The sequence below is a fragment of the Pinus tabuliformis genome, chromosome J (assembly GCF_031772625.1).
Source record: "Pinus tabuliformis cultivar Carrire ecotype Pingquan chromosome J, CPIR1, whole genome shotgun sequence".
NCBI classification, from domain to species: domain Eukaryota; kingdom Viridiplantae; phylum Streptophyta; class Pinopsida; order Pinales; family Pinaceae; genus Pinus; species Pinus tabuliformis.
Window position 1 is genome coordinate 646,392,710 of NC_142295.1, and position 72,089 is coordinate 646,464,798.

The following is a 72,089-nucleotide window of genomic DNA, read 5'->3' on the forward strand; positions in this document are numbered from 1 at the left end:
GTGGTAGGAGTTGTACCCACTATGACACTGGGTCGATTGAGGACTGGTCTGGGACCAGTGGTACATACTCTAAGACCGACTTTGAATCAGTACAGTGTGTACCTACTATGAAACTAACTTCGGGTCGGTTGAGGATTGGTCTGGGACCAATGGTACACACTCTGAGACTGACTTTGGGTCAATGGAGAATGGTGTGACACATTCTCGATCAATTCTTCTTCTTCATGGTTCAGTAGAGCTAAGTTGAGCAGAGCAGAGCCAGCAAAGCCAACAGAGCTGAGTAGAGTAGAGAAAAGCCAGCAGAGCCAACAGAGCCGAGCAGAGCCAATAGAGATAAGCAGAGCTGAGTAGAGTAGAGTAGAGCCAGCAGAGCTGAGCAGAGTAGAGTAGAGCCAGCAGAGCAGAGTAGAGCCACAAGATCCAGCAGAGCTGAGCAGAGCAGAGCAGAGCTAACAGAGCCAACAGAGCTAAGAAGAGCAGAGCAGAGCCAACAGAGCTGAGCAGAGTAGAGCAGAGCCAACAAAGCTAAGTAGACCTAAGCAGAGTTGAGAAGATCAGTGCAGGGCATTGATGGTCGAGATAGTATAGTTGGACATATGGATCAGTGGGTGGAGTTCTCCCTAGTTGAGAGGGAGTGTTAAAATTGGAAACTAGGGACAAACTCCATGTGGGTCATATTATTTATAGCAACTGATAATTTTATTGGATCCCTCTCATTGAGAGGTGTAGGATTGATCTAAAGTTCATCCGATTCCGATAAGTATTTATGAAGTTATGAATTTATTTATGTTATGGACAAATTGTTAAGTTGGCTAACAACTTATGTAGGCTTAGAAGCCCAACAGTCATGTCTATTCAACCTCTACATTTTAGTATAAATGGAAGAGGACTTCAAGTCATTTCGACACACACTTGGATCTATTCCTCTCTCTACTTGTATTTGGGTTTTAGTAGGAGGAGAGATCCTAAGGAAAAGTCGGAAAAGCTGGAACTGCTGGAAAATCCAGAAAAGCCGGAAAAGCCAGAAAAGCTGGAACTACCGGAAAAGCCGGAATAGTCGGAAAAGCTGGAAAAGTTGGAACTATTGGAAAAGCCAGAAAAGCCAAAAAAGCCGGAACTGTCGGAAAAGCTAGAAAATCCGGAACTGCCAGAAAAGCTGGAACTGCTGGAAAAGCTGGAACTGTCAGAAACGCCTGAAAAGCCGGAAATACTGGAAAAGCTAGAAAAGCTGGAAAAGCCAGAAAATCCAGAACTGTCAGAAAAGCTAGAACTTCCGAAAAAGCCGGAACTACTGGGAACTGCCGAAATAGCCGAAGACTCTGTCTCCAAAGGAAGGCAACATGATGTATGAGATCATGGGTAGCATAATACGCAGCATGATGATATGAGCATGGGCAACATAATGATGCATGATGATATGAGTTGGGCAACATGATGTATGAGATCATGGGTAGCATAATAAGTAGCATGATGATATGAGCATGGGAAACATAATGATGCATGATGATATGAGCATGGGCATCATAATGATGAATGAGATCATGAGCATGGGTAGCTTGATGATGAATAAGACCCTGGAAGATGCAGCATGATGAGCATCATGAAGATGAGAGCAACGTAGTCATCAAGGCTCAACACATGTGAGAGTACAACAAGGTGTCACACGGTAATGTGCAACAAATAGACGAGATGCAGAACTGTGATAGGTGAACGAGTCACGTTAGAGAATCAATTGAAGCAATATGTCTTGAACTGATCTCATGCCGATATCAAAAGTCAAAGTGATTAACTTCTATTGTAAATGTACTATCTCTCTCACTTTCTCTGCTGCACTTTGAAGAACATAAAAGAAGAATTGATCAAGGGTTTCCCCACATTGTGGGGTTTGTCCCTGGCTAGCGCCACATCTTGTGTACTCTTGTCTTGGCTTGTCTTCTGCAATTTATATTTATGTTCTATCTGCAGTTTACTTTATGCTGATGTGATTGCTAATGTGGAAAATAAATTGAAATAAATTGCTCTAGCATAGAACATAATGAAAAATCAATGAAAGAATCCAAGGATGCGAGTAGAAAGTCCCACGAAATGATGAACAAGGGTAGAGATAAGGAAGCAACTGATATTGAGACCCTCACTTGCCTTATCAAGAACTTGACCATTGAAGTTTCTGAACTCAAGCAATGGAAGACAGACACATTAACAAATAGTCACCCACCCAGATAGAGACAGGCAAGCAGTTCATCAACTGACTCATCAACCAACAGTCGGTTCAGCTCTAGATCTATGCAGAAGCCTATGTTCCAAATCGATCAATGCACTAATCCTAAGTATTGTTCCTTCCATGAAGAATTTCATCCCGAGAAATCTTGTTCATATTGGAAGCGAGTCGTTACCTCTGTCTGTACTCATACACTCAATGTAGATGATGACATATAGGAGAAACCAAAATACATTGATGATAACGAAGAGGTTTCACCTGATGAAGCACCAATTTCTAGGCATGTGGTGAATGCATATCAGAATTCGCAAATAGTCTTGAAGATGAACATTAAGAAGCAACCAGAAAATAAAAATGATCCATACAATCTTAGGAGTAAAGGGGGTCCCTTGACACTTGAGGAGATGCAATAGAAAGTGAGATGGTTGATAAAGAAGGCTGATCCACCATTTTCCTCAAAGAAACAAACACAAATCAAGTCTAGAAGGACAACGACGGATAAGAACACATCCGTGAGCAGTAAGTTGCAGAATGGTCTGCCAGACAACACGAGCATCTGTTCCACCCCAGACACCTCGGTGAGTCTAACACCTATAGATTACAACATAGTTGATGACATGAAGAAAACTCGAGCGAACATCAGTTTGTTCGAGTTAGCCAAAGTCAAGAGCTAGCGAGATATCCTGCTATGCGCATTGGGACAAATAGAAATAGACAGCGTGACCTATACCAGAAAGGTAGCATGCACACCTCCCAGATCACTATCCACTCTGCTCAATACACTCCGGATGGAAGAAGAAAACTTAGGTTTCCCCTCATTGTTGCTTTTATTTGAAGTTTTCAACTACAATGTCCATAACTATTTGGTTGATTCTGGCACGACAACCAATGTCATGGCGCTCTCCATTGCTAAGAAGATCAAAGCACAATGGAGAGAAACATCCACGAGAATCATCCAACTTGATATAACATCGGTACCAACCATTAGTGAACTATGAGACGTGATCATATGACTATCCCATGAAAGTCGAGTCCACCAGTTCATCAACATAATTGTTGTGGAAATACCGAAAGCATATGGTCTACTGCTCAGCAGAGACTGGTCCAACAAGCTAGATGGGTACTTTGCTATAGATTGGTCTCACCTATGCCTTCTGTACAAGGGAAAATTCAACCAAATCCGGGTGTTATCCGAGAGGTATATGAAACACAATGTCACTCCTCTTGACAGTGAGAACGAACAATTGGCCTTCACAAAACTCATGTTTGGCAACTGCTTCCTGCAAAAGACATTGGAGTGTTATCTTACCCGGCCAACCCCAACCCCATCAGACAAGCAGTTGGGACTCCTTCCTCGCCCAATTGATGATAATGAAACTTGTATAGTTTCTTTTTCTATTAGTAGCAGTAGTAGCAACAACGACAATAACAGTAGTACCAACATGCCACATGATCCATGTATAGACAAGTTGCGGACCATGAGTCTTGATAAATCAAGAACACATGATGACTCAAGGACCGAGTGCATCTCAATCATCCAAAAAAATGAACAATGCATGATTTCAAGTTGTTTGAAGTTTAGAGTCACAAACAAGGATGCTGAAGTACTCATGCTGAAAAAAAAGAGGACCAACACTATGACGAACATAGCAACTTGGGAATCCACCATGATCTGAAGATGGCTAATCTCGGTACAAGTTTCACACTACAACAATGACCAATTGTTTATCACTTGATTAAACAATACAAAGATGGGCTTACATGAGTAGATGATGACCTCAGTACCCACTACATGCGAAAAATCCAACATGAGGTTCCAGGTAAAGGAGAAGACAATCCATTAAAACAAAGAACATGTAACATATATATGTTGTTTGAAGTCCTTTCACCAAATAGATTGACTAATATTTTAAGTGGTTGGATTAGTTGCAAAGTTCATCATCACACTTGGTGTTTTGATGTAAATCCTGCACATAAGAAATCTGGGAAGATCCTCTTACGCATTGATTTCAGAAACGTAAACCCTTCCCGGAATTAAAAAAACTACCCCGTGCCATCACCCGAGCCCATGTTGCACACAGCTCTTGAAATAGTGGTGTTGTCTCCACATGAAGGTCTTCCGGAATGCCACCAAGTTCCAGTAGCGGAGCCCGGTGGACCGACACTTTTCCATGAGAAACTTGGCTCACACACCTATCATTTGCAATCACTTGATGGGAGGATTGATAATCTTCCTATCAAAGGCAAAGTCTCAAACATTAGTTCAGTAGGTCAGGCCACACCTGTGCCTTGTAGATAGTCTGCGTGCTGCTTATTGTTTCATTTGGTTTGTTTTTCTCATTATCGTTGCTTTTTCTTTGTTGTGCTTACTATTTTTTTCATGTGAATTTTATTTGTTTGATATATTACTATTTTTATTTCTAGAAATAAGTGCTACCAACTACTATGTTCTGGCTTTTGAATAGAGTATGTGGCTGAAATTTGAAGAGACTTGTGACACTGCAGCACTTGGCTAGTCTTGTGTCCATTTTATCTGTGCTTGGTTACAACCTTCGGCCGATGAAGTCATGACGGAAAATATGAACCATTTGTAAGGGAATATTTGGTCAAACCATGAACCTGTGTCCACACTGGGAAGCCCCATGCCTGTACTCAACCTTTTGCTCTGTGTGTTGAAGCTAATCCGATTAGTAGAAATGAAGAAGGGGAAAAATCTAAATGAGCAAACCTATGTCAGAGGTCTTACATGCTTCTCTAAAGGAACAACCTCTTTTGCTCTCCATAAGTTGGGATCCCTCTTCCACCCCAAAAATAAATAAGTGCCTATGCACAGTTCTCTTAAAAAATACAAAGGCGAAAGAAGAGGAAGGATTCTTGCGAAGAGAGGTGAAGCATGCAACTCCATCGGGGTACTAACCAGGCTCGTTGGTAGTGGAGCAATATGTGTGTTCCAATGTGACACCACTGGAGTACTGTCTAGGCCTGCAGTAGTGGAGCAACACCAGAGATGAAAACTTATACTTTGAAAATCTTCAACTTGCGAGCTAAACTACCTTTCCTAGATTCGAAAGACTCTGATCTAAGCTGAAGCTTTGATTATGTTTGACTGAGTTGGAAAAGGGTGAACAATGTATGTCTATGGGGTAAGTGGGAAAATTGAAGTAACATGCACAATGATTCAATACTCCCCGAAGGACCAAGGCTCTGTGCTAGCAATGAACCGAAACAGAGAAGCTAGAGTTCTACCAGCGTGTCGCCAAGTGTTGTAGCGGCTACAACCACCCTCCAAAATTTTGGCCTGCACCAATTTCGGAGCCTCCCTTGAAGAGTTTCACTTGATGACTGCACATGCTCGGGTTCACTCCATGAGCTCGTGTGGGTCTTTACATTCACCTTGCTTGTCTATTGCACTCAAGTCTCTGCATGTTGATGTCTAAGTCATGCTTGCGACCATGTTCTGGTTATGCTCAAAGTCTTCGCTTCGTATGTGATTGTTGTGTTTTCCATGAAAGCATCTGTCACACTCACACATGAAGTCACATTCACTCTCGCACAAGTGTCGTCTCGATCATGAATGATCAATCATGAGTGTCGTGCTTGTTGCTCGCACCGTCAATCAACCATGTTGAACATGTGTGTCTAGATGGTTTGGTCGTTTCGTCGTCAAGTGATGCGAGTGTGTGTTCATATGATCACCTATGCATCTTTCGACTGTTCACGCACTTCATTTTTGTTGAAGTTATGACAACCATACTATCACCCTGCTTTTGACTTGATCGACTGTCAACCAAAACAATGCAGAAACACCAAGCTAGTTATTTCAAGTTGCACTGCCCGCAAGTAGCTCAAGTAACACTTATGTTAGCCACTCAGACAGTCGACTGGATGTTCATCTAAGAAATTACGCAGTGCTCATGAGTAGGTCTCCCACTACCCATCAGTCATCTTAGCTAAGAAATTGCGCAGAGATGATCAACACGCCTACCTCCCAACCTTGGTGCATTTTTTCTAGCTAGCAGCAGACTGCCTGTTCCCTCCAGGAATTGCGTAGTTTTCGCTGCCAGTGACTAAGAATCCAACTGGAAGTTCCCTCTGGGAATTGCATAGTTCTAGTTGCTAGTGATCCTAGTAGCCAACTAGTAATTCCCTCTGGGAATTGCGCAGATCTGGCTTCCAGTCTCCCGGGCAGTTCCCCAGAAAAATTGCACAATCCCTGCCTGCTGACCCCTCATGAAGCCTGATCCGTTCCTCTGGGAATTTTCACAAATTTGACTGTCTAGCCCCTGATGACCGTTCGTTTCGGAAAATTCGCAGAGCATGCGTGCCTTTCCTTCTAGCAGCCCGGATTGTCCCTTTCAAAATTTGCGCAATGCTGTCTCCTAGCTGAGCTAGACCTTGCAGACAGTTACTGTAGACTCAGATTGTCCGTCTCCATCCTTCAGTGACTCTTGTGTAGTTTTCATCAGTAGTTTCCCAGAGCCATCATCGCACATCACAGCCCTGCTGCCTCTCTCGGTCACCCGCATCCGAATGATCATGTGTCATGGTAGACTAGGAGGTTTTGGATTTGATGTCGTCTCGTCATGAGTGACTATAGGTATAGGTACACCAACAAACATGTTAATATGACGAATGAGATGAACAAAGGGAGCACATGTAGATGGACAAGTTCACCAATGGACAAAGGAATGAAGCATGCAAAGTGGACGAACGAATGAAGCATGCAAAGCAGATGAATGCGACGAACATGCACCTTCGCGAACAAGTGAACCTATCAAGCCTTCCAACATGAAAGCAAGAAACAACATGCTAGAGCTTCATCAAGCAAAATAAGGACCATCGAAGACTCTGCACATTTCACCATGTAGAGGTGAAGCTATGATACACCATGAAGACATCCATCACTTAGCAGCATTGTAGCTCGACATGCACTCCAACAACAACTCGAATATACTAGCATTGTCATGTCAAGTCAAGTCATGAGTCATGTTGCCCACATCTCCACTATGGGCTTGTTTTCAATCAATGTGATGTAACGTGGAAGTCAAAGGGACTCACTTGTTAAACATAGAGTCATGTAAATCGGAAAGTCATGGAAGTCGAACGGTCATGAGGGTAGTCGAACGACTACAAGGGTCAGTTTCACCCTTGGCTATAAATATACCCCTCATTTGTACATGAAAGGACTTTTCACCTCAACTCCTCCCACATAGCCAAGAGAGTCTGTAATATTTCTTTGAGGAGTAAGTAGTGGCTAAAACGCCTCGCTAACGGGGTTGGTGATGTATGGTGTAACGATGTGTCTTGGAACTTTTGCTTAATTCAGAAGCATGTTAATAGGCTAGCACGTTTTCATGCATGTATTGTATTTCTTGCAAGACTAATCTTTAACACTTGTAATACATGCTTCTTTAACCATGCATTCTACATCTGAATTGATTCATTTGTCGTAATGCATCATCTATTAATGGAAACATGTTGTATATGTTGTTAATCCTGTCCCATTGTTACACAACATTTTGTCATTGTCCCTGTACTCCCCATTCCTTGATCCTGGAGGACCTCTACAATCAACCCCGCATGCTTTTCCTTCATGGAGAAACTCCCATTATGTCCCTCTTCATGAGCAGATCATTTCCCTTCCACACCATTTCCCTTGAAACTTTTGTTTTGCCCAGTTTACAAGACCGGTGCTAATGGCCTTTGTCTCCCCCACGTTGATGTGTAGAGATTAGCACTATTCCCTGCACTGACCGTTGCGACTGAGCTATGTTCCAATCGCGCCTGTCCTGTTATGGAATTTTTTAAAAATTAGAGCCGAAGCTTCCAGGTCTAGAAGCTTCATAATGGAAGTTTGGTAAATGGTTTTGCCGATGGGGTCGGGATGACATTTTGGGCTCCTTTCCCCTATAATGATGGAACTACCTCAAGGGATAATTCCATCTCCCATCCATATTTCCTATATAAACCTCCCTTCTTCCCAAGCATAAGCTAGTGAGAGTGTTGGCTGAGTGTGAGTATACTATTTTTATTAGACAAGAAAGCCATTAATAGTTGTAGCCATCTAGTTGTGTGAAGGAGAAGTGTGTTTGGTTTGGAGTGAAGCCTAAAGGGAAGAGCCTTTAAACTATTATTGTTTGAAGCCATCATGGAGTGCTAGCAGAAATGTGTGGGAACCTTGTCTTGTCAGAGGAAGATTGCGACGTCAAGATGAATGGTTGTAATCTCTCTTTGGTATTAATATATGCAACTATGGATTGATTTCCTACATGTTTTGTAATATTACATATTCGTGTCTTAATGCTGCTTGACTCATTAAGTAGGTTGAATTGCAATTTGTCTATTATTATGTTTGTGTGCTGTTGTTGTTTACTTGTTTTAGGATCTTGAAGAAGGAAGTAAGAGATTACTGGAGCAAGCAAGCGATGACATCATCAAGCAGGATAAATGAACAAAAGGTAGGCCCTCTTGATTGATTCTAACCTAAGGAAATCTTCCATAGAATGTATATGTTGTGGCTAGACCCATTGGGCTAGAGGAATTTGTTTGTGTCCGCACTTATAATTTTACTTCACCACAAATTGGCGACTTTGCTAGGGAGATCCCATCTTTTGTTTGTTTTGGATTTCATGATTTCGTGAGAACTTTGCTAGTTTCATGTTTTCCATTTGGTTCTATTTCTTTTCTCCTGCTTACTGGCCTAAGTCTAAAATTCATAGTAGCAGATTTGGTCCCTGTTTTGATTTTTTTTTTCCTTAGTTTCCTCGGCCAACGTGTTTAATCCATTGACAGTCGCGCCGATCAGGGCGAATTGTGGAGCAACAGTCGCGACGATCTGCCTCTAGCGCTTGTTTTCAGTTAGGCAATCATGTTGATGCCTGTAATTGGATATTAGGGCTTGACCCCAATCTTGGCCAGTGTGTTCTGCTCTTGTGTTTTTGACCCCGTGAGCCTTTTTGACTATTTTCTCCCTGATTAGGAAGCTACTTTTCATTTGGTTTTTGCTTGCTTGTTGGCTTGTCATCTTGCTATTTGATTGATTGAGTCATTGAGTGGTTAGCGACACTAGGGAATCTAGTTAGTCGCCCATTCAGCAGCTTGTGGACTCATCAAGTCTGAGTGTGGGTGTGTTTGCTCCTTGCATTTGTTTTTTGGTCCTTTTACGACTTTGACCTCTTTTTGCACAAGTTTGAAAAAGGTTTCGTTTACTAGCTTGAACGTCTTTTTCGAGCATAGATTACATTGTTGGTCTTGTGTTTGGTAAAATTGGTGTTTCATTGATCTGAATGAACGTCTCTGTTCATGTTTTCATCTACTTGAAGAGATCATAGTCTCGAAAACTTTTCATTTAAATATTATATGCGAAAAGTTTGTTTTGTTGTTTCATGAGAAAGTATGAAATTCTAGCTTGTTGCATCATTATGATTTGCATCTCTTAAAAACTAGGATTGCATCAACATTTGAAAAAGGAAGAGAATTTTTTCATTTTGAAAGCACTGATAGATAAGTGCTTGTCAGGAAATTAGTATTTGGAATGCATTTTTCATTAGTTTATTTTTTGAAAAAGTGAAGTAGTGAAAGATCATTTTGTTTTCAGTTGCTTGATTGTTTGCATTTGATTGAGTAGTTTCTACCCTCTCTAGTGTAGGAATTTCATCGAATTGAAAAGGCCTTGTCCCATTTAGTTGCATTTTAGGTTTTTCAAGTAGCATCGCTAAGACCTAAAAACTAAAACTTAACTTGAGATCAACTCTAAAATGAATTCAATTAACCTAAGGCGCATTTGACATTAACGATCATATCTAGAAGGTCTAGGCTAGAGACATGTTCCGACGTCTTTAAACCTAGTAGTTGTCGTTAGCTTCAGCATGAGACAATGCTTATACAAATTTGTGATCCTCGTACCGTCGAGTATATAACGGGAGACCCCACTAGGCTGCAATCCTTTTATCCTTATGAAGCAAAGTCGGCCGCCTTGTGAACGTGATACACCAAACACAACATTTGGGGAGATTTCCTGCTCGTACTTCTTGGTTCGCCAGGAGGTATTCTGTAGTTCACGGTTGCCTAGTAATCCTGTTTACCTAGATCGTCCAGAGTAGTCATTTGATATTTTTGACTCATTAAACTTAAAATATCATTCGAGCGCTTGTACTTTCAAACTTGTTTCCAATCGAAAGTGATAGAGTCATCTTTGTTTCTTTCTTGACTCTTAAAAAATGAAATAACATCAGTCTTTTATGCATCTTAATAATTGATTGTCCATGATCCAAAACATCCTATTAGTCTTTTTGAACAAATTTTGAGTTCCCTTAAAAGGACATTTTAAAGCCTTGAAGTTATTTGTTCTATCGACTAAGATAAGGTGATCATGGCTGAACCATCTGGTTCACCCAATTCCTCTTCCTCTCCTCCGTCTGAAAGATTGTCTGAGGAGATGTTTCCTGAGTTATCAGAGTCACTTGAGGACCAAAATGTTGATCTCGCAATTGTTTTTAGTGTTCAACCTTTGTCATCTCGTCCTCTGCCTACCTTCGATTTAGGGTCATCTGCTGATCTTGGCCCAGAATCTCTGGATAACCTCGTTGGAACTCCAAGAACTTGCCGACCATTGAGGGTTAGCTTGGACTGGTTATCTATCCCCTGAACCCTCTGTTTGACACTATTGAGATATCACTGCAACATCCTTATAGTCCTTACGACCAACCAGGTGTTCCCTTGGAACTATCCCCCACTACACATTCGACCATTCATCGTCGTTTGTTTTCAAACATGGAACCTGAAGGTGATGCTCCAGTCACTTCTCCGGATGAGTTTGAAGTTTCTACTCCACACACTATTGAGGGGGAAGAATTTCAATTGCAGTTTCCTCCCGAGGGTTTCCCTTATTCAGAAGGTATTCTTGCCAGCTTTCCACCCGGCTATGTGTCTTTGGGACACTTAGTTTCAGGCACACCTAGTGCCTCATCACTCTACCATAATCCTATTTGGGCATCAGGCATCAGGTCTACGTCAGGTCCATTTGTCACAGACATGACTTCCCAACTAGCTGTTACTTCAGTCCCGATGCAACCCACTGTCCCGAATACTCTTGTCTCATCAATCCCAGTTACACATTAGTCACAACCAATGGTTTCAAAGATTGTCTTTGCCAGTTCTTCTGTCTCATTAGTTAGTGGCTAGATTGTGCCACCACCTAGGGGGTAGAACCTAAATGTCTCTATGGTGTCAGGTACCACTAATGTGAGTAGCTTACAAACTCACATGCTTGGTATAAACTAGCCCTCTTCTGGTATTATTTATAACTCGGTTAACTCTACTGGATCAAGAAATGTCCAGTACCAACAGGTTCAAAATCCTGGTGGTCCAGCTGGATCGAGCAATGTTCAGTATCAGCAGCCCTATGGGGCTCAGGTCCAATACCAAAATCCTTATGTTCCATATGGTTCTCAAGAATTGGTTAATCAACCTTACACCCTCCAACCTGGATAGTACATCCAGCCTGGCTATGACCAGATTCAGTTCGGTAATTTTCCGAGCACTGTTCAAGTATCCTTGCAATAGCAAGGACAACCTTTACAACAACCAGGGAAACCTTTGTTACCACAAGGGCAAACTTTGTTGCAGCAAGGGCTTTCCATGCAACAACAAGGGCAGATTATCTCGTAGTAAGGTCACCTGCAACAACCGCAAGGTCAATCCTTCCAATAGTTGCAGCAGGCCGCACAACAATAGATCCAATATTCTCTTCATACCTCTCAACCCATACCCTCACAGGGCCAACAACTATAAACCTAGGGACAAATTTTGCAACCGCAAGGTCAACCCTTGCAATAGAAAAACCAACCAGAGCATCAACAACCCTTGTATACATATCAAAAAGGTCAACCCTTGCAGGGATAGGGTCAAGGTCAAGTCTTGTAGCAGCAAGCGCAGAATCCTCTTGTCCTAGGTCAATAGGTTCAGAATCCTACTGGCCAAGGGCACCAGGTACAAAAACCCTATGTCCAAGGGAAATAAGTGTATCAACCTTATGCTCAAGGATTGCAGGTTTAGAACCCTCTTGTTCAGGGACAACAAGCTCAATAAACCTATGTTCCAGGACAATAGGTCCCATATCCATATGTCCAAGGTCAACAGGCTCAAAAACCTTTTAACCCATACGTTTCCTATCAACAACCTGTGCCTGGACAGTTTCAAGGTATTCAAGGTCAGAATCCTCCCTTTGGTCAAGGTAATCCACAATGGGGGTAGCCTTAGATGCCATATGGCCAAAATCCCCCACTATGGGGCCAAAATCCTTACTAGCAGGGATGGGCTCCTCCCTATGGGCCTACTTATTGACCTCCCATGCCTTTTAACACTCAATTACCTTTCTTGGCTACACTTGAGTTGCCATATATATCATGCCTTACGAATGATCTGGTCCTTCATTAGCCATACTAGCCTCCGGTGCCGTCCAAGATACCAAGTGATTTCCTAAAGTTCGATGGAAAAGCTAAAGAAGATTGCCAGGCCCATGTGATGACATATCACATTTGGTGCTCATCGAACTCGTACATGGATGATTCCATTCATCTTTGTCTTTTTCAATGGACCCTCACGGGTGCCGCAGCGAAATGCTACATCGAGCTACCTCGAGGTACTTTCCATGACTTCAATTCATTAGCCATGGATTTCCTCATGCATTTTCAGTTGTTGGTTTGATACGAAACTGGAACCTATTTTCTCACATCGCTTAAGCAAGACACTGCGATGCACATCTCTGATCATATCCATGAATGGATATGTAGACGTCGCCTAATTGAGTTCAAGATAATTGATCAATTGCTCACTAAATGGTTTACCAAATCATTCGTAGCCCCAATTGCTCGTGATATAGCTATGGGTGGATGCATCACTGAAGAGCAAGCCATTTCCCATGCCCAGTACTTGGATATAGTCTACTCTCAATCTGGCACCTTATACGAGTTGTTACCCAATGTTCTGTGGCCATCATCCGATCCCGCAACATCAAAGTCACCAGTTGTTCCTCCCGTTGATGGAGTTATTGGTTCAATATCCCAGACCCTTTCTAAAACTTCTTCCAAACAAAATTCGGCCTTGAATGCTGCTCCTAACAGTTCATCTCAAAAGCTGCCAGGCCCTGGTAAAACCTCATAGGTCCACGTTGTCTAGTTTACCGTAGCAGACAAATCCTTGAAAGGAAAAAAGAAAGGCAAAGGCAAAGCTAAAGCTGATGCCCTGAAACAGGGTCCTCCCAAATCGTCTGCTGGCAAATCTTCACAACGAAAACCTAAGTATCCTTGCCTCATTTGTGAGGAGGATCACTATACTAAGGATTTTCCATGACAATCCGAAGTTAGTCGCCTGCTCAAAGTGACCCTTGCTGTCCTTAAAGAGGCATTTCCATCTCAGTAGACTCAAATGGTAGACCAAGCCCAATCTGCTTCCTATGGATCTCAAGTGTTCATGGTGAGAATGGTGATTAATGTGGCTACCTGATTGAAATATTATCAAACTCCAACTACGACAATTGGGAAAGAAAAAGAAACTACACCTTCTTCTTCTACCCCGAGTTTTGGCTCTCTGCAAATCGAGCACCCTCACCCTGATTCCACCACCCTCTCAAGGTGTGATGTGGAAATCCTCGTATAATCCCAACACCCGAGCCGCTCAACACTACAATATTGTTGAAGATTTGGCTCAGGCGCCGTCAGCCATGTCAGCTCTTGAGGTACTCCAAAGCTGTAGATCGCAGCAAAAATATTTGCGGTCAGCTATTGGGGGAATCGATCCCATCAATTCTAATTTGATCTGTTTCTATCTGGAGAACCATGTTCCACGACTCGCTCATCAGATTGCCTTTCTTATTTAGGTAATCATTAATGAGAAGACAATCCACTGTACTATCATTGATGAAGGTGCTTCCACCTGCATCATGTCAACTGCATATTGGAAGGCTATTGGTTCCCCTGCACTGAACCAGTCTTCGAACACTTTGGAAGCTTTCGATGGGTGCGATTTGTGACCCTTCGGTGTCTTACTTAACCTTGCCATCACCCTGGAAGGAAAGGTAGTGTAATTAGAAGTAGAGATTGTTGACGTAATCTCAATTATAATCTTCTACTCGGCTGAAGTTGGACTCATGCCATGCATACTGTGGCCTCCTCTTTGTTTCGCGTGATCCGTTTTCCCCATTAAGGGAAGATTGTCACCGTCGATCAGTTGTCTTTCTTTGCCTCTTCCTCCTCGGATGGAAATGTTCCATACGTTAAGCACTTTGGTGATGCCTATGAGAGTGTGGTGGTAGGTCTCTTCAAAGATTCTACCTTAATGGGAATTTTTCTGCTCCCACCTCCTTGTGTTGCCTCTGTCAACATGGTCTTGGTCAAATTTGATCCCTGGGTCATACCTGCACCAGATGTTGTTGATGCTTGGGGCGAGGTCATGCTGCTTAGTCCCGCTGAAGTTAATTATGTGGAAATTGTTTTGGCAACGAACTCTGCATCCTCTGATTCTCATTTGTCAAATACCTCTCTCGATATGTACTCTCAATCCCCCTGGCTTGGAACTTTCAAATAATCTAATCCCTTAGCCGAGACATTCCTCACTGATGAAGGTATCATGGAAATCATGTCTCTCAATGAATCACCATGGATCGATACTCATCATCGATCCTCGTTCCTGCCTCACCCAGTGGTCATGTCTACTGTTTTTGAAAAGTCCTCTTCTCCATTTCCTCCACCGACTGTTACTCATGAAGTATGGTCAAGAGGAAATTTGGGTAATATTACCCAAATGATACTGATTGACATTTCTATCAAACCCGGTGTCGTTGAACATGTTCATATTGGGGTATCTTGTTCTCCAGATCAGATCAAGACATATACTCATCTATTTCAGGAATTCCATGATGTGATTGCATGGTCTTGCGAAGAAATTCCTAGCATCGATCCTAGAATTGTGGTGCATGATGTTATCACTCAGGTTGTTCCCAAAAGTTGTAAGAAAGGGAATACAGTCGAGGTAACCACATACCAATCTTTTAGATACAGATTCTAGCCAATCTGCATCCAGAGAGGGCTCTCTCTTTATGATTTAGCATTGTTTTGAAATGTGTTATGCTAGTTATGAAGTTCAAGGGTTTTGTTTTGGGTTTGGATGGTGGAATTCAACAGAACAGTGAGGCAAACTGAATAGTTCAGTCCATTGGGCATGATGGAGTCAAATAAGGATGGCTTTCTGGATTTGGTTTCTTAACAGAGGATGGTATCATAGAGCAAGGTAGTCAAACCTAGAGCAAATTTAGGCTGAAATCAGATGGAATGGACTCAAATGGGTGAAGCGCAGTTAAGAATTCTTCAACATATTGAAAAAGGGAAAATGGATGATTACTGTTAAGGAGTAGTTAAGAATTCCTTAGCAAATAGGCAATATGCGAGAATCAGGAAACAAGAGCAATTAAGAATTCACTGTTAAAAAAATTCTGAAGAAAACACAAAGAATAATAAAGACTGAAAACAGAGTGCATTTTAAGCAAATTCTGAATTAATCCTTTTCTTTACCATTCAAATTATGAAACATAGATGATATAGCAAACAAGAAAACTGTAAAACATGAGATATAGGGGACTTATTGATCCGGACAATGATTCAAGAATTTTGTGACAAGTCTTCTGCATCAATCCCTCATCCAGTAGGCCAGACAATAGATGGTTCCAACAGTTCTTTATTCCAAAGTTCAGTATTACAGAAGAGTCTAGGAATGCCCACCAACCCCAAATACTTCGTTTGGGGGGGGTACTTATATAAAATATCTTTACACAATATCTGATGGAGATAATATCTAGTGATGACTAATCCTTTTTTTTTACAAAAGATAGAGACAAACAGTCTCGAAAACAGGGAAAGGATAAACTAATGTTGTGCTGGCTATTCCATCTTTATCGGATGTACTGGAGGTAGGTTCTGCGAGTCGGTTTACAACTGTCTTCCACTGCTACTCTGTGTTGGCTACTCCATCTTTGTGGATGTTCTTGGACCCTAATCAGATACACTTCGACCCACTTGAGCCTCATTTATCTCTGTTTATCTTATCACGGAAAAATAGCCCGAAATCTACGTTTTACCTAAGAGAAATTTACAAAATCCCCAACATGTCTTCCCACCATTGTTGCTTTGGCAATTTATGCTTCTGAAGTTTCCTTAGAGTTTCATTAGTCTCTGTATATCTGAAAAAAATAGGCTGGAGTTGAAACAAATGTTTTACCTCATGCTCAATATAAAATAAGTTCTCTAAGTTATCGTAGAGAACTTGGCCTGTGGGGAGTGCCTTTACTCCTGAAGCACTTTTCGATGAACTAACTTGATCAATAGCATATTTGTTCAAACTATGTACATAATATATGTGCTTCATTAATCGATCATTATTTACTAAAAGACTTGGTAGCCCTTTATCCTGCAAAACTGTAAACCTTTCCATGAAAGAATTAATTTCTACTTGCATATCTTGGAATCTTATTTCCAAATTTTGCATTAAATTTCTCTTGGTTAGAACTCTTTTGATTTCTAAAATGGTGCCTGTCCTGTCTGGGATGCTGAGTTGTTCCAGTTGTTCCCTTTTTTTTATTCAAAATATGTATGAGCCGGTTGGCTTGATCAGGTATTTGTCCTAATAAAGCTCTTGCTTTTTGAATTTCTACATGTGTTGCATTCACTAAGTCAATCTGTTCATAAATAGCTTGGATAGATGGCCAAACATTATTTAGGGATTGATTGATGTTGGTCCAAAGAATTCCTTTGATTTCTGCTAGAGGCTTATCCATAGTGAGATCCTTCTCTAATGTTTTCACTTTATTCTCTAATGCTTTAGCCTCTCTTATTTTCTTTGCCACACTTATTTTGGATTTATAATAACTCTTTTCTACTTTTGCCAATTGCTCTTTCACTCGTTTTAATTCTGACACTTGGAGTCTCAATTCTTCGATGGCCTTTATCAATTATTTTTTGCTCATATTAGTACTGCTGCCTGGTGCTACTCCAGTTGATGATGTACCAGTGATTACCTCTGTTGTGATTGTTGGGACATTTGGGGCCAATGCTGATCCAATTGTTGAGGGGACTGTAGTTGTGACTGTAGGAATTACCTTAGGTGGCTGGGAGGTCAATTCTCCTTGCCTCTCTTTTAATGCTTTTTCGAGTGCCTGCTCTGTATCAGTTAATCTTTCATTGAGTTTCATGAGCAGGTCCATCATGTCTTCCTATGATTTCTGCTCTATGATTTCTGTAGTCTGAGGGTGCCTTGAAGGAGGTAGCTTCAGCTATTTCCTCAGGGCAGCAATGTCCTCTTCCTTCTTCTTGATTAGTGTCTTTATGCCTTTAGCATCTTTGGGGTCATGTCCCAGTTCCATGATGATATACTCTAAGGATTTGATTATGTTATCCTTGGCCAGAAAGGAGCTTTCTCCCAATGAAACTGAGCTGTTGTGTTGTCTAAGGAACTTTGTAACTGGTGGGTCAACGTTTCTTTGTTAGTTAGTGTGGAATAAACCATTTCCCGAGTCTATTTGTGAATTTCAATTTGGTCCAGTGGATGAATGTCTTTGGCTAGGACCTCCAAATTAGTTCTGATGTAATCTGCTGCCGACTGGGGTTGCTGTACCTTTGGCTTAAAATAACTCATTAACATTTTTCCTTCTTTAATGTCATAGGAAGACATCAATCTTTGCTTGGTTGAGGGGGCCATTTTCAAGTATTGATTATAAATTTCAATTCTCACGGGATCATTCTTGGCCTTTATCTCTGTGAAAGTTTTCTTAATGTCTGAGGCCTGTTTGCTTTGTGGCTTGGTGGACGACACCTCTACACTGTGCTGCCTTTCTAACTCCTGCCTATGGGAGCTAGTTGATGTTTCTATCACTAGGGAAGTGTGCTGGCTGACTACCCTCTCACCTCTTAGACTGTCTGTCGTTTCTTCAATAATTTCCTCTTCTGACAGAGGATTCAGTCTTTGTCTCTTTGCTCCTAGTTGTTCAGCAGGTCCACCGATAGGTGTGGGCTCTTCTATGTCTCTCTTCTTGCTTCTTTCCTCATTTAGAGGAGTTTGTAGTGATGGAATTTCTGGTGCTCTAGTTTGGGCTGGAGGAATTTTCCCCTGATTCTATTCTTTTGACATTGCTGGCTGATCTGTCATTATAGGATGCTTTGTGGTATCTACCTCTTTACCCTTTGAAGTCCCTGTGACTGATGTGCTGGTTTTCTGTGCAGGCTGCTGAGAAGTTCCAGCAGAGGATGTTCCAACTCCTGATTGTTGAGGCAACTTGAAAGATACCTGTCCAAAAGAGTCCAGGTCAAGGGTTTTTTCAAGATTTTTCATAGCCTTTTCCATCTTTTCTTGCTCACTAATCTCTTCTATTAATGTCCCTTCTACCCATTCTTCCTGATTTGCATACTGTTCAATTTCTAGGATCCTATGATGTACATACACTGATAGCCTGTTTCTTACCCTTCTGTCACTTATGAAACTACATGGGTCATATGGCACCCACTGAAAACTCTTCTTCAATCTAAGGTGGTATTCTAAGATCTTTTCAACATCTTCCCACGCATCTCTATAATGGATAACATAAGGGCCTAACTGGTTTTTGATTCTCAACTGAGCCTTCTTCTTTACTTTACAAAAGTGGGTTAAATCTACATTGATGATCTGCCTGAAATATTCTAATGCAAATAACCTCATGGGCACATATTTAGGCAACTTAAAAGGGCAAAGTTCACACCCATACATTCTGATCTCTGTGTAATATTGGTATAGGTACCAATCACCTATCCTATACTGTTTAGAAAGTTGCAGAATATTCTTCATATCACCAGTGATCCTAGGAGGAGAAGCTCCTATCAACAGAGTGGAGGTTTGGTGTATAAATAAGTCAATGAATTCACTATAAGTATAAGGGGATTCACAGGTATCATGGAAGACTAAGCTCCAAAAGATCACAGACCTCCAATTTCCTTTTGAGTCTTATTTCCTGATGGGAAATGGAAATCTGTTTGGATAATAATATAACAACAAATGGTATATAAAAGATGTGTATTTGAATACTCCTTCTCTATTCAAATTTATAAATTGATCATGGATTTTGTTGGCAATAAAAGTGGCATAGTCATACTTGACAGCAGGGGGCTATCCTGGAGTAAAGATTGATAATAGAACTAGGGTGATATCATCCACATATTCACTGGACTTAAATCCCAAGATCAAGGATATGATGTCAACAATGAGTTTACCCGTTTTAGTAAAAAAGGCGTGCAGATAAGGAGGAGGGCCTTTAGGTTGGTGCGTTGGTATCATGAACATCTGAGCAATGCGGGTTATCTCTGACTTGGGTAATTGAGATGCTTGTTCAAGTAAAAAACCCATGGAAACACGAGCAAGGGGCTCAATGGAATGGAAATGTATCATCTCATTGATGGATTCAACAGTTATGGAAAAAAGTGTTAGAAAATTATATATTACGGAGCAATGGAACACATAAAATATTGCAGAAATATAAACACAGAAAACGCACAAAACAAGAGAGACACAGATATATGTGGTTCACCCAGTTTGGGCTACGTCCACCCCGAACAACCAGTCCTTCCTTTCTATTATCCAGCAAAATGAAGAGACACAACCTACAGCGAATCCGCTATAATATCCTCTGTTTTCTCTCATAGTCTCACCTCTCTGTTTCTCGCTCACCGAATACACATCTATCACACAACCTCAAATACAATGCCCTCATACACAGAGAGGGGTTTCATTCTAGGGCAAAAAAACCTAAACTAAACATAAGTTCTACCGTCAGATCATCCGCCTGGGGTATACATCCGGCTAAAACAAAGACCTCTGAACAATCATTCTCCACACACAACAATCTCCCACTTGGAGAATGATTGTAGCAACTCCACCGCTGCTTCATTTGCTGGACAATGACTCCTCTTTAGACCTGGTTGTTTCTCATCTTCATTGTCATCCTTGAAGACCAATTGAAACTGAGCATGTTCTCAGTTTCTCCCTGGTTACAACTTTTGTTAGCATATCTGCAAGATTCTGGCTAGTGTGTATCTTTTCCAGCTTCAACTCTCCATCTTCCAACACTGATCGTATGAAATGATACTTGAGCTGTATGTGTTTAGTCCTGGAATGAAATGCTGAGTTCTTTGCAAGATGAATGGCACTTTGGCTATCACTGTATAACGTGCCCATATCATGCTTCTTACCCAACTCACCCATAAACCTTTGTAACCAAATCATTTCTTTACTAGCCTCTGTAGCAGCAACATACTCTACTTCTGTTGTTGAAAGTGCAACAACACTTTGGATTTTTGAAACCCAACTGACAGCTGTTCCTCCAACAGTAAATACATATCCTGTAGTGCTCCTCCTGTTATCTCTGTCACCTGCCATATCTGCATCAACATATCCTTGTAGGGAGATGTTTGAACCACCAAAGCATAATGCTTGATTTGTGGTACCTTTCAAATATCTGAGAATCCATTTCACTGCCATCCAATGTTTCTTTCCTGGATTGTTCATGTACCTGCTTACAACTCCCACTGCATGTGCAATATCGGGCCTTGTGCAGACCATTGCATACATTAAGCTTCCAACTGCTGATGCATATGGAACTTTAGACATATAATCCATGTCTTCTTGGGTCTTTGGGCACATTTCCTTGCTAAGTTTGAAATGGCTAGCAAAAGGTGTACTAACTGGTTTTGCATTGTGCATGTTAAATCTTTTCAACACCTTTTGTATGTACTCATTCTGAGACAATGTTAATTTACGATTTTTCCTGTCTCTAGTTATTCTCATACCAAGGATTTGTTTTGCATCTCCCAAATCCTTCATTGCAAATGAATTTGCCAATTTTCTTTTGAGCACATTTATTTCCTGCATGTTAGATCCTGCAACAAGCATGTCATCTACATACAATAACAATATAATATAGCTGCCATCATTTTGCTTTTTCAAATAAACACAATGATCAAAGTGACATCTAGTATAACCTTGTTCAGACATAAACTTGTCAAATTTTAGATACCACTGCCTTGGAGCCTGTTTTAAGCCATACAAGCTCTTCTTCAACCTGCACACTAGTTTCTCCTTCCCTTTCACCTCATATCCTTGTGGCTGCTGCATATATATCTCTTCCTCCAAATCCCCATGGAGAAAGGCTGTCTTTACATCTAACTGCTCAAGATGCAAATCTTCAGCTGCTACAAGACTTAAAATAGTTCTGATTGAAGTCATTTTAACAACAGGAGAAAATATTTCATCAAAATCAATACCTTTGTTCTGTGCAAACCTCTTCACCACAAGTCTAGCTTTATACCTCTGTTTTCCTCCATCTTCTTCCTTCAGCCTGTAAACCCATTTATTCTGCAATGCTGTTTTAGCTGCAGGCAACCTGACTAAGTCCCAAGTCTGGTTATGTGCTAAGGAGTCCATCTCTTCTTTCATGGCTTGCTCCCACTTCTTCCTGGTTTCTACCTGCACTGCTTCTTCATAACATTCGGGTTCACCAGAATCAGTCAACAATAAATAATATAATGAAGGAGAGTAACGTTCAGGGGGTCTACTTATCCTGGTAGATCTTCTAACACCACTTTCGGGTGTTTGGGGTGCCTGTTGCTATTGTGGTGGTTGCTGTTGTTGTGGTTGTTGATTATTATTATTTTTCAGGCACCTTTACTTTTTCAATGATTTCGTCAAGAACTGCGTATTCCTTGTTTTCTTTTTCTTGCTTATTTTCCTGCAACTGATTCTAATACAAGACCTTTTCATTGAATATTACATCTCTGCTCCTAATGATTTTGTGATTTTCATAATCATATAAGCGATAACCAAAATCATTAACACCATATCCAATAAAGGTACATTTCTTTGACTTTGCCTCAAGCTTTGTTCTATTTTCTTTATCAATATGGACAAAGGCCTCACAACCAAAAGGATTTAAAAAAGAGTAGTTTGCCTTTTTACCTGTCCATGCTTCCTCCGGAACACCACCATCCAAGGAACTTGAAGGCCCTCTGTTTATTAGATAAACAACAGTATCTACAGCATCTGCCCAAAACTGTAAAGGCAATCCTGCATGCAATCTCATGCACCTTGCACGCTCCATGATTGTTCTGTTCATCCTTTCTGACACACCATTTTCTTGTGGTGTTCTTGGAACTGTCTTCTCTCTACGAATTCCATGCTCTGAACAGTACCTATCAAACTCTTTGCTGCAATATTCACCTCCATTGTCTGATCTAAGACACTTCAATTTCTTTCCTGTCTCAATCTCAACCAAAGCTTTCCATTTCTTGAAAGTATCAAATACATCAGATTTATTCTTAATACAATAAATCCAAGTTTTTCTAGTTGAATCATCATTAAAAGTAACATAATAATGAGAGCCACCGAGAGATGATACCTGAGCAGGTCCCCATACATATGTATGCACAAGCTCTAATTTTTCATTCTTCTTTTCTTTCCCAACTCTGAGAAATCTGACTCTCTTCTGTTTTCCATAAATGCAATTCTCACAAATGTCCAAATCAACATTCTTCAAATCTGGCAACAGATTCCTTGAGTGAAGAATCTTCATCCCCTTTTCACTCATGTGTCCGAGCCTATGATGCCATAATGCTGCATCTGCTCCTTTGGAAGTTAAAGCATTAACAGAGTTAGAAATACCATTGCATAAATACAATGTACCAACCTTTTCGCCTTTTGCTATTACCAGGGCTCCTTTGGTGACCTTCCAAGCTTTATCTATGAAAGTTGTCACACAACCTTCACCGCCTAACTGCCCTGTTGAAATCATATTTTTCTTTAGATCTGGAACATGCCTTACATCCTTTAATAGCCATTGGTTTCCATTCTGCTGTTTTACAAGAACCTTACCCATTCCAACCATTTTACAGGGTTTATCATCACCCAAACGAACTTGTCCAAAATCTCCTTGAACATAGTCATGAAAGTATTTCTTATCAGGTGTGGCATGGAATGAAGCCCCTGAATCTACCACCCAGGAATCAGTAATATTTTCGAAAGAAAGAATCAAAGCATCTTGTAACACCTCACCTGTCACATTTTCTTCATGATTGTTTTCTTGATGTGCATCTCCTTCTTTTCCCTTCCGAGATCTACAGTCTTTCTTTAGGTGTCCTTTCTTTCCACATTTCCAGCACACTATCCCCGATCTCGACTTGGATCTGCCTTTCCTTGATTTACTGCGATATCCTGAGCTCTTTCCTCTTTCCATTTTTCTTCCTCTAGACTCTGCACTCAAAGCATTTCCCGATGTCTCATCGGAGCTTTTCCGTCGCATTTCCTCGCTAAGGATAGCACTGACAACATCATCAAACTTTAAAGTACTAGATCCAGAAACGGAGTTACTAATGGCCATTACCAAACCATTCCAGCTTTCTAGTAATGAGCACAAGAATAACAGAGCTCTAACTTCATCATCAAAGTTTACCCCTACAGAACTTAACTGACTTGTAACTGTATTAAAATCATTTAAATGGTTTGCAACAGATCCACCTTCTCACATATTCATATTAAATAACCTTTTCATAAGAAATACCTTGTTTGAGGTCGAAGGTTTTTCATATAGTTTCGACAATGTCTGCATCAAACCCTCTGTCGTGGTTTCCTTCGAAATGTTGAAGGCGACTGATGCAGCAAGGCACAACCGTATTGTTCTGAGTGCCTTTCTATCGAGAAGGTTCCATTCTTCGTCTTTCATACCCGTCGGCATCTTTGTTTTTCCACCCAATGGTAGGTATAGATCTTTCTGATACAGATAATCTTCCATCTGCATCTTCCACAGTGAGAAGTTATGGCCGTTATTCTCGACCCTAAACTTACCATCTTCCGCCATTGCTCCCACTCGAACCAGGAACCCTTCTTTCCTGCGAGTTTATCAGCCAAATAGACCTTCGACTCTGATACCAGTTGTTAGAAAATTATATATTACGGAGCAATGGAACACATAAAATATTGCAGAAATATAAACACAGAAAACGCACAAAACAAGAGAGACACAGATATACGTGGTTCACCCAGTTTGGGCTACGTCCACCCCAAACAGCCAGTCCTTCCTTTCTATTATCCAACAAAATGAAGAGACACAACTTACAACAAATCCGCTGTAATATCCTCTGTTTTCTCTCACAGTCTCACCTCTCTGTTTCTCGCTCACCGAATACACATCTATCACACAACCTCAAATACAATGCCCTCATACAAAGGGAGGGGTTGCCTTCTAGGGCAAAAAACCCTAAACTAAACATAAGTTCTACCGTCAGATCATCCGCCTAATGAACGGCCCAGATTGACTAGAAATTACTATACTTTTATCGCGTGGAGGGGTGTACAAAACTTCCTGGGGTATACATCCGGCTGAAACAAAGACCTCTAAACAATCATGCTCCACACACAACAAAAAGGACAGTTTGGGAAGGTGACATAACTGCTCTATGGACAGGGTCATAGTTGGCACAACATTGGTGAATGATGTCTCGGAAAACATGGACTGAGGGAAGGAAGTACATGGGAAGGTTTGATTCCCACTGTCCAAAAATATCAAAGTTGCTTATATAACTATCCCTAATTTGGTAGAAGGCTCGAAGATGATTATAATCAGTGGTTAAGTCCTTTATTTGAAAATATTTGTCTGCAAGAGGCAGATAATCTAAGTCTTTGTGGGGAGCATTGATGGGTGCGACGTTCAGAGCTACGGGGGCTTCCATGTTTGGTTCTTGTGTATTCAAACTGAAATTTGGGCTTTCTGTGGAAAGGATGGACTTTAAACAACAGTTTTGGTGTCCCTTTATGGCAGCTGCGGACTATTTTTTACTTGAATTTGGTTTTCACAGGTAGAATTTTCAGCGAAGAACTGAAATTTACAGGGTTACCGGTAAAATGGATAAATACCTGGATTAAGGAGGCAAATTGAGTAACTGTAGGTCAAATGAAAGATTGCAGACCGCGTTACCATGGTCTCTTCAGCCGAGTGGCGGTTGAAAAGCTGGTACAGTGGCTCCAGTCGTTATTTCGCATGGGATTTTGAACAAAGAGAAGTACAACGAAAATGATATTTCGTCGTTTTTTAACAAAATTCAGGTTGGCGGGGATTTTTTAGCACTTATTGGGCGGATGACGTCAGAGCGATGGGACATCTTGTCGTTTAGCGGGGGGTGGTAAGCGGTTTACCCTGCACCGCTTATGGGCTAGGGCAGTTTCGGATGGGGTGGCTGCAAGCAGCGCGAGAGTGTGACGCATGTCCACTATACGGGAGCGAAACCGCCAGTTTCCCAGGCATTAACTTTCAGCAATGGAGGGGGGTGCGATATAGATCTCAGCCGTTGGATGTGAGGCCATTGATCTGATGGTTGGCAGTCAATGGAGGTGAAGGGGGTTTAATGCTCGGGGGCCCAATATAATATATAATGGTTTTAATGTTTTTGGGCGCAATATCATTTGTTGGGGGTTTGGTTATAATTAACCCCCAACAAACCCAGCCTACCCAGCCTATTTTGCCTAACATTTTTCTTCTTTTTCTATGGGTGCATTTAGACTAGCAAACCCTTTTCAACTTTTCTTTTCTTTACATGATAAGCCTATCTAAGTCTGCCCTTATTTCTTCCAAGGGCTCAGATTAAACAGTTGAGCTCCTTTGCTTCTCTACCTATCTACTTATCTGCCAAGATTAATCAGTTTGGACAGATTTTTATTCTCTATCTGTAAAACAGGAAATTCAAACATGAGTGGTCAAGATTAAGCTATTTTGCCATTCATCAATTGTGGTAAAAAGTTCAACAAGCTGTACATGATGCTTTATTTACAGAAAATGAAATAGTAGTGGAATTTGGACTTGCACATTTTCCTGGTCCTTTTTATTTGGGTTTCATTTCTTTTCATTTTTTCTTTAGACCATTTATTTTTTTACCCTTTGATTTTTCTTTTAGGGTATACCCTCTTTACATTTTTTAAATTTTTTGATTTTTTGAAAGTATGGAAAACCTTTGCAACAAGAAAAGGTATGAACATATTGCAGAGCTAATCAAGTAAATCATGAAATATGACACCTATTGGTATAGGAGCATAACACTGGCTCCACTTGGGGATGGCTTTTCCTGGTGGAAAGTCAAGGACAACAGGTCAGATGGCCTTCTCCATAACTTTGACTGTGCTCTGAAATCTCCTTCTGCTGATTGCTTTATTTTATATATGACAATTACACTTATGAGGCTTAGGGCCTTCTCTTCAGGCTTCACCTTTATCAAGAGGTTGGATCAAAGTAGTGTTTCAACATCCAACCATTAACTGGCCCTTCTTCTGTTTCTGAACCATCTAGGTTCTTCAAAAAGTAAGTATTGTTCCCCTGTGAGGCCTGGATAATAAAAGGTCCCTTCCATAGGAAGTCAAACTTCCCATGTTTTCCTTTGTCTTCTCTCCTGGAATCCCATTTTAAAACTTTGTCCCCTAGGTAAAAATCTTCTGCCTTGGTCCTCTTATCAAATATTTTCTTAAGTTTTTCTTGTACCACTTGGGATCTTTGGTATACCTCTTCTCTGGTCTGCTGCAAATGGATGGTCTGATTGATTCTTCTTCGAATGTGATTGGGTTCCACCTGAGCTTCCTGCAGTAATTTCATTACAGGGACTCCTAACGATGAAGGAAATATAGCCTCCATACCATAGACTAGTTCATAAGGACTAGTCCCAATGGATCTCTTGGTAGTTAATCTGTCTGCCCATAGTGCATTGGTAAGTTTCTTGTGCCAGTTTTTCTTGTTTTCTTCCAACACTTTCTTAATAATATTAATCAGGATTTTATTGGAGGACTCAGCTAGACCATTACCTTGAGGGTAATAGGCTGTGGAATGGCCTAAGGTGATGTGGTACTTGTTACAGAAATTTATCATTTTCTTGGATTTGAAAGCGGTAGCATTGTCAGTTATGATCTTTTCAGGATAGCCAAATTGAGACAGTATGTCGGTTTGTAAGAATTCTATAATCACTGTATCATTGGCCTGTCTGGAAGGAATGACTTCTATCCATTTGGTGAAATAATTTGTGGTAGTGAGGATCCATTTATGTTGGATAGAAGAGGGAGGATGGATTTCCCCAATGAAGTCCAAACCCCATTATTGAAATGGTCTTTCAGTGGAAATTGGTCTAAGGGGTAGAGGTAAAAGTTTCCTCTTGCCTTCAAAAATTTGGCATTTGTGGCAAGGAGTGATAAACTTCTTGACATCAACAAACAAGGTTGGCCAGTAAAATCCAGCCCTTAGGATTTTTTCTGCAGTTGATTTCCAGTATAGGTGTCCATCGCAGTCCCCTGCATGAAATTCTTTGAGGATTTTGTCAGCTTCTTCTTTTATTAAACAAATCAATAGAATACCTTCATGATTTTTCCAAAAAAGAGCCTTATCTAAAATACAAAATTTTGAAGCTTTCATTTTTAAAAACCTTTTTTTTGTTCTGGATAACCCTGGAGGAGCTTGAAGGTTTAATAATACATGAGCTATATCAGCATACCAAGGTGATTCTAAGAAGGCCTGGCTGATTTGTGGAGTCACCATCTCCTGTTCATTATCCAGTTCATTAATATCCAGGGCTGGTTTCAGTCATGAGTTTAGCCAATCCCTGTCATTTTATAAGCTTTGTGGGTTTTATTTCAATGTTATACTCTAATATAGTAGCAATCCATTTACCGCTCTTGCCTTCAATCCCATCTTGGGTCAAGATATCTTTGAAAACAACACTTGGTACATAGGCTATTATATGGGAGTATAATATGTAGACTCTGAAGTCTTTAATAGCTTTCACAAGTACAAAAGCCTATTTTTCCATGATTGGGTATTTTAGCGGTGCATCTCTAAGTGATTTACTAAAAAAGGCTATGGGTTTTTCACATCCTTGATCATCTTTTTGTAGTAAAACAACAACAATGGTGTGTTCTGATGCAAACGAAAATATTATGAAGTCTCTATCAAACTTTGGACTTGTAAGGACTGGTGTTCTGGTCAAAGCCATTTTAATTTCTTCAAATGCTTGTTTAGCTTAATGTCCATTTAACCTTGGAATCTTTTTTTCAACATGTTGTTCAACAATCTAATTAATTCAGCCAAATTAGGTATGAATCTTCTTAAAAATTTAATTTTTCCTAGGAAAGCTTGAAGTTCTTTGATATTTCCGGGGTGGGGTATTTGTAAAATGGCTTCTATTCTATTAGGATCAATTTTGATGCCATCTTTGGAGATGATATGGCCTAACAGTTTGCCTTCCTCCAAACCAAACAATGACTTCTTAGGATTTAACGAAATACCATACTTTCTGCATTTTAAAAACACTTGTCTCAAACGATCTAAATGTTGCTTATCTGATTTAGAAAACACAGTAAGATCATCTAGATATATGACCAGAAAATCGTGAATTTCTTTTGCAAAATCTATGTCCATTGCTCGTTGGAAGGTTTCCCCCGAATTCTTGAGTCCAAATGGCATTTTAACATATTTAAAAGTTCCCCATGGTGTTGTAAACGCAGTCTTTTCCTGGTCATCAGGATGGACTAGAATCTGGTTAAAGCCTGAGAACCCATCCAAGAGTGAAATCCTAGAGGCACCTACTACCCTTTGTAAAATGTGGTCCATCTTAGGTAAGGGGTAGTGGTCTTTCAAAGAAACCTTATTTACATTGTTTAAATCGACACACAATCTGATTTCTCCTGTTTTCTTCCTAGTGGGTACTAAATTAGACACCCACTTTGAAAACCTGATAGGAGCAATTATCCCTGCTTCATAAATTCATTTGATTTCTTTTTCAATTAAGGGGAGTAGTACAGGGTTAATTCTTCTGAGCTTTTGCTTGAATGGTTTTTGACTTTCCTTGAGGGGTATTGTATGTTGAATTACAGAGGTGTCATAAGATTTCAGATTTTCATAGCTCCAGGAAAAAATGTCCGAGAATTCTTTGATCAATTCAACATATTTAAGTTTTTGATCATGGGGTAAAGTTTTGGATAATTTTATCATTTTCGGATTTTCTTCAGTTCCTATGTTACAATATTCAATGTCTGGGTTTAGAGGTTGCATCTTGGGTTTGTTTGGAATATCATTAGAATCAAAGAAATCTTCCAAAGGAGTTAATCTTGTGGGCAAATAATTGTCTTTTAAATTGATAACTTCATATTCTCTTCCGATAATCTCATCAATGTCTACTTCTTTAAGATATTGCAACTTTTTATAGGTGAATTTTGTTGGGTGAAGTATTTGAGTTGCACTTTCTGTTGAAATGTCTGTTTCAATTTTATCTATTTGATCAACCTCACTAACAGCGTCCGTGTCTATATTAGTGCTAGAAAACTCTTCTTCTAAGGTCAAGAAATTGTTAATCTGAATATCATTGTCAAACACTTGCCAGTTCTTTACATTTTCAGGTATGGCTGGCCTGTGTCTAATCTCCGTTGTAAACTGATGATTGGGTTCAAATGGTAATTTAAAAGTGTTGGCAAATGTTTCCAAGCTGTGAGCATGCAAATTATGTTTTCTTGGAATTTTGGCAAGCTGTGTTTCCATAAATGTATTGAGGATCTCAATCGCTGCTCCTCTGTAAGATCTTAATCTGGGATCATTTGTGAGGAAGTTCCCTTTTATCTGTTGAATGACTAAATCAGAGTCTCCCAAAACTGATACCCTGATTGGCCCTAAACTTTTGATCAATTTAAGTCCTAGCAACAAGGCTTCGTATTAAGCCATATTATTGGTGCATCTAAAGTTTAATCTGTAAGCATGCCCTTCAGCATGATCATTTTCTAGATTGTGTACCCAAATCCCTGCTCCTGCCCCTAATTTATTAATTGAACCATCAAATTCTAAGTACCAAACAATTTCACATTCAAAATTGGTATCAGGAGTTTCATCAATCTGTTTAATAGAAAGATAGGTTTCTTTAGTTTCATCTAGTTTCTCCCGAGTGTCTGATATATCATTGTTCTTAGAAATTTCTTGAATTTGAACACTAGACTTTTCGTTTGTTCAAGTGCTAAAACCTTGATATCAGTTGGAGGATCAATTTCAGCATTGTAGAGAATGAAGGAGTCCATGTCAGAGTGCATGGAGTAGATGGGAAAATTCTGGGGTTTCTCCTGACTACTTACCACATATTTCATTAAAGTTTCTTGGTACAATCTCTTTGGTTGACAAAATACTGAAATAGTAGCATAGGACATGTCCAACTGTAAAGATCCTTGGAGCTTTGCACCCCAAGATCTAGACAACAACATGCCATATTTTGGTGGAATATCAGCTACCACTATGTCCATTAAAATGGTCTTGGCAGGGTATTGAACTAATGATACACATAAATCTTTGATCAATCCTAGACATCTGACCTGGCTTGAATCAAAAGAGAATAAGTCTTTGTATGGCCTGGTAATATCTAGGTCCAACTTCTCCATTACAGATTTAGGCATTAGGTTATGAGAAGCACCAGAATAAAACATGGCATTATGAAGTATTTTATCATGTATGTTCAGACTTACATAGAAAGGAGGGACCCCTCCATCTACTGATTTTCCATTTACCTCAGGGCCAAAAATTAATTCAAGCTGGTCATCAAAGAGATTTATTGAATCTTTGTTCACCGAAATTTGGAGTGATCTGCTAATTTGATCTCTGTAGACATCATGTTTAGCCAATTTTGATAATGGAATGACTACCTTTAATTTGCCTATTTCAATCTCAAGATTGAAAGGTTTTTCATTTTGAGTTTTTGTATTTCGGACAGGGAGATTGTCTTTTTCTGCTCTATTTTCAGTGTTTTTCTCTTTTTTAGGAGTGGTGTCATGGGCTGAAGTTGCTTCCAAGTCAATTTCTGGAGGTTCTTCCACATTTCCTTTGGGAGGAGTGGAAGTGGAAGGTTGTTTGTTAGGTTGTTGATTGTTTGATACATCTTCAACTATTGGATTATTTGGGTTAGGAGCTGTTCTAAGAAGGGTTTGTACAGGTGTGTTATTGATCTTAGCTTTGTTAGGTTGCTTGGTTTCTTTCTGTTTATTGGCCTCAGGGACATCTATTCTTCTGCTCCTTAGATTGTATTGCTTGTGGACTTCATAAATGGTTGTATCATATCCCTCCATAAAATCAAATGATTCACCTGGTTGAGTTTGGAATTGTTTAAGAGTGTGAGCTTCTTCGTCCTCTTGGGTCAGGAAAACTTATTGTTCATTATTGAGGCCCATTAAGTTGATTTGAGTGTCTTTTGTTGGTTGATTAGAAGTTGAGGCTTTAGCATAATTTTCTTGGAATGGGGGCCTAATGTTTTGGTCAGGCCCAGTCTTTCCAATATTAGGGTTTTTTGTTTTGTTTTGTTTCTTGTTTTTTGTTTTTTGTTTTTTTTTTTTTTGTTTGTTTTTGTTTGTTTTTGTTTTTGTTTGTTTTTTGTTTGTTTGTTTTTTTTTGTTTTGTTTGTTTGCTTTGTTTGTTTGTTTGTTTGTTTGTTTTGTTTGTTTGTTTGTTTGTTTTTTTGTTTTTTTGTTTGTTTGTTTGTTTGTTTGTTTTTGTTTTTTTTTTTTTTTTTTGTTTTTGTTTTTTTTTTTTTTTTTTTTTTTTTTTTTTTTTTTTGTTTTTGTTTGTTTGTTTGTTTGCTTGTTTGTTTTTGTTTTTTTTTTTTTTTTTTTTTTTTTTTTTTTTTTTTTTTTTTTTTTTTGTTTTGTTTTATTTTATTTATTTATTTTTTTTGAAATTTGGATTTCTCCCGGTATTGCTCGGTTGACCATCCCAACGGGATTTCCTCTCAATTGCTTCTACTCTATCACCAAGTCTATCCATTCCTTTAATAATAGCCTCTAATTTCTGTTCAAAGGCAGAAGGTTCTTCTTTGAAAGGTGTCCTCCTTTCAGCTCTGGCTCGAGCTTGTTTAGAAATCAGGTTGGCCTCAGCGCTGACAGCTATACTCTGCATCTCTTCTAAGTCTCGAGGAGCTCTTTCCCTAAGTTGGTATGCCATATCAGAATCAAATGCATCACGAAATTTAATCAAGGCCAAATCTGGAGGAGGTCTGAGATTTTGAGGAATAACATTGTAGACATTATTGAATCTGGTACACTAATCTTGGACAGTTTCTTGGGTACTTCTATTTAAGCCTTCATATTCTGATAAAATGTGGAGAGGATATTTCTTCATTTCCCATCTGTTCAAGAAGGTCTGATAAAGAGCTTGTGGGTCATTGATAGTGTTTGCAGGGAGTGCTCTAAACCATGTTCTAATATCTCCAGTTAAACTTTGAACAAATACTTTCATTCTGACATCATCATCATCAATCTCATAGTTTTCAAAATAATTGGTCATTTTCTTGGTATGTTGTTGAGCTGTGTAAGTGATAGTACCATCAAAATAGGTGATTTTTCTTTGATAATCTTGAGGCATAGCCCCTGGATTTGTAGGTAATTGCAGAGGAGCATATCGGTTTTCTATGTTTGCAGATATAAGTGTGACAACTGGAAGAGTGGGGATAACAGTGGAAATGTATGCTGTAGATGGAGGAGTGGGAAGGATGGTTTGAGGTGCTGATGGGGAACTTAGAGAAGCTGCAGTAATCACAGAAAGGTTTGGTGTTTTTCCAGAGGTAAGCTCAGATTGGATAGGATTCTGCAAATGTTTGTCAAGGTGTGAACTAGCAGAATGTTCTTGGCTCTCTTGGCTTCTAAGGATCCTAGGAATCAGATTAGGATTTTCAAAGACAGGTAGGAGATTAGGATCCAGATTTGATCTAGTGTAACGGATCTTCTTTGGAGCCAGTTTCTAGGTGTATTTTTGGTTCTTTCTTGGAATAATTTAACAATACAACCTTGACAGCCAATTCTAGGAATCTTTTAGATATTGGAATTTTGAACTTTCCTAAAATACTTTTGAAAAAAGGAACTGATCAAGAATTTGAAACAACTGTTCAAAACATAAACTAGACTGGAGATAGACTGAAGCAGCGTTTATTTACTTCTGCAAATGCAAAGAAAAAGCAGTTCCAAAGGCTACCTGGCTAACTTCACGCTCCATCTGTAGCTTATGAAGTAGATAGCAGTAACAAAAAAATTATTCAATCCCCAATGGAGTCGCCAATATGTTATCACTCAGGTTGTTCCCAAAAGTTGTAAGAAAGGGAATACGGCTGAGGTAACCATAGGAAAATCTTTTAGATACAGATTCTAGCCAATCTGCATCTAAAGAGGGCTCTCTCTTTATGATTTAGCATTTTTTTGAAATGTTTTAGGCTAGTTATGAAGTTCAAGGGTTTTGTTTTGGGTTTGGATGGTGGAATTCAACATAACAGTGAGGCAAACTGAATAGTTCAGTCCATTGGGCATGATGGAGTCAAAGAAGGATGGCTTTCTGGATTTGGTTTCTTAACAGAGGATGGTATCATAGAGAAAGGTAGTCAAACCTGGAGCAAATTTAGGTAAAATCAGATGGAATGGACTCAAATGGGTGAAGGGCAGTTAAGAATCCTTGAACATATTGAAAGAGGGAAAATGGATGATTACTGTTAACGAGCAGTTAAGAATTCCTTAGCAAATAGTCAATATGTGAGGATCAGGAAACAGGAGAAATTAAGAATTCACTGTTAAACAAATTCTGAAGAAAGCACAGAGAATAATAAAGACTGAAAACATAGTGCATTTTAAGCAAATTCTGAATTAATCCTTTTCTTTATCATTCAGATTATGAAACATAGATGATATAGCAAATAAGAAAACTGTAAAACATGAGATATAGGGGACTTATTGATCCGGAGTTTGATTCAAGAATTCTATGACAAGTCTTCTTCATCAATTCCTCATCCAGGAGGCCAGACAACAGACGGTTCCAACAGTTTTTTATTCCAAAGTTCAGTATTACAACAGAGTCTAGGAATTCCCACCAACCCGAAATACTTCGTTTGGGGGGGTATTTATATAAAATATCTTTACACAATATCTGATGGAGATAATATCTAGTGATGACTAATCCCTTTTTTAACAAGAGATAGAGACAAACAGTCTCGAAAACAAGGAAAGGATAAACTGATGCTGTGCTGGCTGTTCCATCTTTATCGGATGTAATGGAGGTAGGTTCTGCGAGTCAGTTTACAACTGTATTCCGCTGATACTTTGTGCTGGCTACTCCGTCTTTGTTGGATGTTCTTGGACCTTGATCAGATACACTTCGACCCACTTGAGCCTTATTTATCTCTGTTTATCTTATCATGGAAAAATAGCCCGAAATCTATGTTTTACCTAAGAGAAATTTACAAAATCCCCAACATGTCTTCTCACCATCGTTACTTTGGCTATTTATGCTTCTGAAGTTTCCTTAGAGTTTCATTAGTCTCTATATATTTGAAAAAATTAGGTTGGAGCTGAAACAGATGTTTTACCTCATGCTCAATATAAAATAAGTTCTCTAAGTTATCGTAGAGAACTTGGCCTGTGGGGAGTGCCTTTACTCCTGAAGCACTTGTCGATGAATCAACTTGATCAACAACATATTTTTTCAATCTATGTACATAATCTATGTGCTTCATTAATCGATCATTATTTCCTAAAAGACTTGGTAGCCCTTTATCCTGCAAAACTGTAAACCTTTCCATGAAAGAATTAATTTCTACTTGCATATCCTGGCATCTTCTTTCCAAATTTTGCATTAAAGTTCTCTTGGTTAGAACTCTTTTGATTTCCAAAATGGTGTCTGTCCTGTCTGGGATGCCGAGTTGTTCCAGTTGTTCCCTATTTTTGTTATTCAAAAAATGTATGAGCCGGTTGGCTTGATTAGGCATTTGTCCTAATAAAGCTCTTGATTTTTGAATTTCTCCATGTGCTGCATTCACTAAGTCAATCTGCTCATAAATAGCTTGGATAGATGGCCAAACATTATTTAGGGATTGATTGATGTTGGTCCAAAGAATTCCTTTGATTTCTGCCAGAGGCTTATCCATAGTGAGATCCTTCTCTAATGTTCTCACTTTATTCTCTAATGCTTTAACCTCTCTTATTTTCTCTGCCACACTTATTTTGGATTTATCATAACTCTTTTCTACTTTTGCCAATTGCTCTTTCACTCGTTTCAATTCTGACACTTGAAGTCTCAATACTTCCATGGCCTTTATCAATTCTTCTGTGCTCATACTAGTACTGTTTCCTGGTGCTGCTCCTGCTAATGATGTATCCGTGATTACCTCTGTTGTGATTGCTGGGACATTTGGGGCCAATGCTGATCCAATTGTTGAGGGGACTGTAGTTGTGACTGTAGGGATTACCTTAGGTGGCTGGGAGGTCAACTCTCCCTGCTTCTCTTTTAATGCTTTTTCGAGTGCCTGCTTTGTATTAGTTAATCTTTCATTGAGTTTCATGGGCAAGTCCATCATGTCTTCCTCTGATTTCTGCTCTATGATTTCTGTAGTCCGAGGGTGCCTTGAAGGAGGTAGCTTCAACTGTTTCCTCAGGGCAACAATGTCCTCTTCCTTCTTCTTGATTAGTGCCTTTATGCCTTCAGCATCTTTGGGGTCATGTCCTAGTTCCATGATGATCTCTTCTAAGGATTTGATTCTGTTATCCTTGGCCAGAGAAGAAGTTTTCTCCCAATGCAACTAAGCTGTTGTGTTATCTAAGGAACTTTGTAACTGGTGGGCCAACATTGCTTTGTCAGTTAGTGTGGAATAAACCATTTCCCCAGTCAGTTTGTGCAGTTCAATTTGGTCCAGTGGATGAATGTCTTTGGCTAGGACCTCCAAGTTAGTTCTAATGTAATCTATTGCTGACTGGGGTTGCTGTACCTTTGACTTAAAATAACTCATTAACATTTTTCCTTCTTTAATGTCACTGGCAGACATCAATCTTTGCTGGGTTGAGGGGGCCATTTTCAAGTATTGATTATAGATTTCAATTCTCACGGGATCATTCCTGGACTTTATATCTGTGAAAGTTTTCTTAATGTCTGAGGCCTATTTTCTTTGTGGCCTAGTGGATGACACCTCTACATTGTGCTGCCTTTCTAACTCCTGCCTATGGGAGCTAGTTGATGTTTCTATCACTGGGGAATTCTGTTGGCTAACTACCCTCTCACCTCTTAGACTGTTTGTCGTTTCTTCAATAATTTCCTCTTCTGACAGAGGATTCAGTGTTTATCTCTTTGTTCCTGGTTGTTCAGCAGGTCCACTGATAGGTGTGGGCTCTTCTCTGTCTCTCTTCTTGATTCTTTCCTCATTTAGAGGAGTTTGTAGTGCTGGAATTTCTGGTGCTCTAGTTTGGGCTGGAGGAATTTGCCCCTAATTCTGTTCTTTTGACATTGTTGGCTGATCTGTCATTATAGGATGCTCTGTGGTATCTACCTCTTTACCCTTTGAAGTCCTTGTGACTTATGTGCTGGTTTTCTGTGCAGGTTGCTGAGAAGTTCCAGCAGAGGATGTTCCAACTCCTGATTGTTGAGACAACTTGAAAGATACCTGTCCAAAAGAGTCTAGGTCAAGGGTTTTTTCAAGATTTTTCATAGCCTTTTCCATCTTTTCTTGCTCACTAATCTCTTCTATTAATGTCCCTTCTACCCATTCTTCCTGATTTGCATACTGTTCAATTTCTGGGATCCTATGATGTACATACACTGATAGCCTATTTCTTACCCTTCTATCACTTATGAAACTACATGGGTCATATGGCACCCACTGAAAACACTTCTTCAATCTAAGGTGGTCTTTTAAGATCTTTTTAGCATCTTCCCACGCATCCCTAGAATGGATAACATAGGGGCCTAACTGGTATTTGATTCTTAGCTGAGCCTTCTTCTTTACATTACAAAAGTGGGTTAAGTCTTCATTGATGATCTGCCTGAAATATTCTAATGTAAATAACCTCATGGGCACATATTTAGGCAACTTAAAAGGGCAAAGTTCACACCCATACATTCTGATCTCTGTGTAATTTTGGTATAGGTACCAGTCACCTATCCTGTACTGTTTAGAAATTTGCAGAATATTCTTCATATCACCAGTGATCCTAGGAGGAGGAGCTCCTATCAATAGAGTGGAGGCTAGGTGTACAAATAAGTCAATTAATTCACTATAAGTATAAAGGGATTCATAGGTATCATGGAAGACTGAGCTCCAAAATATCACGGACCTCCGATTTCCTTTTGAGTCTAATTTCCTGATGGAAAAATGGAAAGTTGTTTGGCTGATAATATAACAACAGATGGTATATAAAAGATGTGTATTTGAAGACTCCTTCTTTATCCAAATTTATAAGTTGATAATGGATTTTGTTGGCAATAAAAGTGGCATAGTCATACTTGACAGCAGGGGGCTGTCCTGGAGTAATGATTGATAATAGAACCAGGGTGATGTCATCCACATATTCACTGGACCTAAATCCCAAGATCAAGGATATCGTGTCAACAATGAGTTTACCAGTTTCAGTAAAAAAGACGCACAGATAAGGGGGAGGGCCTTTAGGTTGGTGCGTTGGTATCATGAACATCTGAGCAATGTGGGTTATCTCTAACTTGGATAATTGAGATGATTGTTCAAATAAAAAGCCCATGGAAAGACGAGCAAGGGGCTCAATGGAACGAAAATGTATCATCTCATTGATGGATTCAACAGTTATGGAAAAAAGGACAATTTGGGAAGGGACATAACTGCTCTATGGACAGGGTCATAGTTGGCACAACATTGGTGAATGATGTCTGGGAAAACATGGACTAAGGGAAGGAAGTACATGGGAAGGTTTAATTCCCACAGTCCAAAAATATCATAGTTTCTTAGATAAGTATCCATAATTTGGCAGAAGGCCTGAAGATGATTATAATCAGTGGTTAAGTCCTTTATTTGAAAATCTTTGCCTGCAAGAGGCAAATAATCTAAGTCTTTGTGGGGAGCATTGATGGGTGCAATGTTAAGAGCTGCGGGGGCTTCCATGTTTGGTTCTTGTGTATTCAAACTGGAATTTGGCCTTTCTGTGGAAAGGATGGACTTTAAACAACAATTTTGGCGTCCCTTTATGGCAGCTGCAGACTGTTTTTTACTTGAATTTGGTTTTCACAGGCAGAATTTTCAGCGAAGAACTGCAATTTACAGGGTTACCGGTAAAATGGATAAATACTTGGATTAAGGAGGCAAATTGAGTAACTGCAGGTTGAATGAAGGATTGCAGAGCATGTCGCTGTGGTCTCTTTGGTGGGGTGGCGGTTGAAAAGCTGGTACAGTGGCTCCAGTCGTTATTTCGCATGGGAGTTTGAACAAAGAGAAGTACAACGAAAATGATATTTCGTTGTTTTTCAACGAAATTTGGGTTGGCGGGGATTTTTTAGCACTTATTGGGTGGATAACGTCAGAGCAATGGGAAATCTTGTCGTTTAGCGGGGGGGGGGGGGGGGGGGGGGGTGGTAAGCGGTTTAGCCCGCACTGATTATGGGCTAGGGTGGTTTCGGACGGGGGACCGCGAGTAGTGCGGGAGTGTGACGCGTGTCCATTGTATGGGAGCGAAACCGCCAGTTTCCCGGGCATTAACTTTCAGCGATGGAGGGGGGTGCGATATAGATCTCACCCGTCGGATGCGAGACCGTTGATCTGACGGTTGGCAGTCAATGGAGGTGAAGGGGGTCTAATGCGCGGGGGCCCAATATAATATATAATGGTTTTAATGTTTTTGGGCGCAATATCATTTGTTGGGGGGTTTGGTTATAATTAACCCGGATGGTTAATTATTCCATGATTTATGCGGTAGAAAGGGTTCATAATAAGCTCCAATTGAACTTATTAATCCCTGACAAAAAATAATGCTATGGTTATAGTAAACCCGGGCGGGATATCTAGCATTTTGAGGATTGTATTATAAATACATAATACGGGAAGGGGTTTATTTACAAGGGATTTAATATAATAAATGTTAATTTGTTAATATGAAACTTTTGAAAGTGAATGCGCACTAAGCATAATGTTACAAAACTTAGGAAAAAGGGGAAAAATAGGGATTTATACAAGAAATGAGGCCATTTCCCTAAGTGAAAATGGGGTTTTACTTGGGCATCTGATGAAAAAAGGGAATGAGTGACTTGAAGGATATTAAGCAGATCTTAATACCTTGGGGGATATTAGTAAGTGATTTAGGGAAATAGTATGAAGGGAGATTAGTCATGCCTCGCTTGAGCTGCTGCAAAAATATCTGCTATGGCACTTGTGATAGAGATAAGACTTGACACATTTTAAGAGACAAAACCTATCACAAGTCTCATTCTGCAACACCAAAATTGCCTACCCAGCCTATTTTGCCTAACATTTTTTCTTCTTTTTCTATGGGTGCATTTAGACTAGCAAACCCTTTTCAACTTTTCTTTTCTTTACATGATAAGCCTATCTAAGTCTGCCCTTATTTCTTCCAAGGTCTCAGATTAAACATTTGAGCTCCTGTGCTTCTCTACCTATCTACTTATCTGCCAAGATTAATCAGTTTGGATAGATTTTTATTCTCTATCTGTAAAACAGGAAATTCAAACATGAACTGGTCAATATTAAGCTATTTGGCCATTCATCAATTGTGGTAAAAAGTTCAACAAGTTGTACATGATGCTTTATTTACAGAAAATGAAATAGTAGTGGAATTTGGACTTGCACACTTTCCTGGTCCTTTTTATTTGGGGTTCATTTCTTTTCATTTTTTCTTTAGACCATTTATTTTTTTACCCTTTGATTTTTCTTTTAGGGTATACCCTCTTTACATTTTTTAAATTTTTTTATTTTTTGAAAATATGGAAAACCTTTGCAACAAGAAAAGGTATGAACATATTGCAGAGCTAATCAAGTCAATCATGAAATATGACACCTATTGGTATAGGAGCATAACACATCAAATACCAACGTATCCACACGTGAAGCCCGTTTGTCGACAACTTCGCCCGGTGCACCCTAGGAAGGTTGCTGCTATTAAGGGTGAAGTTGAAAATCTTCTCAAAGCTAAGTTCCTCTATCCCATGCCCCTTACAGACTGGGTGTCGAATATTGTCCCGGTGACTAAAAAATAAGGCACGATCCACGTTTGCATGGATTATCGAGATATTAATTGTGCTCGTCCTAAAGATAACTATCCTAATCCCTTCATTGATCAAATCATTGATGAATGTGCCAGGAGCGAGATCTTTTCCTTTATGGATGGTTTTTCTTGTTATAACCAGATTAATATCACACCATATGACCAAGAAAAGACAACCTTTATCTGCCCATGGGGTACGTTCGCGTACAAGAAGCTCCCTTTCGGCCTCAAAAATTCTGGAGCCACGTTTCAATGGGAAATGTCCTATGCATTTCATGATATTCACAACATTGTCTAGCCTTACTTAGATGACCTTCCTGCCCATTCTCGTAAGCACCAAGATCACCCAGACCATCTTCGATAGGTTTTTCTATGTTGTAGACACTATAACATTCAGTTAAATCCACACAAATGTGTTTTCTACGTGGAATCAGGACGACTCCTCGGCTTCATCATTTCCAAGGATGGGATTTTCCTGGATCCGCTAAAAGTCGAGGCCATTGTAAATTTACCCCCTCCATCTTCACTGCACTAACTCCAGAGCCTACAAGGGAAGGCCAACTTTCTTCGTCATTTTATACCGAACTACATTGGGCTAGCCACATGATTTACCCAGTTTATCAAACAAGGAACACCCTTTACGTGGGATGAGGTGGCCCAAAAATCTTTTGATGATCTTAAGGCCATCCTCATAAATGCTTGTCTGTTGCACCTAATAGACTATTATCGAGATTACTTCCTTTACCTAGTCGCAGCCCCTAGCACCATTGCTATGGTGTTGGTCCAAGACGACGATGAAGGCAGTGAACATGTGATCTACTACCTTAGTTGGAACCTCCTCGACATTGAAACGCATTATGTGCATGTCGAGAAGTTGGCTTTGGGTACCGTTCAGGATGTTCAACGCTTTCAACACTATATCCTTTTACGTACGACTACAATGATTTCTGAATGCAACCCTATGACCTATATCTTGACTCGTCAACTGCTAGGGGACAAGTATTCTAAATGGATCGTTATCCTACAAGAATTCGATTTGGTCTTCACTACGACCAAATCTAAGAAGTCACTTATTTTTGCTGAATTGATTTGTTCCCTTCCCTCCAAAGCTATCCCTGTTGGTGTAGATGAACAACTTGCAGATGAGACCCTTTTCCTAATTATCACCCTTGATGCATGGTACGGTGATATCATCATGTATCTCCAAACCTCCACGTTTCGGTTCACGTTGACCAAGGATGATCGTCGAAGGATTCAGAATCATTCTCAACCCTACCATACTATTGGAAATACTTTATGCCGTGTCAGTGTCGATTCTGTTCTTCACCGATGCCTCATGATCGAGGAAGCTGAAAGAGCTCTCAATGATTGCCACTCTGGGGCATGTGGTGGTCATATGTCTGGTTACACTACAACTCAGAAAATCCTTCGCACTGGTTATTTCTGGCCGTCTATCTTCAAAGACTACATTCTTGCTATCCGTAAGTGTCACGAATGCCAAATTTACCAACACAAGATGTGTGCCCCACCCGCTCACCTACACCCCGTCATTACCGTTGGTCCCTTTTCCAAATGGGGCATCGATTATATGACATGTAACCCTCGTTCAGCTGGGGGCATGGCTATATTATCGTTGCTGTGGATTATTTCACCAAATGGGTTGAAGCGATGCCTACATATTCTGCAGATGGTAAGACGACGACTCAATTTCTTTTTAACCATGTTATTTCTAGGTTCGGCGTACCCCAAGCCATTGTCACAGACCATGGCTCCCATTTCAGAGATTACATGATGGCGGAACTGAAATCTACATTGGGCTTGTGCCATGATGGCTCAACCCCATATTACCCTCAGGCCAACGGCCAAGTTGAAGCCATGAAAAAGGTTTTGGTCACCATGCTTCAACGTACCATTGGGATGCACAAGTCAAATTGGCATCTCATGCTTTTTTCAGCTCTATGGGCCTACTGAAATTCGACCAAAGACGTAACTGGTTTCACACCTTTCCAGCTGGTCTATGGTATGGAAGCAACATTGCCAATCAAATGTGAGATTCCTTCACTCAAGCTAGCTGTTGAAATCCTCCCCGAAACATCACCTTAAGTGGAATGCCTCTTATATTTAGAACGACTGGATGAGACTCACCGTCTTACTGCCTTGGTCATCAAAGCACAAAAGAAACGGGTCAAATCCCATTTCGATTAGTCAGTCTCCCCTCGCGCTTTGTCGGAGGGTGATTTGGTCTTGCTATATGACCAAGATAACGATAAGCTGGGGGCAAGCAAGTTCGAACCTATGTGGCATGGACCCTATATTGTAAAATTCATTTTGCAGAAAGGAGCCTATGAGCTTATTGATTATGAAGGAAATCCTCTCGATAAGCCCCGAAACAGGCTTTATCTCAAAAAGTACTATTCTTAGGTCATCTTGCATGGATACTTATGTACATTAGTGTGTGATTCATTTTTGTACAACATGGTTTTGTGTGATAGTTTTCAAACAACTTTCTTGTTTACTATGCTTTTCTTGCTTTGCAGATGTTTGCAACTCCTCACGTTGGTTTCGCCGATGGTGCTTGCTGTAGTACCCGTAACTTATCATCCGCAACATGTGCTATTTATGACCCTAACGGTGAGTTGATTGACCTTCAAGGTATCTGTCTGGGTTGTACAACCAACAACATTGCTGAATATGGTGCGGTCATCGAACTGTTGTTAGAAGCCATCGCTCTGGGCATTAGAGAATTCGTTGTCAACCTGGATTCACAGCTTGTCGTCCTTCAACTCAACAGGCAATATTCCGTTAGGAACCCTCAAATATTACAAATGTATCTCCATATTTGTCTATTGGAAAGACATTTTGATTATATTACATATCATCATATTCCTAGATGCATGAATACATTGAAAGATGCATTAGCTAATTACGTGTTGGATAACATTTATGAAACATGTAAAAGATAAGATGAACCATTTGTACCATAATATACGGGAAAATACAACATATATATATATATATGTGAGAATGTTTGATACATTAGAACCCCAAAAAATAATATGTGTATCTATAATAACATCACTGGCTTGCAAGCCTCGTACATCTGTGGCACACAGGCCTCAAAAAATATGTAAGTGCTGGACCTAGAAACTACTCAGCATGGTGGTCATGGTAGCATGAGAAAGCTCGTGCAACCTGACTTAGTAGTCGGTGGATTTGATCTGAGACTCCCACTATGTGCCTCTTGTACCGCTGGGGCATGTATCCTATCTCAGCATACTCCGAGATACCATGAGTCAACAGGTTCCTCGCAATACCCTCCTCATTATCACTCCCTTATTGATAAGGGGCAACAACATCAATAGGATGGGGGACACGCCTAGGTATCAGGGACACCCGACTAGGAGCTCTGGTCCAACATCAACATAAACAAGAGAAATGTTATAAGCATGCATATACCAAAAATAATTTAAAAACATCAAAATCAAAAAGTTTTGATTTTTTACCTTTGTCATCAAAGTCCTCTCCATTTGGTAAGGGCATGTCTGGATCTCCACAAAAATCAGTTCTGCTATACATCCAGTCCTCCACGACGATCTTCTGTCATTATAGCCATGAGAAGAATGCTAGTTGGTATGACATATGCTGACCCCTAGTAATCCTGAGCATCAGACAACTCCAGCGGGCCATCTGTAGATCGCATGGTGCAAGAGGATCAACCTCAGTTACTGATACTGGAACAGTGGCACTCGTTCCAGGAAGAAGGTCACAAGTACTGATATGAAGCTAAATTACTTTAGATTCCCTGCATTGGCCTTGGGCAACTGGCGCTTGATGTTCATCTTCATGGCCTCTGCCCAGTTGAAGATTGTAGGAGCCGTGTAGTCAGTAGCATAAAGGAACTTCGACTTGTTAGTGTCATGTTCCACCTAAGACCTCGCTACTCTGTTGATAGTCAACAGAAGCACCCTCAATGTTAGATCCCACACACTGGAAATCTCTATCTTCCCACTCTTGGATTTCAGGGCCTCAAGATAGTGTTCAGCAAGCAGGGAAGATATGCTTACCCCGATCGGACGTGACCCATACAAGTTCACTGGCTCGCCTTTGTAATACAGTCCAATGATGAAGTAGATATCTGAAGTTTTCAACTCCAAATCCTGGTCCCCAATGACAAAAATTTCGTGATTGCTGTCCCAAAGGCTTATCAAGTATCGAAGCAACTAGAGTTGGGCCCGCATCCGTGGTGTAAGGAAAAATTTGAGGAGCCTGCAAGCCCTCAAAGCCTCCAGGCAATTTGGATCATTCAATGCCTAGGTTTCAACATCTTCGTGTTCTCTTTCCTTCCAATCCACCATTTTTGGCAATTTCTCTCCTGAAAAAGCCATTTATTTGAGTTAATCATCAATTTTGTCACATAAAATTCAAGTTTTAATGGTTATTTCTTGAGAAAAAATGGTTTTTCCCTATCCATGGCATCGACATGCCTGTTTTAGAAATAGTCGCACTGGTTGGCACGGATGGTTATGCAAATCACCCTCGGCCGACGTGATCTCGTGCCTGGAAATCACACCGATCGAGGGTGAATTTTTTTCTCAAAAACCTCCCTAAAAATCCTAAAATATGGCTAAAAACATAAACGAATAGCATGAAAATGAAGTTTAGGGCTTTAGCTGTTACCTGGAACTAACGGCTCATCGATTGACCTCCCAGATCTCCCGTAATCTGCTTCAAGAAAAATTAGGGGAAAAGTGGGTAAAAAGTCTTCACTGTAAAGGTAAAATGGTAAATGGGAAAAATATATTTAATTTTCCCCTTTTTATTCATTTTTTCATGAAAATATCAGGTTTTGTAAATATTTTTGACCTATTTTAGCTCAAGGACTCGATAATACACTTTTCCTTACTTGTGCAGCAATAGGTGATGGATGTTTGACAATGGCGATGAGTCACATTTCAGCTCTTTTCTCAACTTGTTAAACTCAGATGAAAATATTTCCAAGTATTTTTCCCTTTTTGACTCGTTAAAGAGAATAAAATGGGGGGTCTGCTTTCAGCTCTTTTCCGATCCTTAAAAGAAAAAAGATGGTCGAGCCCTTGTCATTTCGAACTCGTTAAAGGATGTGAAATGTCATGCACCCAGTATGAGTTTACCCCTTTTTCGGGTTGGGATGCACTGTTTACAAAAAAGGTACTCCTTGACTGAAATGGTCAAGTGGCTCTCTCAAGTATCATTTTCTCCCTTTTCGGGCTCAAGGGACACAAATGTACGAAAAGAGACCATGTGGAGTTTTCTTTTACGTGTCTTTTTCAAACTCTCTAAACATGAAAAAGATACCGAGCTACACCTTTGTTGGACTCGTTAAACTATTAAATGACATCAGATTCGTCACCATGACGAACACAAGCTTCTCCTTCCTAGGGCTCGTTAAACTTACTAGGTCGGATTCATCCTAAGGATGAACTTACAGTGCAAGCATATGCTATCCCCTTCAAGCTTGCGATTAAAAAATAATTGGGGTACTCGCCAGAAATGGTGGGGGAAAAATTTGGAAATATATCGAGTCGTGTCGGCAGCTTACTCTTGAACATGACACTCTTTGCTTCATGTCAGGTTGGGACATCTTCCTTTACATCATTGACCTTCCTGGGTTTGGGCCGTTCATTTTGCCTTCCATCTGATCTCTGCTATGTCATTATGACCACTGATCCCATGGATCCAAAAGCTGCCAAACTTCTAGTTATGTCGTTGATATGTTCAAGAGTTTTCCTTTTGCAGTTACACTTACCTTTGATTCTCTGTATCATCTAAAATCATGTTGCATCCTCTCGTCTCATGTCGATGATGTGGGATTCATTATGGCCCTCCTTCAACACGGTCACTTTCTTTCAACATCAACTCATTATCTGGGAAGTTGATCGAGAGACTCCCTTCCAGTACTTTAGAGCTTGCATGCCTTAATGGAAAGTTCTTCGCACTTGATGACAAGTTCACATCACTGGCTTTTGATCGAGTAATTTCACGGGTGTTCGACTTCAGTTCCTGTATTCACATTTCGTGAATTGTGTTGATAGTACCTTGAGGGCCATTGTCATTATTGGTGGTTTCTCTCACGCTTGTTAACAATTTACATCATTGACTAGTGATCAAGCGACTTTCTAGCATGTTCAACGTCAACACATCTATTCGCTTGCTAGAATCTGTACTTTGATCAGGTTGTGTTGGAGAGCAAGATCCTGGACTCAGATCACATAAGTCCAGGTTGTGAAGTGATGTGACATGGATATGATGATATGCATGTCTCTTTCAGATGACTGGATGCGACCAAACCATGGGTTATCATATGCGATCCTTCTCATTATTGGATGGCTGCGACCATACCTTGGTTTCGTTATGATCCTCTTTGACGAATGGCTACACCCATACCTCGATCCATTTACATGATCATTCTTTGGATGGCTGTGTCCATGCCATGGTTCATGTATCATTTGACAGAGATCTCAGTCTATGTATATGTATCTATACTTTCTCGTAGGTTTTCTGATGGCAGACCGGTTCCTCGCACTGATTTATAAAGCATTTCATCCCTCACTCTGGCTTGACCTTCATGCTTTAGGGGGAATCTGTTACACAACATTTTGTCACTATCCCTGTACTCCCCATTCCTTGATCTTGGAGGACCTCTACAGTGAAACCCGCATGCTTTACCTTCATGGAGAAAATCCCATTATGTCCCTCTTCATGAGTAGATCATTTCCCTTTCGCACCATTTCCCCTGAAACTTCTATTTTTCCCAGTTTACAAGATTGGCGCTAATGGCCTTTGTCTCCCCCACACTGATGTGTAGAGATTAGCACTATTCCCTACACCGACCGATGTGACTGAGCTGTGTTCCAGTTGCTTCAGTCCTGTTATGGAAAGTTTTTTAAATTAGAGCCGAAGCTTCCAGCTCTAGAAGCTTCGTAACGGAAGTCTGGTAAATGGTTTGGCCAGATGGGGTCGAGGATGATAGTTTGGGCTCCTTTCCCCTATAATGACAGAACTACCTTAAGGGATAAGTCCTTCTCCCATGAGAAGAGGATCCATCTCCCATCCATATTTCCTATATAAACCTCCCTTCTTCCCAAGCACAAACTAATGAGAGTGTTGGTTGAGTGTGAGTATACTATTTTTGATTAGACAAGCAAGCCATTACTAGTTGTAGCCATCTAATTTTTTGAGGGAGAAGTGTGTTTGGTTTGGAGTGAAGCCTAAAGGGAAGAGCCTTTAAACTATTTTTGTTTGAAGCCATCATGGAGTTCTAACATAAGTGTGTGGGAACTTGGTCTTGTTAGAGGAAGACTACAACGTCAAGACGAATGGTTGTAATCTCTCTTTGATATTAATATATGCAACTATTGATTGATTTCCTACATGTTTTGGAATATTACATATTCGTGTCTTAATGCTTCTTGACTTGTTAAATAGGTTGAATTGCAATTTGTTTATTATCATGTTTGTGTGCTGCTGTTGTTTACTTGTTTCAAGAGCTTGAAGAAGGAAGTGAGAGATTGCTAGAGCAAGCAAGTGAGGACATCATCAAGCAGGATAAACGACCAAGAGGTAGGCCCTCTTGATTGATTATAACCTAATGAAATCTTCGATAGAATGTATTTGTTGTGGCTAGACCCATTATCGGGCTAGTGGAATTTTTTCATGTCCGCACTTGTAATTTTACTTCACCACACCCGTCCATGTCGACTGCTCTATCGGACATCAGACAGACCTTTCACATGATCCTTGCCACAACAACCATCGCACTCGTCTTAGACTGATTTACGAGTGATGTACATGTTATCTTACCTTGTATGTTGTGACAGCCACATTTGAGTGAACTGCTCTATTGGAAGCTGTGCATGTCATCTTGTGTTGTGTGTTCCTAGCCGAGTTGGGACTGCTCCCTTTCAACTTGGAACTCACCTTCACTCTCTTCCTCTCAAAGTGAAAGAACCATTTACACAAGTACACTTACACTTACCAGGGACGCGAACCTCACTTCTCGAAGACAAACCAAACCACTCTCCTGTGCTACAAGCAAGAGTTGAGGCAAATACTTAAGACAATGGAAACCGGGCCATCATACCAGATGGGACTCCCACACCAAATGGTGTGAGGTCTAGTTGGGACTTCATACCGGGGTGATCCCTTGAATGTTGACGAGTCTAGCACTATTAACATTTATGGCGCTAGAAGGAGGGCAGCCAGTTATACATGGCTGAAATTCCCCTCACACTCACTCATCAACCATCTGGTCAAGGTAGTAACACACAACCCCTCTCTCATGACTCTACAGTTGGTTACTCCTCACCTCCCAGAATCGAACAAGAAATTTCATATCAACACCTTCGCTCCATCCGTCCAATCACTCACCAGTTTACGAAAGTATTTGGACTGATCCTAGGTGTACAGTACCTTCCACACGCATATAAGAAGCCAAATGCCACTGCCATCGGAGTGGTTGTATCATCGGTGGAAGAAGCAGTGGTTGCTACTCTTGAAGGGTTGGAAGAAGCTATTGAAGACGAAGAGGAACCTCCAATCTTCTTTGAAGACGAATAAGGCACTCTTGTGGTCTTGGTATCGAACTCTGGTGTAGGAGATAGAGGGGAAGGCAATGAAGGAAGTGGAGGCGGAGATGAACCAACAAACTCAGATGCAGAACCATCAGATTTAGATAGAGAGGAAGAAGATGAAGAGGAAGAATAAGACGAAGAGATAACTGACCCAAACCTTGAATGGATGACTCAGGGACCATTGGATCTCCTAGATGTTCTGCACAAGATGCCGAAGCCAGTGGAGAGAATGAATATCAAGTTTAACCCTGACAGCGCGGTGAAGGCAAAAGACCACTTAGACAACTTCTACCTACAAATACAGAACCTTGAGGTACGTTATGACGATGTAGCATGTCGACTATTTCCATGTACCTTAGATGACTGGGTAGCTGCTAGGTATCACATCCTTCCACCCAACTCCATACAAAACTAGAGTTCTTTCAAATGTATGTTCCTTGAAAAGTTTGCTAATGACAATACCCCAACCATGCTACTCAAAGAACTGGGAAGCCTCAAGATGGAGGGAAAAAAGAAAGTGAAATATTTCAATAAGAGGTTTACGCTTATCTTGAACAAGTTTGCAATAGACACCAAACCTCATGACTCCATCACTGTCGACTATTACACATTTGCATTGCTAGCCACCATTGCGTAGTTTGTCAAGCGAGTTGCGAAGCCAACACTGTTAGAAAGATGTGAAGAGGCTATTGCTATTAAGAAGGACTTGCGCGCAATTGGAGTCATCAAGGATGAAGAATCAATGAAAGACTCCAAGGATGCGAGAAGAAAGCCCCAAGCAACGACGAGCAAGGGCAGAGACAAGGAAGCAACTGATATTGAGACCCTCACTCACCTTGTCAAGAACTTGACCACTGAAATGTCCGAACTCAAGCAATGGAAGACGGACACATTTGCGAATAGTCACCTGCTCAGACAAAGACAGGCAAGCAGTTCATCAACCACCTCATCAAGCAACAACCGATTCAGCTCCATATCTGCGCGGATGTTCCAACTCAATCAATGCGTTGATCTTAAGAACTGTTCTTTCCATGAAGAATTTCATCCCGAGAACTCTTGTTCAGATTGGAAGCGAGTCGTTACCTCTGTTTGTAATCATACACTCGATGTAGATGATGACGTAGAAGAGAAATCGGAAGACACCGATGATAACGAAGAGGTTGCACCTGAGGAATCACTAAGTTCTGGGCATGTGGTGAATGCATATCAGTGCTCACAAATAGTCTTGAAGACGAACACAAAGAAGTAGCCCCAAAAGAAAAATGATCGATACAATATTAAGAGTAAAGGGGCTCCCTCGACACTTGAGGAGATGCAAGAGAAAGTGAGATGACTAAGAAAGAAGGTCGATCCACCAGCTACCTCAAAGCAACAAACACAAAGCAAGTTCAGAAGGACAATGACGGATTAGAACACATCTGTGAGCAGCAAGTCACAGAACAGTCCGCCAGACATCGCGAGCATCCATTCCACCCCGGACACCTCGGTGAGTCTAACACCTCTGGATTACAACATAATCGATGATATGAAGAAAAATTGAGCAACATCAGTTTGTTCAAGTTAGCCAAAGTCCAGAGCCAAAGAGATATCCTGCTGTACGCATTGGGACAAACAGAAACAGACAACGCAACCTCTAATAGCAAGGGAGCATGCACACCTCTCGGATCACTATCCACTATGCCCAATACACTCTGAATGGAAGAAGAAAACTCAGGTTGTCCCCCATTCCTGCTTTCGTTCGAATTTTTCAACTATAATGTGCACAACTGTTTGGTTGATTCTGGCACGACAACCAATGTCATGTCGCTCTTGATTGCTAATAGGATCAATGCATAATGGAGCGAAACATCCATGAGAATCATCCAACTTGATAGAACATCGGTACCAACCATTGGTGAACTACGAGATGTGATCATCTGACTATCCCATGAAAGTCGAGTCCACCAGTGCATCAACATAATTGTTGTGGACATACTAGAAGCATATGGTCTGCTGCTCAGTAGAGACTGGTCCAGCAAGCTAGATGGGTACTTTGGTACAGGCTGGTCTCACCTATGGCTTCCATACAAGGGAAAATGAAACCATATCCGGGTGTTATCCGAGAGGTATATGAAACACAATGTCACTCCTCTTGATGGCGAGAACGAACCATTGGCCTTCGCAGAACTCATGTTTGGCAACTACTTCCTGGAAAAGACATTGGAGTGTTATCTTACTCGAACAACCCCAACCCCATTAGACAAGTAGTTGGGACTCCTTCCTCACCCAACTAATGATAATGAAACTTGTACAATTTCTTTTTCTATTAGTAGCAGTAGTAGCAACAACAGTAGTAGCAGCAGTACTAGCACACCACACGATCCATGTACAAACAAGTTGCATACCATGAGTCTCGATAAATCAGGAACACATGATGACTCAAGGATCAAGTGCATCTCAGTCATCCAAAAAAATGAACAATGCATGATTTCAAGCTGTTTGAAGTTCGGAGTCACAAACAAGGATGTTGAAGCACTCATGCTGAACACAAGGAGGACCAACACTATGAATGAACAGAGCAGCTTGGGAATTCACCATGATCCAAAGATGTCTAATCTCGGTACAAGTTTCACACTACAATAGTGACCAATCGTTGACCGCTTAATCGAACAATACTAAGATGGGCTTACATGAGTAGATGATAACCTGAGTACCCACTACATGCGAACAATCCAACATGAGGTTCCAGGTAAAGGAGAAGACAATCCATTACAACAAAGAATAGGTAACACATATATTTTGTTTACACTCCTTTCACCAAATAGATTGACTAATATTTTAAGTGGTTGGATTAGTTGTAAAGTTCGTCATCACACTTGGTGTTCTGATTTAAATCTTGCACATAAGAAATCTGGGAAGATCCACTTACGCATTGATTTTAGAAACTTAAACCCTTCTCAAAATAAAAACAACTACCCTGTGCCATCATTCAAGCCCATGTTGCACACAACTGTTGAAACAATGGTGTTGTCTCCACTTGAAGGTCTTTCAAAATGCCACCAGGTTCTGGTAGCCAATCCCGGTGGACCGACACTGGTCCAAGAGAAACTTGCCTCACACACCTATCATTTGCAATCACTTGATGGGAGGATTGATAATATTCCTATCAAAGGCCAATTCCTCAAACATTAGTTCAGTAGGTCGTGCCACGCCCGTGCCTTGTACATAGTCTGCTTGCTGCTTGTTGTTTCATTTGGTTTGTTTTGCTCATTATCATTGCTTTTTCTTTGTTGTGCTTACTATTTTTGTTCACGTGCATTTTTTTGTTTGATATATTACTATTTTTGTTTCTGGAAAGAAGTGCTGCTAACTACTATGTTCTGGATTTTGAATAGAGTATGTGACTGAAATTTGAAGAGACTTGTGACACTGTAGCACTTGGCTAGTCTTGTGTTCATTTTCTCTGTGCTTGGTTACAACCTTCGGTCGACGAAGTCATGATGGAAAATATGAACCATATGTAAGGGAAGCTTTGGTAAAATCATGAACCTGTGTCCACATTGGGAAGCCCCATGCATGTACTCAACCTTCTGTTCTATGTGTTGAAGCTAATCTAATTAGTAGAAATGGAGAAGAGGAAAAATATAAACGAGCAAACCTATGTCAGAGGTCTTACATGATTCTTTGAAGGAACAACCTCTTATACTCTCAATAAGTTGGGATCCATTTTGCACCCCAAAAATAAATAAGTGCCTATGCACAATTCTCTTAAAAAATACAAAGGCAAAATAAGAGAAAGGTTTCCTGTGCAGAGAGGTGAAGCTTGCAATTCCACCAGGGTACTAACCAGGCTCGCTGGCAGTGGAGCAATGTGTGTGTTCCTGCGTGATTCCGCCGGGGTACTGTTTAGGCTTGTTAGCAGTGGAGCAACACTAGAGATGAAAACTTATACTCTGAAAATCTTCAACTCGCGATCTAAACTACCCTTCCTGGATCCAAAACACTGAGATCTAAGCTAAACTTTTGATTGTGTTTGACTGAGTTGGAAAAGGGTGAACCATGTATGTCCATGAGGAAGTGGGGAAACTAAAGTAACCTGCATAGTGATTCAATACTCCTCGAAGGACCAAGGCCCTGTGCTAACAATGAACTGAAACAAAGAAGCTAGAGTTCTACCAGTGTGTCACCAAGTGTTGTAGCGGCTACAACCACCCTCCAAAATTTTGGCCTGCACCAATTTCGGAGCCTCCCATGAATATTTTCACTTGATGACTGCACATGCTCAGGTTCACTCTGTGAGCTCTTGTGGGTCTTTACATTTTCCTTTCTTGTTTATTGCACTCAATTCTCTGCATGTTGATGTCTAATTCATGCTTGCGACCATGTTTTGGTTATGCTCAAAGTCTTCGCTTCCTATGTGATTGCTGTGTTCGCCATGAAAGAATCTGTCGTACTCACACACGAAGTCACATTCACTGTCACACAAGCATCATCTTGATCATGAACGATCAACCATGAGTGTTACGCTTGTTGCTCGCACCGTCAATCGGCCATGTTGAACATGTGTGTCTGGATGGTTTGGTCATTTCGTCGTCAAGTCATGCGAGTGTGTGTTCGTATGATCACCTATGCATCTTTTGACTGTTCACGCACTTAGTCATTTTTGCTGAAGTTATGACAACCAAACTCCTCTTTAACAACCATACCATCACCCTTCTTTCGACTTGATCGACTGTCAACCAGAACAATGAAGAAACACCAAGCTAGTTCTTTCAAGCGCACTGCTTGCAAGCAACTCAAGTAACACTTATGATGGCCACTCGGATAGCCAACCGACTGTTCATCTCAAAAATTTCATAGTGCTCATGAGCAGGTCTCCCGTTTCCCATCAGTCAGATCAACTTAGAAATTGCATAGAGATGATCAATAGGCTGACCTCCCAGCCTTAGTGCATTTTTTCCAGCCAGCAGTTCCTAGTAGCAGACTGCCTGTTCCCTTTAGGAATTGAGCAATTTCTTCTACTAGTGACTAAGCAACCAACTGATAGTTCTCTCTGGGAATTGCGTAGTTTTGGCTTCCAGTGACCCCAGTAGCCAACTAGTAGTTCCCTTTGGTAATTGCGCAGATCTAGCTACCAGTCTCCCAGGTAGTTCCCCAAAAAAATTGCGCAATCCTTTCCTGTTGACCCCTCATGCAGCCTGACCCATTCCTCTGGAAATTTGCACAAATTTGGCTATCTAGCCCCTGATGACCGTTTATTTTATAAAATGTGCAGAGAATGCTTTCCTTGCCTTCTAGCAGCCCAAACTGTCCCTCCCGAAATTTGCACAATGTTGCCTCCTAGCCGAGCTAGACCTTGCAGTCAGTCACTGTCGACTAAAATTGTCTGTTTCCATCCTTTAATGACTCTTGCATAGTTTTCATCAGTAGTTTCCCCAAGCCATCATCCCATGTCACATCCCTGCTACCTCTCCTGGTCACTCGCATCTGAATGATCATGTGTCATGGTAGACTAGAAGGTTTTGGATTTGATGTCGTCTCGTCATGAGCGACTGCAGGTACATGTACACCAACAAACATGTCAAGATGACGAATGGGATGAATGAAGGGAGCACATGCAGATGGATAGGTTAACCAACAAATGAAGCATGTGAAGCGGACAAATGAACGAAGCATGCAAAGCAGACAAATGCGATGAACATGCACCTTCGTGAATAAGTGAACCTGTCAAGCCTTTCAACATGAAAGCAATGGACAACATGTTAGAGCTTCATCAAGTGAACCAAGGACCATCAAAGGCTCTGTACACTTCACCATGTGGAGGTGAAGCTACGATACACCATGAAGAATCCACCACTCAGCAGCACTATAGCTTGACATGCAATCCAAAAGCACGAATGTTCTAGCATTGTTACAAATCTATTTGGGCACATCAATCCCATCATCCAGATCAGTGTTTTAGGGTTCATCAAACCCTAATTTCAGTTTTTTCATGCCCTAAATAAGTCACCCCTTTGAGTGCCTCCTTCCTAGACAGTTTCATGACTTGAATACATACAGAAATAGCCTCTAGAGGAACTAGCACAGGTAAGCCCTTGTAAAGGTGCGCTACAGAGCAGTTGAGTCCACTGCTAGGGTGCTCTGTAGAGCACTTAGGCTTCCTTTCACCTGCGCTGGGCAAGAATGAGCGAAATTCACATAGGGTTTGGGGAATATTCTTATCTTTTGGAGTCATCTAGAGGGTTACCTCACTTATCAACTCCTATTTGCTCGAAAATGGATGAGGAATGAGTTAAGTTGCATCCTATCCTTTCATCCCTTCCTCCATGGAACTAATTCTAAGTATGGAAGGCCATTCAATGCGACCATTTATGACAAAACCTCCTTCATATTCCTATAAATTGACCACTCATCTAAGTGATAAGGGGCTGGATTATGTTGAATTGTAAGGAGATAATGCTGCTATGAGATTTGGCTTTGAAGCAAGTACTGTAATGCTACAAGTTTGTCATGCTTTTGATGTGATGTGGATGGGATCCAAGTTGGAGGAATGACTTTGAATTAGACACAGATGGTTGTAATTCCTTCTTCTATCTAATAAAGTGTTTGAACCTTTTTCCCATATGTTTGTATTATTTTACAATGCTTATATGTGTGAATTGTATCTGATTCCTTTCACTTATATTCAATAGATCGTATGCTTTGATCGGTTCTTTGTTTTCTATTGTGTTTACAAGGTACTTCTCAAGCGTATTAAGTATGGGAAGGAGCGACAGGATCGATACAAGGGAGACGAGAGGAAAGCGGAACTACAAGTAGGTCTTCTTATCTTCTCATCTTATCTATTTCTTATAGGAAAAGTCTAAAACACTTTAAACTGTTGTTCTAGATACAACTACTTATCTAGGGAATTAGTATTTATCTGTAGATACCAAATTCTCCAAAACAAATTGGTGACTCCACTGGGGAAGATCATCCTTCATAGTATCTTATCCACTTCCTAGGACACTCTTGTAGACCCTACTTGTGTTCATTGACTGTATTTCAGCTCTTTTGCATTGAATTTTGGTAAAAAATTAAGCTTATATGACTCTTCAGTGGCCTCTCAGGAATTAGTGCAGGCTTGTTCAGGGGACAATGCTCTGCAGAGCACCCTTAAGTGAGAGACAGTGCTCTACAGCGTAGTTAGGCCCTCTAGTCCTACATTGACTTGATTGATTATTTTTTCTTTAATGTTTTCTTTTTCATTATCAGTTTATAGTCAAAGTTAGAATATAGTTGATTAATCTTTATTCGAAAGAAAGTGTCGTAAAGTATTCTTTTCCTTCGAAACAGAACTGTCGTCAAAGTCTTCGTTCTTATTAAATATTGATTGACTATATGTGCATATTTCCTTTTTGTTCATCATAAAGTTAAGGAATTTGAAAAGAAAAAATTGCATCGTTCATATTGTAGTTTGTGAATGCTTGAAAGGAATAGCTAGGGAAACTGCGTTAGATGTGCTCTTTGCTCTTTGTCAGAAATCTGATTGCTCTATCCATAAGTAGTTAGGATTTTCATTGTTAAATTGAATGGAAAGAATGCTTATCATATTAGTTGAATTTTAGGAATTGCAAACATACATCACATGGTGAACCTTTAAATGAAAATTCTAAAGAAGATCAACTTAAAATTTATTTGAATTTACCTAATGGAGCATTGTCACTTAACGAAAAACATTTAGAGGTCTAGGATAGAGACGTGTTTTGGCATAGTAAAACAAAGCAGCTGTCGCTAACTTGTCTATAATATATCCTGAGTGTGATACCTCATTCCACGTACGTGAGTATATCGTAGCTCATCCACGTACCTTTGGGTATATAGGGCGGTGTTACAATACGTAAAGTATATGGGAATGCTCTGACTGTGCGGTTTTGCATTAGACAATGCTTATATGGATTGGGCTTCCACGTACTTTCTAGTATATATGGGAGGAAAACACTAGGTTTCTATCCCTCCTTAGGTAATTGAGTCGGCCGCCTTGTACACTGTGATACACTGAACAAAACATTTGGAAAATTGCTTGCTTGTACTTCTTGGTTCGCCAGGAGGTATTCTATAGGTCACAGTTGCTTGGTAAACCTTTTGCCTAGATTATCCTTCTTTTGTTTTGTTATGTTACTTTGATTAAAGTAAAATTAATTGACCATAGATAACATCCTCCCTGCTCACTCCTTAGTTGATCTTAGGTTGAAAGGTATGGTGACAAATCCAAAGTCCACTGATCAAGGAATTCCTTTTGATGGGAATCCTAGTCCTTTTCCTCCTTTTGGAAATATTGGTGCTCCATATATGGCTACATTGTCCCTTCCGGGATTTACCATTAGCTTGTCAGTATGGTTGTTTTCAACCTCCTTGGTTCAAAATTTCACGATTTCTCTGCAATTGAGTACTCCTCCAACTGGACTAAATCAACCTCCAATTGATCCTAAATTTGACACTTTGCCTTCTTCCTCGGTTGTTTCTTCCTCCCCTTCTTCCTCTTCATCTGGTGGAAGTATTGGTACTAGTAACCAGGTGGCTAAGAAGAATAAGAAAGGGAAGAAGAAGAAGAAGAAGCAAATTCAGCAGAGGGGCAACCAAGCAAGCATTGCTTTGAATGCAACATCTGATGAGAAACCGTCTGTCAAGCCTCACAAAGTTCAATATCCATGCAAACTTTGTGCGGGAGACCATATTCTTTGAAATTGTCCTGATATTCCTTAGATCTTAGAAGAATGGTCTTCTTGTTCACATCATCCTGTGTCATTAACTTCTAGAGATCATGCTGGTGACACGCCATCAACTAGTGGTAGTAAAGTTCATGGAAATAAGGGTAAAGTTAAGTTTCCTTGTAGGTTATGTGAAGGGAATCACCCCATTCACCTTTGTCCCTATCTGGATGAAGCCAAAAAAGTGTTGGATAACCGTCCTGCTTCACCGCAGTGACTTCCATCTGGTTACAAGAGACTCTCCCTTAATCCTTTATTAGTTGATGAATTAACTGACTCAAATCAATAGTTGGTCAAACCCACTCTCTCTGAAAGTGAATCCTATGAGTCTATACCCGACCCAAATCAACAGGTTGAGGAAACAATTGACCCGATTTCACCTTCAGTTATTGTACCTTTCCCGAAGAGAGTGAATATGATACCACTCAGGTTCTTTTTGTTTCTACAGATTGCAATGAGCTTGGGGGCAACCCTCCTGTTCCATCAAGATAGGAGGAAAATCCTCCCGCTCTCGTAACTCAAGGGGTTAATTCTCTCGTTTCTACAGTACCCCCTCCAAGTAGTCTGGTCACTTCCTTTGATTGGAATCGACTGGTAGGATTCTGTCTTCCTTCTTATGTGCCTTTCCAGATCATAGTATAGGTTTGTAATATGATTGTATCAGGCACTATTATAAATGAGGGTGCATCAGTGAGTATCCTTTCCTCAACTACTTGGAAAGCACTTGGTTCGCCACTGCTTGTGCCTGTTACCCAGAATCTGTTGGCTTTTAATAGAGGAACCAGTAAACCATTAGGGATCCTTCCTCAGTTGCCTATTACTTTGGGAGGAAAAATCGTTTATCTAAATGTGACGATAGTCCCAGGCCCCTTAGATTACAATTTACTTCTTGGGTGCGACTATGTTTATGACATGGGAGCTATTGTTTCAACACTCTTTCGAGTGATTTGTTTCCCGCATGAAGGCAGAATTGTCACCGTTGACCAACTTTCATTTCTCAGTCCAAATATGGCTTCTAATCAACCATCTTCCCTAATTGGTCCTTTTGTACCAATGGTATCATCCCCACCACAGGTTAATTATGTGGCAACCCGTTCCATGCCTACATCAAAAAACAATCAATTCTGTGATGTTGTACATTATGTACTGGGGGCATTGGAACCAGATCTCTCCTTCTAGAGCATTGTTCTCCCATCTGATGAGAACCTCTTGGAAGTCATGACCTCTTATGGGTAGTGAAACAAAAGGTCCATGAGGAGAGTTCCTTGTCTTGTGTTAACCTAGTTAAAAAAATGAAACCAAGGAATATGAGGATAATTCTTTTCCTATGTCAACCTCATTAAAAAATGAAACAAGCCCATGAGGATAGTTCTTTTCCTGTGTCAACCTCATTAAAAATGAAATAGTTCCATAAGGATAGTTCCTAGTCTTGTGTCAACCTCGTTAAAAAATGAAACAAGGAACATGAGGAGAGTTCCTTGTCTTGTGTCAACCTCGTTTAAAAATGAAACCAATGAATATGAGGATAGTTCTTTTCATATATCAACCTCATTAAAAAATGAAACAGGCCCATGAGGACAGTTCTTTTACTGTTTCAACCTCGTTAAAAAATGAAGAAACCAATGAGGATAGTTCCTTGTCTTGTGTCAACCTCGTTAAAAAAATGAAACAAGGAATATGAGGATAGTTCTTTCACTGTGTCAACCTCATTAAAAAATGAAGAAACTCCCATGAGGATAATTCCTTGTCTTGTGTCAACCTCATTAAAAAATGAAACCAAGGATATGAGCATAGTTCCTTGTATTGTGTCGAGCTCGTTAAAAAATGAAACAAGAAATATGAGGAGAGTTCCTTGTCTTGTGTCAACCTCGTTAAAAAATGAAACCAGGGAATATGAGGATAGTTATTTTAGTGTGTCAACCTCGTTAAAAAATGAAACATGTCCATGAGGAGAGTTCCTGGTCTTGTGTCAACCTCGTTAAAAAATGAAACTAAGGGTATGAGTAGAGTTCCTTGTTTTGTATCAAGCTCATTAAAAAATGAAACAAGGACCCTTGGACCACTTCGAGTCTTTGATTAGATCTTGTAAAATCCCGATTGAGTCTTTCACTTGATCTCGTAAAAGAACCTTCATTCCATCCACCTGATAGCCACGTGTATTCTACTTAGGTGAATGTAATGAAGCTTGGGGGGCATGCACCTAGTGGTAAAGTTAAGTTTCCCTGTAGGTTATGTGAAGGGAATCACCCCATTCACCTTTGTCCCTATCTGGATGAAGCCAAAAAGGTGTTGGATAACCGTCCTACTTCACCGCAACGACTTCCATCTGGTTACAACAGACTCTCCCTTTCATCATGCTGGGGGCATGAAAACCAATCTCAAGCATGGTTCTTTGTTTCAAGCTTATGTAAAAATGAAACGAAATCCAAGCATAGTTTGTCGTTTCAAGCTTGTGTAAACATGAAACTGAATCCAAGCATAGTTCCTTATGGTTCAATCTTGTGTAAAAATGAACCCATCTCCATTTTAACCCTGATGATTTCCATTCTATCAGCCTCTTCCATCAGATGAGCCTTTGTTTTTTCTCCTTCCATCGTCACTATCTACTTGGCCGACCATACACTTTCACTTGGTTGTTTTACCCTTTTTAAGGAACAGTTGCAATGAGTGGTCTTATTAGTCAGCCTCTTCACATAAATCAACGTGTTTTGAGAAGTTCCAACATCATCGAAACCAATTTCTACCCTAAACACCACTCGTTCCTCAAAGGGGAGTCCTTTTTAAGCTCTTTTCAAACTATCTAAATATGAAAAGATTGCTGAGCGCTTGTCCTTTCCAGCTCCTTAATGGATTGGAAATGACATCTCTCTTGTATTATTTTATGCTTTTTCAAACTTGAGAGATTAATTTATGAAAAAAAACTTGTGGAGTTTTCTTTTTTTCCCTTTTCAAATTCTCTAAACATGAAAAGGACCGAGTTATCGTTGTCGTTAAACTCGTTAAAACATCAAATAGTGACAACCTTATCCATCTAGACAAGATCAAGTTTCACCTTCGCTAGACTCGTTAAAACATCAAATAGCGATGGATTTGCCCGAAGGGTGAAATTATACAACAAGCATATGTTATCCTCCTCAAGCTTGATAAAAATAAAGAGGTACTGGTCATTAATAACTTGGGAAAATGGGAAAAAGGGGAAAACCACTTTATGGTAGCAGGTCACTCTTGAACATGACACTTTCAATACATCACCGTGACTATCTGGGTTGGGTTATTAGCTTGATGGTTATCACACCATTGGTCTATCATACCATCCATAACTTTGTTTGGGTCAATGCTAGCAATTCATTTCAGTGTCGCCGACGTGTTCAAGAGAAGTCATTCAGTCAAAATTCATCCTTTTCTATACCATAAACCTTCATTTTCATGACTCCCATTCTTGAACTTTGTGTCATCAGTCAAATTCCATCTCTAAAATCACTACACTCATTTTGTGTCATTGATGTGGGATACATCAAGGCCCTCTTGTGACGAGTCTCTTCTTGTCGACATCAAAACGTTATCCAAGAAGTTGACTTAGAAACACCCTTCCAGTACCTTGAGGCTTGCATACATCAATGGTAGGTTTCTCACTTCTGGCGATAGGTTTACGTCAATGGCCTTCGACCGAAACATTTTGTATGGTGTTCAACATCAAATCATCCATCCACACCATGCAGAATGTACTGTAATACCTTGAGGATCATTATCATTATCGGTGATTTCTCTTGCATCTGTTAACATCTTACATCATTGGCTAGTAATAAGATGGTGTCTTCCCATGTTCAACTTCAGGTCACATATTCACATGGTTAGACTCGTACTTGAGCGAATGATTGAACGAGATAGAAGACCCGAAATCTAGTTTCAACCATCTGGGCTGCGATTTTAGGAGTACTAAATCACATGTACAACGGCTTTACATTGATGGTCATTCTAACCATGGGTCTATATTTGTAGACGACTGTTTATGTACATGTAATGAAAGTTTATAAGCTGAGCATGTGTATGCCTTCCCTCAGTAATTCATGTAAAATAAAATATCATGATATATGTATTGTAATTGATGCAGGTCACCTTCCACTTTGATACCTCCTCATCACATCGTAAAGCATTTCTTTGACATTGGCATTTTTCTGACTTCATACTTTAGGGGGTAGCTGTTACAGATCCATTTGGGCACATAAATCCCATCATCTAGATCAATGTTTTAGGGCTCATCAAACCCTAATTTCAGTTTTTCATGCCCTAAACAAGTGACCCCTTTGAATGCCTCCTTCCTAGACAGTTTCATGACTTGAAGACATCCAGAAATAGCCTCTAGAGGAACCAGCGTAGGTAAGCCCTTGTAAAGGTGCACTGCAGAGTAGTTGAGTCCACTGCCAGGGTGCTCTATAGAGCACTTAGGCTTCCTTTCACCTGTGTTGGGCGAGAATGAGCAAAATTCACATAGGGTTTGGGGAACATTCTTATCTTTTGGAGTCATCTAGAAGGTTCCCTCACTTATCAACTCCTATGAGCCTGAAAATGGATGAGGAATGAGTTAAGGTGCATCCTATCCTCTCATACCTTCCTCCATGGAACTAATTCTAAGTACGGAAGGCCATTAAATGCCACCATTCATGACAAAACCTCCTTCATCTTCCTATAAATTGACCATTCATCTAAGTGATTAGGGGCTGAATTATGTTGAATTGTAAGGAGATAATGCTGCTATGAGATTTGGCTTTGAAGCAAGTATTGTAATGCTACAAGTTTGTCATGCTTTTGATGTGATGTGGATGGGATCCAAGCTGGAGGAATGGATTTGAATCAGACACAAATGGTTGTAATTCCTTCCTCTATCTAATAAAGTGTTTGAACCTTTTTCCCATATGTTTGTATTATTTCATAATGATTATATATGTGAATTGTATCTAATTCCTTTCACTTATATTCAATAGATTGTGTGCTTTGATCAGTTCTTTGTTTTCTATTGTGTTTACAGGGTACTTCTCAAGCGTATTAAGTACGGTAAGGAGCCACAGGATTGATACAAGGGAGACGAGAGGAAAGAGAAACTACAAGTAGGTCTTCTTATCTTCTTATCTTATCTATTTCTTATAGGAAAAGTCTAAAACACTTTAAACTGTTGTTCTAGATACAACTACTTATCTAGGGAATTAGTATTTATCCGTAGATACAAAATTCTCCAAAACAAGCATTGTCATGTCAAGTCATGTCGAGTCAAGTCATGAGTCATCTTGCTCACATCTCCACTATGGGCTTGTTGTCAATCAATGTGATGTAATGTGGAAGTCCAAGAGACCCACTTGTTGAACATAGAGTCATGTAAGCCGGAAAGTTATGGAAGTCGAATGGTCATGAGGGTAGTCGAACAGCCACAAGGGTCAGTTTCACCCTTGGCTATAAATACCCACCTCATTTGTACATGAAAGGACTTTTCACCTCAGCTCCTCCCACATAGCCAAGAGAGTCTGTAATATTTTCTTTTAGGAGTAAGTAGTGGCTCCAACGCCCTGCTGACGGGGTTAGTGATGTATGGTGTGACGACGTGTCTTGGAATTTCACTTAATTCAGAATCCTATTAATAGGCCAACACATTTTCATACATGTATTGTATTTGTTGTAAGAATAATCTTTAACACTTGTAATGCATGTTGCTTTAACCATGTGTTCTACATCTGAATTGATTCATTTTTTGTAATGCATCATATATTAAATGGAAATGTGTTGTGTATGTTGTTAAGGTTGTCCCATCCGTGTCGACTGCTCTGCCGGACATCAGACAGGCATTTCACATTGTTATATACATTTTTGTGCCTTGCATCACTGAGCATGAAATGTCAATAATCAAGGGATCCAAAGTCCCTAAACATGTTGTTCCTACCCTAGAGGAACAAGGCCAGCAAACCACAGCACTTAACAAAAGTTCTCCACCTGAAAACACTCAAAAACAAGGCAATCCTGGATCATGTCAACTGCTCCACTGAGCATCTGCACTGAATGTCAACTGCTCCACTGTCTACCTTCGTTGAATGTCAACTGCAAAGAAGGCTACCTGCGCTGAGCGAGTTTGGACAAGTGGCAGAGTCATTCCTCAAGGTGTCAATGCCCAGGAAGCTTCCAAAATGACACTTGGATCAGGGAATTCGACTGGTGATGAGTAAGAGGTTCCAAATCTCCAAGTGGAAGCAAGAACCTCCAAGTGGACTCAAGAACTGAAGTGGGAGAGGACACTAGTCAGTCTCAGACTAGCCTCAAGCTGACTCATCCTCTCTCCAAAACTCCTATATATAGATCTCTCTCCATGAGGTCAGGGGGGGGCTGGAATTTGGTATTTGCAAAGAATTGCTGTTGGTTTGTGGCTAGAAACATTGGGTGTGTTATGGTTTGAAAGGAGCTGAAGAAGGAATTCCATTCTGCTGGGAAGGAGATGCTGGGTTGGAGCCCTATGGGTTGTATCTCTTCCTGAATCCTGTTACTTTCAATAAAGCTATCTTGATTCTTTCCTATATGCTGGTGTATTTTGTATGATTGCATTAGTATATTTGATTTACTTCTAATCCTGAATCATTTATGAATATGTATATTTCCCTTTGTATTGTGTTCTTCTCTTGTCGCAAGTAGCTGCTCTCTTGTCACAGGTAGCTGTTCTCTTGTGATCTCGTGGGATTCAAGTAGCTGTTCTCTTGAGTAAGCGAGGAGGAAAGTAGCTATGGACACACAAAGAGAAGAGGATCTAGTTCGAGGGAAAACCGGAAGACAACGGTAAGTCTGTCGATCTCCTCTCTTTCATATTTCATAAAGGAAGAAATCATGATAGCTGTATTCATTTGTTGCTAAGGCGTTGTCACACCTTAGGTGGATAGGATCGTCCTGCATAGGCATTTTTCCCCACAACAAATTGGCGACTCCGCTGGGGAAGAACTTGTTTATTCATTTCATTTGTGTTTCCATCATTTGTTTACTTCATAGACTTGACAGCAACTCTTGAACTGCATTTTTCCCGGATGCAAAGTAAAAGTTGCTGCTTTGATCCAGTATGTTGGACTTGTCTATGATCTAAACTAGATCAACAAATGATTTGATTGATCCTTGTGATAGTATTTAGTACCCTATCAAAGCATCCCTCTGTTTATACCTTCCTTGTGTTTCTGATTTGGCCTGAAACAATTGATTTTTGAGCATTTTGTGACCCAGAAACCAAGGGAAACGAAAGTTTCTCTCTTCAGCGTAGGCACTGTGAAGGCAGTCTGCATTTCAACGCAGGTCCCGAAGGGGCTACCTGCGCTGAATGTCAAACTGACAGTGTTGGACCTGCGCTGAACCAGTGTGGCCTTGTGCAGCTGGGGTTCTTTGTCCTCTTTTTCCCTGTTTTGATCTCTGTTTTTGTAGCCTTTAACCAGCATAGGTGCTAGTCTGATAACCCTTTTCTTTGCTTGAATTCCGCCCCATTTTTGTACAAAAAGATTGTGAATGTTTTTATGTGTTTGTGGCGTCATTTACAGTCTTCCTTTGCATGAGTGAAGTAGTCTTTCTGTAGCCTTTGATTCAGATCTGATTGAGAGTGATCTTAGAAGAGAGTTCATTGGCTGTTTGTTCAGATTGATCATAGTTTTACTTTTTCTTATTGGTTTGAATTTGTTCTTTTCAAAGTATCAAAACAAGTCTTTATTTTGAAGATCGCAAAGTGATTGTAATCTCTTCTACCCTTGTTGATTTCAGAGAAAGTGAACTTGTTTATTTTGATCATTGTAAAAGCAAATTCAAAGTTGTGCAAAAAGCTTTCTTTGTAGGCATTTATACTAAGAAAGTTGAAAACAAACACCTGCATTGTGCATTTTGCATTTGATAGTTTGCATGTTGGATTTAGGGAAAGTGCATTAGAGTGTGCTGATTGCTCTTTGAGAAAAGATAGTCGCTCTCTTTTCCCTTAGTAGCTAGGATTTTCAAAGTTGAAAGATTGTAAAGCTTGCTTATCATCTTAGACTGCATTTAGGAAGTTGTATCATACATCTCGTGGTGAACCTTGAAAGGCAAACTTTAAAAAGATCAACCTAAAATAAACTGAATGAACCTAACAACGCTTTGTAACATAACACACAACATAGAGGTCTAGGCTAGAGACGTGTTCCGGCGTCGTTAAACATAGTGACTGTCGATCTCGAAGAAGGTGGGTGATTCCTCCTGAGAGTCGGTGGCGCTAATACGGATTGTGCTCCCACGTACCGTCGAGTATATATTGGGAGACCCCTATAGGCATATATATTTTATCCTTAGGAAGCCGTGTCGGCCGCCCTACTGATCGCAATGCAGTGAACACAGCATTCACGAAGATCGACCACCCGTACTGTAAAAAGTATTCTGTGGTTTTGCGAAAAGTTTGGCACACCCTCTGCCTAGATCTCCAGAGCAGTTTCTTTTGGCCTTTTTCAAACTCTATAACAGAAAAAGTCCATCCGAGCATTTGTCACTTCGGGCTCGTTAAAACATCGAAGGAGACTAGAGTCATCTTTAGCTTTTTCTCGACTCTTTAAAACTGAAAAAGCAATTTGTGTCTAAAAGCGTCGTTAACAATTTATTTTAAACGGAACAATCACCCTTTAATCCTGCGTTGATCTTTAGGTTGAAAAGATGGAGCACACCAACCAAGGAGTTCCCTTGGGTGGAAATTCTAGTCCCTTCTCCTCTTGGGGAGATGTTGGTGCGCCCCACATGGCCACATTGTCGCTTCCAGGACTGACGATTGGCCTACCAGTTTGGCTCTTTTCGACCAATGTCGTTCAGAATACCACCACTCCTGAACAGTCGAGTCAACAGTTAGATCAGACAAGATTTTCCTCCCAGCCTTCCACCTCATCTTCCTCCCCTCCTTCCTCTTCGCTTGACGGAACTGGTCGATCAAAAAATCGGGTTCCTAAGGAGAAGAAGGAGAAGAAGAAGAAAGAAAAGAAGAAGAAGGAGCCTAAGGTGACTGGGGGCAAACAAGTGTCATCTAACAAAAATCCACACACCGCACTCATAAGGCCTAAATCGCCATGCGTCATATGCAGGGGAGACCACTTCCATAGAGATTGTCCCTGTATCCCACGGATACTAAGAGACTGGTCCCCCCGTTTGCACAATTCGGGAGCATTGACCTCTGATAGCCATGTCGATTGCTCACCGTCAACTAGTGGGAGTGAAGCTCCAGGACAGAATGGGAGAGTTAAATTTCCTTGCAGACTGTGTGAAGGCGATCACACCATCCACAGTTGTCCCTTCTTAGACGAGGCAAAAAGAGTTCTGGAAGATCGCCCGATTTTACGAGCGAATCTTCCTCCTGGATATCAAAGACTCTTGCCAAGTCCCTTACTAGTTGAGAATCTGGCTGAGCCACTTAGATGGTCAGCCGAAGCACCTGTCATTGAAGAAGAACCGTCTGGATCCATGCCTGACGAAAGTCAAAAGGTTGATACGGCAGTTGACCCGGTTTTGCCTTCAGAGGCTCCATCTTCGAATGACACCATCACAGAGGAGAATACAGACGACACCGTCCAGATTCTCTTCATCAGCACTGACTCTGATGATCAAGGGGGCAATGCCACCATTCCTTTGTCGCAGGAAGGAATTTCATCAGAGTGCTATCCGGCCGTATATTCGGTCCCACCACCAAGCAACCTGGTTGTATCCTTTGATTGGAACCAACTAGGCAGACCCCGGTTGCCAGCTAGTGTACCATTCAGAATTATTTGTCAAATATACAGAATGGTAATGGCTGGCACTATCATTGATGAGGGGGAATCTGTGAGTATCCTTTCCTCTATTGCTTGGAGAGCGCTTGGTTTGCCAGCACTCTTACCTGAGATGAGAAATCTATCAGGTTTTGATAAAGGAACCAGTCGACCTTTAGGGATCCTCCCCAATGTGCCTATAACATTGAAAGGGAAGACCATTCAAATGAACGTGATGGTCGTTTAAGGACCCTTGGATTATAACCTACTCCTTGGACGAGACTATATATATTGCATGGGAGTTGTAGTCTCCTCACTCTTTAGAGTAATGTGTTTTCCGCATGAAGGAAGAATGGTCAAGCTCGTAGACCAACTTTCGTTTCCCGGATCACACATCGCAAATAGTCATGTGCCATCCCTAAATGGTCTATTCATGCAAGAAGTGTCTCAACCCACGGTCCGTCCTCCTGATGAGCGCGAGTAATCCGGGAGGATATGACTGGAACCTAGGGGGCATGCATCCTGGCCTGCTTCGGCAGGGAAACTTTGGGTATAGGGTAGGTTTCCACGGGAGAATATGACTAGTCCGTACCCCGTCCGTGGATGGAAGAGGGGTTGTTCTAGAATAGTATTCTTTTGTCAAAGTTACGTGTTTGACACCAGTCATTCACCCTTGTCTATTTCGGTAGGCATTGCCGAGGAAGTGTTTTGTTTGAAAGATTAACGAGACAATCTTTGGGTAACCTGAAAGAGGTAAGCCTCTCTCGATTAAAACAAATGTTTTGGCGGAGGGTAAGTAGAGGTAACCTTGAGACTCTGTTTTATACCTGGGGGCATGCAAACCTTTTGGAGTGCAAGCAAAGAGTGGTTATTTATCTGTTTTTTGGGTTAGTCGTTTCCTAACTTGCATGAAGAAAGGAAAGTGAGCATATCTTTGGTAAGGCGCAAGCTCGATAAAAAATGGGATCTTTCATGAGACACTCTTATCTTATGACTGGGTAATCGAGCAGTTTTAGCATAAAGTTCATGCTCGTTAAAAAATAAACGCAAGATCCGAGCAGTTTTAACGCGGTCTTCATGCTCGTTAAAAAATAAATATAAGCAGTGAGCAATGTTTCCTCCAGAGTTTAAGCTCATTTTTAAATAAAAAATGAACCTATCCCAGTAAATAACCACTGTGATCGTAAATTTATCAGCCATAAAACCCTTGGTCGTGTTTGCACCTGCCACCCCCACTTTCATTTGGCCGATCGTTCACCTCCATATGATTGTTTACCCATTTTGAGGAACAGCTGCGAAGAGTGATTTCACCTAGCCATCCTTGTGACACTGCCGTGATTGGAAAATTCGAACCTGTACCTGGAATCAGTTGCTATCCCTGTTTATCACTCGTTCCTCAAAAGACGAGTCTTCTTTAAGCTCTTTTCAACTGACTCGTAAAATATGAAAAGATTGCCGAGTTTTGGCCTTCCAGCTCGTTAAAGGACCGGAAGAGCTATCCCTCCTCTAGATTTTAATCTTTTTGGACCTGAGGGATTATTGCACAAAAAGGTCGAGCGCTTGTTTTATTCGGCTCGTTAAAGTTATCGAAAACTCATCCCTTCTGTATTGTTTTATACTTTTTCAGACTTAAGGGATTAGATGACGAAAAAGGAATTTTGGAGTTAACTTTATGTACCTTTTCAGACTCTCTAAAAATGAAAAGGACCGAGTTATCCTTGTCGTTAGACTCGTTAAAATTATTAAATAGCGACAAACTTGTCTTTAGACGAGAACGAGTTTCACTATCGCTAGGCTCGTTAAAACATAGCGATGGGCTTGCCCGAAGGGCAGGTTATAGAACAAGCATATGTTATCCTCCTCAAGCTTGACAAAAATAAAGAGGTACTGGTCAGCAATGACTGGGGAAAAATTGGGAAAAATCAAGAAAACTTTGATGGTAGCAGGTCGCTCTTGAACATGACACTTTTCCTCCGTATCACATTCGGGTTGGGTTGTTTCATTCACCGGTCACATCACCATGGTCTTGCCATACCATCCATATTTGGGGTAATGCTACCGATCCATCGCATCAGTGTCGCCATATGTTCAAGAGAAGTCGTTCAGAAAGAGTCAACTGGGTCCCATCCACTGCCATACATTATCCTTCATCCATTCATGACCGCCACCCTGAATCATATGTCACAGATTGTTTTCACCTCCATTAAAATAATTAGCTCCGTTCCGTGTCACTGATGTGGGATTCATTGAGGCCCTCCTTTGACGGATCACCCCTTGTCAACATCAGCTTATTATCCAAGGAGTTGATCTAGGAACACCCCCTTCAGTACTTTGAAGCTTGCATGCCGCAATGGCAAGTTTCTCACTTCCGGCGACAGGTATACATCAATGACCTTCGACTAGAAGATTTTGCGTGGTGTTCGACGCCAAGTCCTTTATTCACACCACGTGAATTGTACTGCAGTACCTTGAGGGTCATTATCATTATCGGTGATTCCTCTCGCGCTTGTTAATGGTTTACATCATTGACCGGTAATCAAGCGATGTCTTTCCATGTTCGACTTCAGCGCAATTCTCACATGGATCGACTTGTACTTAGAGTGAAGATCGAACGAGTTTGAAGACCCCAGATCTAGTTTCATCCATCCGGGCTGCGATATATATATTCAGGAAAAATAAATACATTTGACATGTACATCATTGCAGCAGATGATCATCCTACTCAAAGGATGATAATTTCACTAAAATTATCAGTCTACCATCAGACGATCGTCTGTTCTATGTACAAAAAATGAATTTATAAAGCTGAGCATGGGAATGCCCGCCTCAGCTAGATCATGAAAGTAGTATGAATCATAATGTATTGTATTGTATTTTACTACAGGTCTCCTCCCAGCAGATGGATGAACTTCGGACCCTCCTGGATAAAGCATTTCACTCGATAAACGGCCTCATACTTTAGGGGGCAACTGTTATAGACATTTTTGTGCCTTGCATAACTGAGCATGAAATTTCAATAATCAAGGGATCCAAAGTCCATAAACATGTTGTTCCTACCCTAGAGGAACAAGGCCAGCAAACCACAACACTTAACAAAAGTTCTCCACCTGAAAACACTCAAAAACAAGGCAATTCTGGATCATGTCAACTGCTCCATTGAGCATCTGCGCTGAATGTCAACTGCTCCACTGTCTACCTGCATTGAATGTCAACTGCAAAGAAGGCTACCTGCACTGAGCGAGTTTGGACAAGTGGCAGAGTCATTCCTCAAGGTGTCAATGCCCAGGAAGCTTCCAAAATGACACTTGGATCAGGGAATTCGACTGGTGATGAGTAAGAGGTTCCAAATCTCCAAGTGGAAGCAAGAACCTCCAAGAGGACTCAAGAACTGAAGTGGGAGAGGACACTAGTCAGTCTCAGACCAGCCTCAAGCTGACTCATCCTCTCTCCAAAACTCCTATATATAGATCTCTCTCCATGAGGTCAGGGGGGGCTGGAATTTGGTATTTGCAAAGAATTGTTGTTGGTTTGTGGCTAGAAACATTGGGTGTGTTATGCTTTGAAAGGAGTTGAAGAAGGAATTCCATTCTGCTGGGAAGGAGATGCTGGGTTGGAGCCCTATGGGTTGTATCTCTTCCTGAATCCTGTTACTTTCAATAAAGCTATCTTGATTCTTTCCTATATGCTGGTTTATTTTGTATGATTGCATTAGTGTATTTGATTTACTTCTAATCCTGAATCATTTATGAATATGTATATTTCCCTTTGTATTGTGTTCTTCTCTTGTCACAAGTAGCTGCTCTCTTGTCACAGGTAGCTGTTCTCTTGTGATCTCGTGGGATTCAAGTAGTTGTTCTCTTGAGTAAGCGAGGAGGCAAGTAGCTGTGGACACACAAAGAGAATAGGATCTAGTTCTAGGGACAACCGGAAGACAACGGTAAGTCTGTCGATCTCCTCTCTTTCATATTTCATAAAGGAAGAAATCATGATAGCTGTATTCGTTTGTTGCTAAGGCGCTGTCACACCTTAGGTGGATAGGATCGTCCTGCATAGGCATTTTTCCCCACAACACACATGAAACTTGCTGCAACAACCATCACACTCATCTTGGAATGATCTGTGAGTGCTATACGTGTTATATTACCTTGTATGTTATGACAACCACATCTGAGGGGACTTCTCCACCGGAAGGTGTGCATGTCCTTTTGTGTTGTGTGTTCCTATCTAAGTTGGGACTACTCCCTTTCAACCTAGGACTCACTTTCACTCTCTTCCCCTCACAGTGAAAGAACCATTGACACAAGTACACTTACACTCACCAGGCACACAAACCTCACTTCTCGAAGACAAAGCGAACCACTCTTCTATGCTGACAAGCAAAAGTTGAGGCAAATCCTTAACACAATGGCAATCGGGCCATCATACCAGATGGGACTCCCATGCCAAATGATGTGAGGTCTAGTTGGGACTTCATGCTGGGGTGATCCCCTGAATTTTGGTGGGTCCAGCACCATCAACACAACCATTTTCCACCTCTAACTGTATCATCCCTGTCCAACCCGTGTTTTGATTGAGACTTGCTACTGTATGCCTCATTAGTCCTTTCCTCCTATCCATGGTTGATCCTCAGTTGTTCCTTCTTCTACAAATATGAAAAACTCTAAAGGATCACTGCATTAAT